This window comes from Apteryx mantelli, chromosome 5 (assembly GCF_036417845.1).
Source record: "Apteryx mantelli isolate bAptMan1 chromosome 5, bAptMan1.hap1, whole genome shotgun sequence".
Lineage (NCBI taxonomy): Eukaryota > Metazoa > Chordata > Aves > Apterygiformes > Apterygidae > Apteryx > Apteryx mantelli.
In genome coordinates this window covers 78,480,482-78,545,257 of record NC_089982.1, presented here as the reverse complement: position 1 = coordinate 78,545,257, position 64,776 = coordinate 78,480,482, and the positions used below count along the sequence as shown (strand labels likewise).

The 64,776-nt window shown below is 40.8% G+C and overlaps 1 protein-coding gene across 4 annotated transcripts; it reads right to left on the bottom strand.

Moving 5' to 3' along the window:
- Window positions 1-24,889: 24,889 nt before the first annotated feature.
- On the bottom strand, window positions 24,890-63,201 carry LETM1 (leucine zipper and EF-hand containing transmembrane protein 1). 4 transcript variants are annotated; one of them, XM_067298313.1, is made up of 14 exons: window positions 63,038-63,201; window positions 58,886-58,943; window positions 55,715-56,171; window positions 50,566-50,709; window positions 48,633-48,770; window positions 45,193-45,396; window positions 44,576-44,695; window positions 43,620-43,751; window positions 42,270-42,449; window positions 41,455-41,610; window positions 34,340-34,474; window positions 33,559-33,749; window positions 30,493-30,649; window positions 24,890-28,770 (listed from the first exon to the last, which is right to left on the bottom strand). In XM_067298313.1, the coding sequence occupies exons 1-14, from the start codon at window positions 63,114-63,116 to the stop codon at window positions 28,621-28,623; spliced, it is 2,301 nt and encodes a 766-aa protein (XP_067154414.1). In that variant the 5' UTR covers window positions 63,117-63,201; the 3' UTR covers window positions 24,890-28,620. The 4 variants fall into 4 exon arrangements, with proteins under 4 accessions (XP_067154414.1, XP_067154415.1, XP_067154417.1 ...); XM_067298314.1 differs by having other exon boundaries at window positions 30,493-30,631; XM_067298316.1 differs by lacking the exon at window positions 58,886-58,943 and having other exon boundaries at window positions 63,038-63,058.
- Between the last annotated feature and the right edge of the window lie 1,575 nt (window positions 63,202-64,776).

The window sequence follows — 64,776 nt, the reverse complement described above, 5'->3', positions numbered from 1 at the left end:
CATCCGTGCCGGGCCCCTGCCCCTCTCGCTCTTCCCAAGCAGTTTTGGGGATCGTTCTCGAGAGCAAGCACTGGAAGCCTTGCAGCAAGCTGTGTTTGCCACCTCGATCGGCCATGTCTTCAAACTCTGTCGCCTTAAAAAAAAATAACACAACGAACATCACTTTCGCATATGTACATGCACACGCAGAAACACTTATTAACTTAATAGAGTGAGTATCAAAATGTAACATTAAATTATCTGACATCTTTATTGCTTAGAATGACAGATTCAAACAAAGCTAACCCTTTAATTATGTTTATATAATGTAATTTAGCATAAGTCATAAAGCACCCCTTTGGCAATGCCAGATTAAATATTTTACATTTGCTTGGGCAGCACATTACAAGATTGTAAGCGCTGTTTTTATGTGATGCTCCAGAGCAAGGACTACACTACCACGGATGGGAACAAAACTCAGCCCACGGGGCTTTCCAGAGCGGGATCTCTGCTGCAGGAGCCGTGTTCAGCTCGTGGGGACCCGTGGCCGTGCAGCACCCTGGCCGTGACGCCCTGCTTTGCGGAGCTCCCTTTGCCACGCTCTCACCTGGGACATTGTCATTGCTGGCATTTGGCAAAACAAAACGCCCAGCTGCTGCTTATGCCAGTGGCACCACAGATGTCTCCATTGCTGCTGGCAGCGTTTTCTAGGGCAGGCACCTTTCTGCCTGCACCAGGTCAGGCTGGGACTTCTCCAAGTCCTCCTTTTGCGTATGCAGGGGGAGTGAGGGCGCTTCAACAGAAAGAGATGACTCGGCTTATGGGCTTTGAGAGATTTCACATCTGAGACTTCGGGGAGAGGATGAGGCATCTCATGCTGCACAGCAGGACTCCAATACCCAGCTTCCTTCTCCTCAGGGTCCAACTTTCCCATTGCTTTCAGGTGTCTTCCTAGGACAAGGGGAGTTCCCCACGCCAGATTTGGTAACTGCGTTCCCCGATATGAAGTTCCCGCCTCTAGTTTCTGTGGCTGCAGTCTTCACCAGTGAGCTAGAGGTGTTAGTGATACTCGTTGCCTATTTCAAAGGGATGCTGAGAGATAAACGCAGCACTTGCTCCTGGAAGAGGTACCCTGAGACCACCTCTCTACCATCAGCACTTCTGGCAAGCAGATCTGGTTGAAGTGTAGAACAAGGTCCCAGGAGATCCAGGATGGCCACTTTACTGACCTCCATAGATTGGTTGCCTTTCCCAAGGGTCTGTGTTTTCCGCTGGTCACCACCAACACTCTGGGGACCTCAATCCACTTTCAGGCCTCTGAGAAACACCTGCTCACTCTAACCATAACCATCTGCTCCAGCATCTGTAAATTCACCACTTCCAAGGACTTGTTCACTTGAACACTTGTTCAGCCTGACTGCATGGGTCCTCCAGAGAGGGTTTTCCAGCCAGGTTCCACTACTAGAATTGCATGGTAGCACAGAACTGATATCCACAAGCAAGTGCAATGCAGCAGGATCTAGCAAGTCAAGGAAGAACATGGCTGTCCTTGGTAGATGCTTCACTGTGTCTATTACATTGTGTTCTGCATTCTCCTGGTAGCTTTCTTCCAACCTATATACTTCAGTGGGTTATTTACTCAATAATAATTGGATCTTGAAAACATGCATGCACCTGCTAAACACACTGTCAAGCTCCAAAGCTTAACAGAATGCATTCAAATTTGTGTACAAGACAGACAACATCACACTCCAAACATGGATGTTTCCAGACCCGCACGTCCTTGCTACACAAGATTCTTCCATGTTAAAATAAGTGAGGTGACAGGCACCCTGTCTTCATTAGCTCGTGAGCCTGCTCTTTACTGATGTAGTCAGTTAACCGCACAGGCGGTTTAACTCCTTTTTCAGGCGGTATGTGCATTTCCTACTTTTGACCTATAACATCAGGTTATGGTTGAGATGGTCCTGCTTCCCATTTCCCAAGCCTGCCTACCTGACCCACTCCTTCATATGTCAGCTTTGACCGGCATGGCACTGCTCAGCCTCTGCCTTCTACCCTACCATGTGCTCCTAAGTTGTTGTCCAGATAGACTGTGGCTTCATGTCATTACCTCTGTAGGAAAAGGTAAAGGAGGAGGCAAGGCAACAATTCTTGTTGTCTCCATTCTTGTAGGAAACCTAGTGACTCTTTCAAAACTCCATAGAGTTGCAAAAGTTTTACCCAGCTTCTATACTAATATCATATGGAGTAGAGCCTTCCTGATGTAAGAGCATGGCGATCAGGCTTCATAGAAGAGGGCCAAAGACTTTTTTCACTGCCATCTATGCAATGTGAGACTGCGTCAACCCTCCTAGGATCTGCATTTTTCTCAAGCTGCCGTCAATACATAGAAAACAGACGCTGCACTGCTGAGGGAGGAGGGGGGGAAACAAAGCCAAAACACAAACGTGTCAGTGTTCAGCCCTGCAGAGAGCTGTCTGCAGACCTGGAGATGGAAAGCCACATCCACACAGTCTTCTGAAGCACCCACCATGAACTTAGTGTAGCCCTACTACTTAGCTTAAGTTCAGACCTTGCTGTTCTGGGCTGTGACACTTTGGTTACACACACAAAAACACACCTAGATAGTCATTGCACAATGTAAAGTAGGCAGCGTTTGCATTGCTCATTGCCCACATAAATTCAGATCCTGCAATCAGTACCTAAGTTCATCTTCACTGTTATAATACATGGTGTCTGTAGAGACATCAAGAATAAATAAGTTTATGGCACAGGCAGGAGCCTGAACTTCTATTACAGTAGCATCTGGAGACAAATGGTGAAGAAAGCATCAAAAAAAATACTAAGTTGTCCCAAAACTAATGCACAATGCCCAGCTCAGGGCAGAACACTGACTAATGGAAAGAGAAGAGACCATCAGAGCACCAGGCAGAGCAGTGATTTACAAATTCTGGAGTATGCCACGTCTGCATCAAAGTGTTTTAATTATAGAGTGAATAAACCTACCCAGGCAAAGCTTCCTTGGTTTCTGCAAAAACCGTATTGACTATTTTGTCAAATCATTTTCCCTTTTCACCTTCAGACATATTAGTGTGCAAAAAGAAAAGTCAGTGAAGAGAGAACATGAGCTATGAAAAATATCCCTGTGCATAAGCATAAAGGCTTGCAAATCTCATTGAAATTCTGTTCAGTTGTGTTGACCACACAGTGCGCAAACTTAGTGAAAGCCACACAAAAGACTTTCGTCCCCATTATTTATGTGAGCATTTTGGAAACACGGTATATATTGCTACACAGAAGATAGAGACAGGAATGAGATGTAGTTTGTTGAGCTAATAAAACAGCAAGTCTTCAATTTGTTTTTTTAGTCCTATAGAGACATTTCTGTTTAAGACTACGCACTCTGGTGTTTGCCAAACTGGTGACAAGCACTTGCACTGCAAATTGTTAAAGCATGTGGGCTGGTTTAGCTTTAACTATGAGAATATTTCCCAGCTATTCTGAATGCAGTTGGCTTAATTCATGATTTAAGAAGTTGATATGTAACAACAAAGGGACAGAGACGCCTAGAAAGAATGGCTGTGCAATTAGCCAGCGAGGTTAAACTCATCGCTCAGCAACTCTATGAAAATGTGTATTGATGTCAGTTCTGGGGCTTCTGATGTTTGCAATGAGCTTGGCTGAAAATAATCAAACTATTTTCATATTCCTTTACATAAAGTTTCCCGTACTGACTAATTGCATGAGTAATGACAGACAACAAGCCTCCTTCTCGTACAGTCAGAATGGTGGAAACACTCTTTCATGCAGGAGGGAACTGTATATATAAAAATAATTAAGACGGACATCAATGAAAACAAGAAGGGGCATGAGCTTCAGGAAATCTGCCAAACCACTGGGGCTTCTGGCAGAACATCCTGAACGTCTATGATCTACTCTTTCAAATATGATCTACTCTTTCAAATATGGGTGCCAAATATCTTCTTAGCTGAGACACCTAGCACAGGTCAGCAGTCACACGAGCTCAGGGGATGCCAGCCACCTCCCGCTACCCTTACAGGTCAGCTTGCCTGCCACAGCAGAAGAGGAAAGGCACAGTGGCTTGGTCTTCCAAATCAGAGGCATTTCAGCTCTACGACAACAATAGCAAAGGAAATGGGAATAAGTAAGATAAGTTTTGTACCAAAAAACTCTGAAATCTGTCAGAGAAGCCCTTCCCTGCACCCTGGCCTTTGTGTTGCACACTTGCTCTAGCTCCATCCCTACATCTCTGGAAGACACCGTTTTTGAAGACACCGGCAAACACAGACATGAAGAAAAGCTCATGTGCCCAAGAGTTTGCTGGTTTTTTTCTCCAAATATTCAAGTGAAATGAATGAGGAAAATTACTCACCTTACAAACCTTGCTTTCCTTGTACCCTTAGACCATCATGGCAGCAGCACCCATGTATTGCTCTGCATGCTCAGGAGCTGTGGCCAAACACAGTCCTAAAGGCAGGAAGATCTGGACAGATGGAACCAGCCTGCAACACACAGCTCAGACTGGGAGGGAAGTTTCCAGCCCTGCAGACCCTGAACAGCAGCATGCAGGAGAGCCACCAAGCAGAGCGGTTGCACCACCTGCAGCATGGGCAATGAGGGATGAGAAGCACAATCTCTGTTCTCTGGCCAAAATTATGGATGAGAATTTGACTCTTCATCTGTAGGGTCTCATGTTTTCACTCTTACAGTTCTCAGACAAGTCAACTGAGTCAGAATGGACAGCAGCAGCCACAGCACAGACCAGCTCTACAAAGCAAGCAAGGTCCTTGGCAGCGAGCAAACCGTGATGCACAGAGCTGACGGGTCTCCCCTGGGAGGCCCTCTCCTTCTGGCCAGGCCCACACGCGCAGCAGCAAAGGGACCATTCTAAAGTCAGCGCAGCTCCAGCCTGCGCTGGCTACACATCTGCCTTAGGCTGAAACTACTGCCTCATGGCAGGGCAAAGCCAGCTTACCTAAAGCAGCTGGGGAGACTCACCAGGGAGCCAAAAACGCATGCAAGAGATGTGGAGAGGCCACCCAAAAGGTTTGCCTGGGTGGAAGATGGAGCTCTCCAAAACCAGAGGGAAGATTTCATCCTTCAGCACACACTTCTCTAGTGTCTGGCTCCCATATGGCTCCGGAGGAGTCTCACCCAGAAACCAGCCCCAGTTTGTGGCACCTTCTTAAAAAAGCAGTGGTCAATGTGCCTCAGATTCTGAGAGTAAATCTTCATTGACCTGTGAGAGGGTCACAGGGTGACAGGGTGTCCTCCTATTGAGTGGAGAGGGCTGTCGACTAGGTCCCAAACTATTTCTTTTGCCCCTTGAAAATGCCATTTTGTCTCCTCACTGCCGAAGAAGGAAAGGAAAGGCATAAGTGATTTGGTCTAGACTGTTAGCTGACTTCAATTGGGTTGTGACCATTTACAATCAGGGACAATGTCAGCAACAGGTAAATTAGTGTTTTTCCTGATCTACAACAGCCAAGGATGAGGTTCACTAGCAATATCAGAGCCATCAGGATGTGGATGAGGCTTTTTCCAAGCAAGTTTCTCAGTGTGATGAGTTCACATGAAAAGTCTGCAGCTGAGCTGTTGAAGGTCATCAGAGGTTAACTCCGCAGACGCGTAGACCTTGGAGCACGACTTGGCAACCCTCATCAGGAGTCGTTTTCTTTGGTGTGCTGGTGCAGACTGCCCATCGCGATCTGCATGCTCCTAGAGCTGCATGCCAGACCCAGCTGTGCCAAATTGGGCATCTGAAGGAACAAATCTTTTTTGCTCCATCGTTTTTCTCACCGTGACTCAGAGTTGAACCTCCGCTCTCATGCTTCCTTCCTCACACACTCACACGGCGTTCCCCAGGGGTTTGTGCTGAGGTTTGGCCACGGTGAGCTCACACGAATGGTCCCCTCCCGGCTGCCGCAGACCTCCAGCCCCCGTGCCTGAAGCCCTGCGAGTGTCTGGCTTTCCGGCCCGCGCACCGGGCATGCGCTGCTCAGCCAGCTCAGAGGCTATCGGTGAGCTTGCAAACCCGAGCAATGAACTGCACGGACTCCCTGGGAAAAGCACATCTGGCACATGCGCGCTTACGCAGCTGGAGTTAGAATCAGGTCTCATTCCCCACTCGGTGTCACGCCGAGTAAATCATCGTTGGCCTCATAAATAAAAAGCCTGGGACAGCCGCTTCCCCAAGACCCAGGAATAAGCCTTAGCGACACAAATACATAGGAATACATGGAAGAGCTTCTTTGAGTTAGTTACAGTGTAGGTGCTTTAACCTGGCCCTTCTTCCCAACCACTGCATGTTTTCTGCTTCTAACAATTACTTGCTTCATAGCTGAAGGCAGGATTTAATCCGGCAAGCAGCAATTCACGTGTACAGTGATGTGATCAGTGAGGTTTGCAGGATTAAGTCCTTAGGTCCAGCAAAAATTTTCACAGAAGCATAATTATAAGCAGACGTGCAGCTGCATGTGCATTTGAGCACATGTGTAATTGCTTGCAGGAGCAGGGTCTGAAAGAGCCAGTCTTTCGGAGCAGGAGCCGTAGGGTGATTTGCTGCTTCCTCATTAGGATGGTCCCAGGGAAGGCAGGGGAGCTGCATGGGGTTACAGCTTACGTGCTGTAACCGCACCGGGACCCAGGACCGAAGGTTGTCTTGCTTTCGAGACACATTTATCACACCCCTGAGCACAGGGAGCAACAGGAACGCATTCTGCTTGGTTCCAGCTTTTAACCAGAAAAATCGCTCAGCATCGCATCAGTGTGAGAAGCCTGAACAGACATACGTGGCAACGAGCTGATTAGAAATCAGCTAAGATTTCTAAGATTTAGGGATCCTGTTGTTGATTCTTTGCCTTGGCCCTACTCCGCCCCCAAATCCTTCCCCAGCTGGTGGCTTTCCCCCCTCCAGGCTCCTCACCGGTGGTTTTCCGGGGCCAAGCCGCCCCCTCAGCTGCTACCAGCTGCTTTAATCCTCCGCAAACCTGGTGCTACAGCCAAAGCGCCTGAACTCCTCGCCCTGCTCCTCGCGGCTTTCCCCTTGCAGACCCAAGAGCAAAAAAGTACATAAAGAAGTTTTACATTTTGTTAATATGTTTGTTCACACTGTGCACCCGAACTCCATCCGCTGTGCACTTCATCAGGAAACTGGGAAGATGGGGGCACGCTATCTCTAAAATGACCTTCCTATTACGGTGTATCCTACGGCTCCAGAAGCAGAGCACCGGTGTCTCTCCACATACTGAGGATACACATCCCCACATTTTGTTCAGCTACACCCTCGTGCCTCTCCGGCTATGATGAAACCCCAACCTGAGGCTGCTAAATAATATCTGTAGGCCACAGACTGACTAACAGCTAGACGCGACAGACAGAAAGGCAGGACTGGCTGTGGAGATACGAATAACCAGTCCTCACTGCCCACAGCGACGGGCGCCGCGTCCCACGGGCCTCCCCCTTGCAGAGCAGCACTAACACTTCTCTGTTTCTACTGGAAAATCTCTGATGCCCCCCAGACCATATATCCTTTTTCCGCAGTATGGCTGGGGTTCATTCTCCCTGTACTCAATGGTGTCCCATCAGCTCCTCCTCAGAAACTCCCAGGTAACCGTTTTCCAGAATTTTGAACCATTTTAGCTACTACGTAAAGCACGCTGCACCATGAATGCTTGAATTTCAGCCAATTTCGGGTGCACCATCTCTCAGTTTCCTAATTCTCCCTCTACGATACACCAGTTCGCCCAGAGGCTGCTGATGCTACCACCCTCACACGAGGAGTTCCCACTAACAAACTGCAGCGTTTCATGCCAGAAATTTTCATTAATGAAATCATTTATAAAAGCCCCGTTTCCTGAGCAGCTCCTTTGGCAAAGCCTCCTTTCCCTCGTCGGTCCGGGCTGCTGCAGCCCCGTCAGCTGGGTCCTCATCTGCTCCACAGCTCTGACACCGACTCCATCTTTCACTTCTTCAATTTCCCGCGCCGCTGTCGTAACTCGCGCTCACCAGCCTGCCGGTGCCAGCCCACGCGGTGCCCGGACGGCCGCCGGACGGCAGCGCCGTCTCCCGCGCGCTTTCCAGCCGCCGTCACAAACCAGCACGTTCGGTGTGCGGCTGCTTCAGGGCTCTTCCCAGTAAAGGTTGCACCGCGGAGGCAACCCAGCCCCGCTAAACCCCGCTGGGCTCTGGGCTCGGAGCGGAGCGGAGCTTTGTCCCCGCGCGGCCTGGTTGCAATTCAGGGGTGGATGAGCAGTTTCGGCTGAGTACCCGGTTGCACCTGCCAGGTGAGATGGACTGAATAAAAGGTGCAAAAATAAATTGTCGGGTCCTTTTCCCCAGCCTTCACCCCGCTCCCGCTCAGCCCATCTGGGCTTCAGACCAGCTTGCTATTCACCCCCGCCTCGTATGTACGTACAAACTAAACGGCAGTTCTGCTGATGAACCAAAAGCTGTCACGGGTAGAGGAAACAACCTCGCTTAACCATGCAAATCAGCCTGCCTCAGATCTGGTCCCCTGCTGACGGTACCGGTCGTCAGTCTGCTTCATGGACCACAGCTAAAATCTTTAAGTCATGGGAGGAGCAAACTGAGTTCAATTTAACATCAAGCAGTTTGCTTAATTAAATAGAGTGCCAAACAGGGAAATATTACTCACTGCCCTTACTAAAAACATAATGCTAATTAAAGAAAGGGTAACGAAAAAGGAAAACACATATTTACATTTTCTCCATCAGTCTGATTCCATCAGTCTGAGCATTTTAGAGATATTTGCTCCCTTCAGAATGTGCATGCTGGGCTTTGAATGAAAATGGACCCAGATGATGAGCTAAACCTCTACACAGAAGGTTTAACACCAAAAAAATAAGAAGAGCCTTAAATATTACCTCTGCACTTATGCACTGCACAGAATTATTGCTTTTTTCAAACGGGAAGTATTCAGTCCTGTGCAGAGCAGCAGCTGCCTGAGCAGTTGCTCGCAGTGAGAATTTGTGCTTGGTCCAGTCAGAGGAAGCAGCCCGGAATTAAATCCTCGCTCGGTGCTACTGTTAATTACCTTTGCGGCAGTGTGGCGCGGACCAGGTGTAGCGCATCCAGCAAGGCCCTGCCACCGGAGGCGATGGCATAAATCACCATGTGACAGCATGAAGGGACAAATAAATCAACAGGGGAGAGATGACATGAGGAAAGATAAGAGCTATAAGCAATGCAAACAGATGAGTATATGGCCAAGGCCAGTCGTGCTGGAGCTATTTTGGGCAGCACCAATTGAACATCTGGAGTTGAGCTTGGTTTATGGTACTATCTATGCTCTAGATAGGAAAAGCGGGACACAGAGAAGTTCAGCTTGGAGTTTTCCAAGATTTTGCATGGGAGTGAGGCACCCTCTCCAGTTACAGGGACCCGTCTAAATAAAGTTGCTATGGCAAGTTAGTGCCAGAGCTCGAAATAGCACAAAACTTCCCAGATCCTCCCCTTCTGACTTCAGCATAACATATTTATTTCTTCCTTTACTATTCAAACATATCAGAAGCACTTGTATAGAAAATGATCAGTAAAAAAGATATGTGGTTTAAGATGCATGGCAGGTGTTAATAAAAGGATGTTCTAACAAAAAGTTCTTTCTCAGAAAGTCAAATATAGGATCTAATGGGAAGAAGCCTTTCCTCTTAAAACTATATATTGGTGTTTGGAGCATAAAGAAGAAATTTGTTTTATGTTTGGGGGTTTTTTTAAGAAAGAGAGAATGAGCAGGAGAGGAGGCTTTGTTTTTTTACTCTGTCTCATGACAGTTACAAGCAGGAGGCAAAGGCATCTGTATTCCCAACCCAGGCTCAATGAGATGTCGTGGTCGGAAGGAAAACAAAATGCATGCAGAAGTTTCCCAGAAATCAGTTCCCAAGGTTTTATCTTTAATCTCTCTCCCTCCCTCCTCTGATATGGACTATATTGAGAAAACCCTGAGCTCAGCAAAGCAGCCTGTGCGCGAAGCTGGAGCATGTAACCACGGCCTGGCCCAGCTTGGCAGAAACGATAGCAAACATCTAATTTCCTACATGAGCCTGAATGGGCTCCCGGCTTTTGTTACATCTTCATCAAGGCAGAGCCACAGACATTGCACGCGGAAATATCTGCTTTGGGTTGTGGTTCCCTCGATGAGGAGGATCCGAAGGGCAAAGCTGGAGCCTCTCCACTGCGATTCAGCCAGGGAATTGGGCCGGCACATACCTCGGCGTTGGGTTACCGACACACGCAGCATTACACATGCGATCAAAGACCTTGATGAGCTGGGGGCTTGCCCAGAGGACTCTTCGCCCTCTCTTAGGGCTCCCCCTTTGAACTGTTTCGACCTCTCCATCCCGGACCCATCCGTCCCCGTTGTGACAGGACGGCCCCCACGAGCCCCAGCACCGCGGCTGTGCTGCGCTGACACATCCCAGCCCTCCACAAAACCCCGGTGACTCACTAACCATTCCAATAAATTCACCACTTTTGATGTCCTTTTCTTTATGATAGGCAGCTGTATACTTTAGTGGGAAAGGGCAACTGCCAGCCAGCTTTGTATTTAGCAAAGGGAACCTTTTTCTTTGCCGGAAAAAGGGAACATAAGCAAATAGGCTTGCTCAGCTCCTGTTCTCTTATCCCAGTGAGGGAATTAACTGACTAGTCTTTGTCCTATGAAGACGTTTGTATTTGTTCCTGGTTTGGTCTTTAATCATGAACTTGAAGACCAGGACACACTTACATATGGAAAACAGCAAAGACAAAAGGTCATTACAAAGCTAGGAGCCACGTAATGGGAATGAGAAAGAAATGCAACAACAGCAGAGTGAAGAGTGACCATTAAATAGCCAGAGGACACCAGAGCTGGGAGTCCTTAGGATGCCAACAGGCAGTCAATGTCATTTAAACTACTCAAAAAGAGCAGCAACATTTTATGCAAGACTCACACTTTGGTTGGTGTCTCACGGTACTATTGAGGTCAACAGCTTAGCAGGGTCCTAAAAAGCATCCAGTGCTTTTAGCAGTACTAGATCTCTGGAAGTTCTTGTTAATCAGGACTGGGAGGACAGGGTGGGGGAGAAGTTATTTCAAATGTGTTTAAGGAGCTATTGCCAGCTGATCTGGAAGCGATAAATCCCAACACCACCTACAGCCAACGCTCACAGGCATTTCTCTGGGATTCCTCAACACTAGGAATGAGTAGATTGCCCTCTAGACGTGGAGGGAGGGTAGGGTACCCATAAAAGGCACATAATGCTGAAAGGTATAGGGCTGATGGATCTATAAAGTCACGTAGCTTCAGCTCAGATCCTCAAAGGCTGCTTTTTTGTTATTTGTTTGGTTTGGGTTTTTGGTTTTTAGGTTTTTTTTTCTTTTCTTTTCTTTTCTTTTTTTTTTACATTTAACTACTTTGAAGAAAGAATCCAGCCCTTAGGAAAAAAAGTCCCTTTGGAAGCAAGAGCATTTAAGAGCATAGGGGACAAAATCATAAGGTGTTGCAGAAAACGTTATGCTGTGAGGGGCATAAATACTTGCGCTTCAGGGAACAAGCCAGTCGTTAATTATGGACGAAAGGGCTGTACAAGGGTAAGGAGAGAAGTTCATGTTGTAGGCTGGTTGCTTCATGCCCGCTGTGTTTCTTGTACCTTCTCCTGAAGCATTAGGGACTGGACAGCCTAAAAAACAGGGAAATGGGCCGTACTGAACTCCTAACCTGCTCCCGTGAAGCACTTCCTACTTTCCCTCTGACTAGCATTTGATTTTGTGGAAGAAAGTACTTGCCAGACTAGCTTCTTCTTTTGACCTCCCTCTCAATTTTTTAGGAGGAATTACAAAATGATGGGGTTAATAGAACACAGAGCAGCTGTAATATATTTGGATTTTACTGAAGGGCTCGATACTGTCTCCTGAAATCTTATGCTCCAAATTAATTCAAGTTGGCTTGGGCAGGAAAACACTGTCATGCCGATTGAAAACTGCCTGGGAAGACTGTAAACACAGGGTAATGATACATGGCGATGCGTCTCGCTGTCGGGAGAGCCTCGCGGGGCACCGCAAGGCTGGAGAGCAGGCCTGCTTTGATTTAACCGCATCGGCGATCTGGGGGAAAAAAAAAAAAAAGGCAATCAAAGCAGCATTTACAAAAATTCACAGATGAAATTAAAACAAAATGGGGTTGCAAACATCCGTTTGAACAGACGGCTAAATCCCACAAGGTCCAGAGAGTTAAGAAATGCTGATAAAACATGACAAAACACAAACTTTTCGGCAGGAGGGGAAGGGGAGAAGGGCTGAGCAGTCTCACGTATCTGTGCAGAGGTAACTGAAGAGCGTGCCTAACACCTAATAGGAATGAAAAATCAAGGAGACAGCGGTGTTAACAGAGGTCTAAAAGTGATTTCTTTCTCTCTCACAAGCACGGTAATAGCTTGATTGGATTCATGAGCTCGCAGCCACATACCAGTCCCTAAAGCCAGAGGCTGCGCGCACTGGGTGCGTTCCTGCTCCATACTACGGCGGAGATTTAAGGCTTGCCGACGCAGGGAGCTCGACCAGAATAGCTATTGCAGAATAAGCTATTCCACAATAACAGCTTTGGAAGAGCTCCCTGTACGAACCACTCTATTCCACAATAAGAGTCATTTTACGGTGGAGTAATTAATGCTCTCGTCCAAAGCAAAATAATTACTCTGGCATACACTCCATTTGATTCCCAAATAGAGTTCATATGAGCAGCAAATTCCCGAACAACTCTTGCAAAATAGATTATTCTGGTCAATTTTCCCTGGTAGGCAAGCCCCTAAAATCAGAAGGCTCCTGATCCCTAGGCATAAAATCAATGCGGTGACCAAGGGAAGGAGTCTCGTAGCTGATGCAATCTGGAGTCTGCTGCCCTGGTTGCCATCAAAATCTGCTGAGTGCCCACTCCGGGGCTATCAAAATCTGAGGGAATTTTGCTGCTTCAACAGCAGAGGATGCGATCACAACCAGCAGGACTGTTTTCGAGGAAAAATGGCTCTTTTATACAAAAATTTTTTGCTCGCTTTCAGGTTTGCTTGTGGATTTTTTTTTTTCCATTTAATTTCAATAAAATGAAAGCACCTCAGCTTTTGGAAAGGAAGAAAATGTGGACCAAAAGATAATTGAGAAGAATTGGGTAAAATTTTGCAGGGGTAAATTTAAAGAAATATGGCTGTGGAAAAAGAACCAGCACTTTCCAAGCAGTTTTGATCCTCTCTGGCATATTTGCCATCATTGCAGGCCCTGCTTCTTCACATGCAAGTCTTCCAAGTTCTCCAGCAGCAAAATGAAGTTTTGCTGAATTTACTGAGCAATTTTGGTTTCTCCTTCAAAACCGAGGGCAGATTTCTGCCCACACCGATGACAGGCACTTCGACACAACAGATGCATGGCGCAGAGCGGGGTAGACTCACGCCATGGAGCTGGGAAACTTCCCAGGCACCTTCTCCAGGCTGTGTTATGCCCTGTCTCACCACTGCCGTGCACCATAGCTCAGCTCCCTCTACTCAGGCACTGTCAGGGATTAAAATCAACCTTAAAAAAGCTCAATTTCTAGTTTACTGTTGACTCTTTTTATAAACGGCCGGTCGCTAGGGGCATGAGATTCAGCTTTCTTCACCTATCCCTGCTTAATGTGAAGCAGATGTCTTCTATTAATGAACTAATTGCTAATTAGTAACCACTTTGTTTCTCTTCCGTCAGTTTTCTTCTATATCTAGGGAGGGCAGGCTATGTAAAATAAGTCAGTCCCCATAGAAATTCATTGCACGTAATGCAATTTGAAGGCAGCAAAGTAGAAGATGAGTGAGGCAGTATCTCTTGCCAGACAGGACACTAAATGGGATTTGGGACATCCAGTTTAGCACTTGGCACTTCTATTGACTTGCCAAGTTGTTTAACCCCTCTGTACCTCGGCACCCCTCTCAAGCCCTCACATGCCTTGTCTATTCGGATTATAAACTCTAAACAAGGGACTCTCCTTCTCCGACTTCAGCACTTAGCAGAAAGGGGCTTTGATATTTCCCAGCATCTTGGGAAACTATAATAGTGCAAAACATTAGAGCAGCCACACATGTGCATGGGTTATGCTGACCCTGAACGGCCCAGCTTGTGCACAAGCTCATCTTGCACCAAATGGCCAGACGCGGAAGGGGTTATCCCACATTCGAATGCAGCTGCGCTCACACTGGGACTTTTGCTAGCACAGTTTTATCAATGAAAACAGAGTTGCACTGCTACTTGGAGCCAGGCTCACAACACTGTAAAAGCAGAGACTACCTAGGCCTTATTTAGTCACTCGTGGGACACCGTGTAGGGTGCTGTGAAGGTAAGTACATGAGTGACTTTGCAGTCCTTGTGCAGTCCAGCTGCTGAGCATCACAAGTGTCACAGATACAGAGCCCCATCACTCCTGAAAGCCACATGGGATGTTCCCTCTATTCTTTATTCACCTTGAATTTTCACAGGAAACTCAAATATCACAGAATCACAGAATAGCTGAGGTTGGAAGGGACCTCTGGAGATCATCTAGTCCAACCCCCTTGTTCAGGCAGGATCACCTAAAGCATGTTGCCCAGGACCATGTCCAGACAGCTTTTGAATATCTCCAAGGATGGAAATATTAGCCACAAATGCATTCTGTTTGGGTTGCATCACTCTAAGACAACACAGATACAACCCTGTGACTTCAGCTCTAGGCAGTAAATACTCCACTCACTGTACAGAGACTAAAAATTATCTATGGTAGAACATCTCCAGTCTTCCTGCTGGATGTGGCAATATTCCTGGGACAACCCTGGAGGCTGCGGCCCTCCAACACACATCTTGCTGCAGCTTCTGCAGTCCCTCCTGCTCCCAAGCAGGGACTCACGCAGTGGCCTGAAGACTCACCCTCAGGGGACCCCTGATCTTGGGACTCTCAAATTCCAGTCCCCAGCACTACGTCTCAGTTTAATCAAGAGAGATCATTTCCTTCTGGGCTCCGCATTCAAAAATCCAGTGGTGCTTATGCATTATTTATAGAAAAGGGATGACATTCAAACTCTGTCTGGGTCCTGGCCACCAGATTGCATCTTTCTAATGGTTTCCCAACAGAGAAAGATTCCTGTTCTGGCTGCCTGGTTCTCCTCTCCCCTTTCCCCCTGATACTAAAGGATCTTAAGAGCTTAGAAAGTTATAGCCATGCTAATTTTGTAATACACTGGAACTCTCCTTTTGCATTGTCCTAAGGGGGACTTACTGTAATTTGGTTCTTGGAAATAATTTCTCCCCTCATAAAACACCCCAAATTGTAAACCTTCCAATGAACTCCTTCCATGAAGAGCTTTTAAAGTTTTATTTCAGTAATCATAATAATAAACAACTCCAGCCTGCAGAGAGCCTTTCATCCCAAAGGATTCCTGAGTGCTTTCAACCACTGCACACCAACTATACACAGGGATGAATTCATCCCCCTGCACGCACACAGCTGTTTCTGGGACAGCAGCTAGCGGCACATTGCAAAGCTCTGCAGAGGGGTCGCTAGCGGAAAGGGAAAAACAACATCTCAGACGTTCAACAGGTGCAGCCACACTGGTATGAAGTTTGAACCTGGACAAAGCGGGAATGGCCCAAGTCCTCCACTTTTGCAGAGTGTCATGAAATTAAAAGGCCAATAGGGGGTTACAGAGAAACATACTGTGCTTTTACTGTTAATCTAGGGCCTTAGTTAATTAATAATTAAGATTACTGATTGCACAGTGATAGGGCAAGAGGCAACGGACACAAGACACGAGACAGGAAATTCCAATTAGATATAGGGAAAAAATTTTTTCACCGTAAGGGTGAAATACTGCAATAGGTTGCCCAGAGAAGTTGTGGCATTTCCATCCTTGGAGATGCTCAAAATTCAACTGGACAAGACCTTGAGCAACCTGATCTAATCTAGACCTGCTTTGAGTAGGGGGTTGGACTAGCGACACCCCGAGGTCCCTTCTATCCTGAATATTTCTATCTGGCACAATAACTTAAAGCATGAGTTGTATCACACACTAACTTCTGAACCGCAACATCTGTCATAGACTGGCCTGTACAGTTAGTTATAGGCCTGGTAACCTCCAGCTGACAATCCAAAACTGTGATGCCTCAAATGGCACCAACAAGATTCTGCAGAAACCCCACTTTTCCAATACTCCAGAAATTTCACTGAAAATTAAGTCGATTGTTTTCTTCTCATCCTATCCCTACCTCTGACAGCTGTGGAAAAGAGGGGATCACTGGACCTTGTGTACCAAATGTTTTTAGACTGTGTGTTCCCTCCCTACAAGCCTGTATTTTCTAGATTAAACCAATGCAATTCTGTTACTTGTTCCTCGCAGCAACCTATTGCTTGTTACACTGGTTAACCCTGACCCTCTCCAGTTCACCAGTATTAGTGAAGTGCAATGCCCAAACCCGGGGTCAATATATTCTAATTAACACCTCATCAACACCAGTGTAACCACCTCCCTTATCTTAGGTACAGCATTCCTATCACGCTGGCCCAGAAAGCTTTTACAAAGCAGATAAACAGCGTCCTCCCATCCCACCTGAGTTACCATCTTCTGTAGCTCCAGACCCTTTTCTGTCCCGTCCCGTCCCGTCCCGTCCCCCCGGTTCTCACTGTGATTGGCAGTCATCCTGTTATCTCATGACACGGATCCCAAAGGAATCTTTGCCTGGATTCAGGCTGAACTTGGATGTAGAAACAAACAGGCAATTCGGGTTTTTAACCTGTTTTGGCTTTAGATACCGTTGCGAAACAAACAGCCCAACAGTCCATATAACCATACAGCACTTTTTAACAAAAAATAACTGAACTATAGAGGCAGCATTTTTCTCGCTGCTGTAGGGCAGGGAGACCTGGGGCAAAACAGCATAGATATCTATAGCCCAGACAAAGGCCACATGACTCGTTGACTTTGGACAAAGACCTAGCAAGTTCCAGTTCTGCTACATAGCAGCTTTTAAACTGCAGCTACAAGCACTGGCAAATATGTTGAAAAATTCTTTACTGCTATAGTTTAAATCTAGAAAACATGCAGGTCAGAAAACATGCAGTGCAAAGGTGAATTGAAGAACAATTTTTTGTTTAAAGTTTTAACCCCACAGAGTTTACCTAGTGAACAAGTCATTTATAACTTGTAAGTCCAGTACGTATGGTATCACATAAACTTTTCAATTTATAATGTTTCACAGCGGTAGGAATTCATTATTCTATTCATCACAGCAACTGAACAAACATAACTGCTTAAAAGTAGTGGGGGAAAGAAAAAAGAAAACTTCCCACCAAAAAGTAATGAAAAGAGAGTTAATTACAGTACTTTAAAAAAAATGGTGGTTGGGCATCAGCCAAAAAGCATTCTGTTTAGACCTGGTTAAGTCTTCCTAAGGGAAGCATTATTTTTTTGATGCAGAGGTTCAAGTCTCTATTTTTAGAGCACATCACAGTCAATGAGTTTAATACTTTCCCATTTGGACCAAGAGTCTATTAGTTTTTTTCAGACCTTCTGTAATACCACATGGTAGCTTGTTCGCTTTGTAACAATTGCATAAAACTTCATCGAGTCCATGGCTGTCATTAAACTGTTTTACCCTGAATAACCTCTTGAATTGGGAAAGTGAGACTTAACTCTTCTACCCTGTGTGTTAACTGTATGACCTTCTTGTTTGCATTTCAATCCTTCCTTCGAACCCTTCAGAGCAATCAGTATGTGGGCATGCAGAGCTGCTGTTGGCAGGAACACGACAGGCTGGAGAAACAGGCTGATGAAGCTGGACAAAGTCCTGCACTCGGGGAGGAACAGCCCCGTGCACCAGTACAGGACAGCTATCAACTGGCTAGAAAACAGCTTTGCAGAAGAGGACCTGGGCGTTCTGCTGGACAAGCTGAACATGAGCCAGCAACGTGCTCTTGCAGCAACAAAGGCCAACAGCATCCTGGGCTGCACTAGGAAGCTCGTTGACAGCAGGTTAAGGGAGGTCATCCTTGCCCTCTCCTCAGCACTGGTGAGACACCCCTGGAGCGCCGTGTCCAGCGCTGGGCTCCCCAGTACAAGACAGACATGGACATACTGGAGTGAGTCCAACTACGGGCTGCAGAGACGATTAAGGGACTGGAGCATCTGACATATGAGGAGAGGCTGAGAGAGCTGGAGAAGAGAAGGCTTCGGGGGGACCTTACGCTGTCTGCAACTACTTAATGAGAGGGTGTGGAAAAGACAGAGCCAAACTCTCCTTGGAAGTGCACAGCAATAGGACAAGAGGCAGCAGACAAGTTGCAACACAGGAAATACCTACTACATTTTAGGAGAAAAGCTTCACCATGAGGGCAGTCAAACACAGAAGAGGGGCCCAGGGAATCTGTATAATCTCCATCCTTGGAGACATGCAAAACACGACTTGACAAGGCCATGACTGAGCTGATCTAAACTTGCTCTGAGCAGGAGTTTGGACTAGATGACCTTCTGTCACGAAAGGAGTGATGCACTTCACTCGTAAGAGGGAAGCAGCACTACGTTTATTGCAGTAAGACAGAGACTTAACAAAGTTCAGTCGTAAATAAGAACGATTTAATGAGGTTCGATTGGCAAGGTTCACTCAGTTATTTACTGCATGAAGGACAGGGTCAGATGCACACGCAACAGAGACCCTCCCGTTGAGTCACGAGGTTCAGACTGGACCCGCTTGCTTTCTAAACTCCTCCGGAGAGGAGCCTAGGTGTGGCTGGATCCAGTCCTAGTCTCAGGCTTGGTCAATGGTTTATGTCTAAGGGATTATGTGCGCAATTAGTCAGAGATATAACTCAGCAAAGTTTCGTGAAGTTTGCAAAAGTTCAGCATGCTATTAATCACTTACTGAGGATCTGTCGCAGGTAAGGAATCTCTCAACCTTGAGGAGTAACCTTGAGAGGCGTCCCTGCTCAAGAGGAGGTTCTGCAGTGCAGCCCGCTGCCATGCAGGAGAGCTCCAGGGGCTCTGGGCTGCCCCCTATTTAAGGGGGGGAGATGTTTGACTCATAGTCATACTTGCATGCTAGACGGGCCTTAGTTGGCGCATGCTCAACCGGCCCCTACATACGTGCTGTTTACAGGGAGGTCAGGTTGAGGGGGAGAGAGCCCATCAGTGGGGGGGAAAGGAGCACACCGTCACACCTTCAGGTATCCCTTCCAACCTAAATTATTCTACGATTCTACAGCTCAGGTCTTTTCACCAAGCTTGTTTTTTTGGTTTTTTTTTAAACTCGCGTGAATCATTTGAAGCTTCTGATCCAAACCTCTGAATCACATGCAACTAACCCTCCCTTAACTGACCTAGCATTTGATCCTAAAAACACCTCATATCAAAGAAATTAGAGTGGACTTCCAGTTTTTGTTAACTAAGTGTTCATAGTACTGAATAATATATCTGATAAGCCCTTGAGGCCAGAGATGAATATGCCTTTCTTTCCACAGGAGAGCTCACCGCCACCATCGTTTTTATAGCAGCCGGAAAATGGTGGGCTCTGCAGAAAGATAGAAGCCAAGATTTTAAAGCAATTCACATCGTTGCAAAAGGACGATGTACGCAGAGCTGCTCAGCACTGACCTGTAGAAATGGAGCCAGACTGCTCTGGAGCCAAGACATATGAAAAACCACAAGGCACCCTCAGACACCTTGGTCCAGGTGTCTACACTGAAGAGCTTATAAGCAAATGTTACGCATAACCAACCCAAAAGGAAGGGCGCCAAGTCGGGGAGGACGCAGGCCAGTAACAAGAGAATCAGGAAACTCTTGGAGGAAGCGAGCAGCTTCAGAGTTGCACACACCTTAACGCATCCCGCAAGCGGCTCAACAAATAAAATGCTGTCAGGTGGACTTTTCCACCTAGCAAACTGAAGTCGAATGACTAGAAATTGGCAAATTTCACTAGAAGCAGCTTGGGGTTTTGTTACCTGATGTTCCAGGATGGGGAGTTAATATTTTGCTATTTCCCTTTTTTTTTTTTTTAAGATTCTTTCCCCTGCTTCCTTCCTGCACAAGAAAACGCCCACAAACCACAGAGTGATAGTAATGCACTAGTATAAGAGCTCGCCAAAGGACTGCAGTAGATTCTCTTTTGCTGTCAATTTTCAAATCAAGATTGGAGACCTTCCTGGAAACTATGCTCTCTTTTAAAGAGGAATTAATTTTGGGAAGTCCAGCAGCCACTTCTGCTATGTCAATTGACCTGACAGCAAAGGTTTGCGAGCCAGCGTCATCACGTCAGCAAACGGTGAGGAGCCGGAGTCTGAAGCACGGGGTGGGAGAGGCTGGGGAGACCCAGCGCTGAGCTGGGAGCGCAGAAACAGCTGCACACAGCCTTGAATATCCAGCAACCTTACTGGAAGAAAAGACGTGACAGACGAAGAGCTGGGAAACAGCTCGTGAATGCAGGATAAGAAGCTGGCTAAAAATACAAGCCAGGGAAAATCAGGAAGAGGATCAAATGAGGGAAGCAATGTGCCTTGCATAGAGGGAGGGGGACGCTAGCAGCAGCGCTTTAGCTAGAAGGTGGCAGATGAGATGGCTGGAGACCACAGAGCAGCCACCGCGATGTGAGCATTTAGTAATTTGGCAGTTGGGCCAGGGACGAAGTATCAGGCCCTGGCTGGGAAGCAGCAGGGCGGTAGGGAGCGAGGGAAGGGGCTGCTCCAGGCCGGGACCTCGCGCGCCTCGGGCAGCGCCAGCCCGGCCCTGGGCCCGCGTGCAGCCACGCAGCGGGCGCCATTTGCCTGAAGCGCGCAGATTCGGCCTGCGCTCGCCGAGCTCCGCGAGCGGCCGGGGCACGCCATCTAGTGAACGGCGACCGCGCGCTCGGCGGGGCCGAACCCCCACCCGGGCCAGAGCCGGCCTCACCCTGCTGAACCCCCTGCAGCAGATGCATCTTCACACGCACCGACCTGAAATAAGGAGTATAGGGCTCCGATGGCAGTTTCGAACTCAAGAGCAAATTACAGGGGGGAAAAAAAAAAGAAGGCATAACCAAAATAGCACCATCAAATCTACCCCCCTGCACAAGCTATTTTAGTTCTTGACACTGCTACAGATCCTCTGCATCATCTTGGAGAGTTTATCTGTTTTCCACCCCTAGAGTCCTCTTGATCACAAAGATATTAGGAGTTTTGGGGGGGTTGTGCTAATGCTTTCTCCCCCTTGCCATTCATTTCAAGAGGGTTTTTTGGACTGGTATCAGTTTAATTCTTGCATTTGTAAGCCCAAATCTGAAATACCCTAAAGGACCTCATTTTCAGAGCGAGTACAAAGCATTTTCTGGGAGAAAGGAGAAAAAAAAAAAACCCAAGTGGTTTAGGTACACCTGAAATCATACCGAGTCACTAACGGACCACAGCATCACATTTATTACAGAATTTGGATATGTAACTCTGCCTGCAGATGGTAAGTCTAAACACAAGGATGTGCATGTCTTCCCTCCCAGTGTCACTCTCATTTTGAAGACTAACCCTAAGAGCATACTTTGTCCTGAAGTTTTGTGGCTAATGAAAGGGCATATATAGTTTCCTGCGATAAGGGCACGCTAGATTCAAAGGGAACGATAAACGCTTTCTGATCTTCTGAACGCGACATATAGACTGCACCGGGGGCAAGGGTGGAACTGGCATAATTATCACAGAGAAACGTGTTCAGCTTGAGGCAGGCTACTAATGACTGCGAGTATACACAGACCAAGCACTGAAAACTGTCTAGTGAAGAGACATTCACTGGAAAGATTAATGGTCGTCAATGATTTCAAGTCTACTTCCACCAGTGCAAAGCAAGGTACTGAGTAACTGAAGTGTAACATGGACTCCAGACATCTTGTATGCTTAGTCCTGCATGTTTAACTACGGAAAGAGAAAAGGGAATGGTTGGGAGAGAGAGAGGAGAGGGAAGAAAAACATGCTGCTTTTCTTACTTCTTTAGGATGTATTACCTGATTGAACCTGGGGAAAAAAACTTATATTTTAAAGTCTGAAGTAGGCTGCACAGATTCCCAGCTTTTCTGCATAGCAGGCTCTAATCCCCATCTTAATTTGGTAAGACGCCACTCGAGACTTTTTAAAATTTTGTTGCTTATCTCCAAGTTACAACTCAACTCCTTCCAGAAGCTCTCCTTAGGACAGATTCTGAAGATCTTGTTTAACCAACAATCTGAAAAATGTGGTTAGAAAATACTACGAAGGAACTTTGATTACTCTCACGCTGGAGTTAAGACAAAAGGAGGAGGGAGGGAGGGAGAATCCACAGACTCTCCCAACACGCACAAGAGACTTGACATCTTGAACTGTTGGCTGCAGCATCCACCAAGACATAAATCAGGCCATTCATGAAGGGGTCTGGTCTGCCAATATACATAAAGAGAAATACTAGACGGAAAGAGGCAAATCTGAATTAGATCCATCTCTTGCATAGCAGAAATCCTTTACGCCAGTTAGATGAGAGAAACTGGTGTTTGAAAACCACAGAAGGTTTGGCAAGTGTAAAGTTTTACATGCTAATGAGCCCCCAAAGAATTTTGACCTGTGAAGGATATTTAACTACTGAGAAAGATTTATATCCAATACTACACAAAAATGGAAGTGAGCACAGAGTACAGGGAATTAGAAACATACTACAAACATCCTCCTGTTCACATCAGCGTTGGAAAAAAAAGCTTAAGAAAATACCAGAAACACTTTTCAGTACATAAGTAATGAGAAATGTAAGATTCCCTAGCCAGGGAAATTATTAAGTATGGTCTGTCACTGTTTGTATTAAGTATCTAAAAGCCTTATCACTACAAAATACTGTAACAGGCTTTGTACAAAGAGAGACCCTCTGCCCTGGAGAACTTGTAATCTACCTACTCAATGTCAGGGAAGTTTTATGTAACTAGAACTGAGACACAAGAGCCGTCCAATCTATTAAGAAGAGCCATTAACTGAGCACAGATTTCTCAAGCCTCGGGTCATCCATCTTTTCTCCCCGCAGGAAGAATCTCAGTGCAGACCTAGATAGCATTGAAATGTCACTTCACTGAAATAGTTTGCACCAAAACTCCTTCTATATTAATACTTTTAAAGACCTGGATTTCATGAAGTCTAAAATCCGCAAGAGTTTTTCAACTAGCTTGCTTCATACCTGAATTACCAGTCTCATGTAAAAGAACAGAAGCTTCTATAGAGTGAAATGACAGCAGTATCTTCAGAATGGCTTCTTTTTCATTAGTGAAGCTAGTTACCATTCCCTCTGCATACACTTTCATACAGTGTATATAGTCTCATCTGTAATAATGGGAGACTAGAATTTGTGCTTTGTCTGCCACCTACCCATACTAAAGCAGACTGACCAGGCACTCTACTTGATCATTTATATCACTTTATTTTGTTTTCCCCTTACGTCCAGGCCAGAGAATCCAAAATCATATTTTTTTCTAAAAGTTTGTAACAATAACTAGATATAATTGTTCTAAATGGGTAATATGTATTTAGAAAAAAAATACCATTTCTTTCCTACAATCAATCCATCTCAGTAAAGAAAATACTGCATCCACAATTCACTCTCTCTCTTGGGCATTTGAGGCATGTAACTATGATCAAGTGCACTTTTGAACATGCACTTTTAAGTTTACAAACTCAAAACCATGATTTCTCTGCTAGTCTGTTTTACCACACTGCTGCACAACAATCATATTCACTCCAAATTAGTCCATCATTAAAGGAAATTTTAAAGCAAAATCTTAGGAAGAACAGGTTGTTAGTTTTGTTTTTAAAATAATGGTTAACTATGGCATTTGGCTTTAAGAAAAAAGAAAAAAAACCCTGCAATCCAATCTAGCTTATCTATTAAGCATCTCAAGACAGCAGATTATTTTATTTTCAGCCATCTGTTGAAATAGTTTGACACTAGAAAGAAGATCCACAGAAGCACGTACATACCCAAAAACCATTCAAACGGGGCCAAGATACTAAATACTTTTGTCAGTGTAAGCCTCTGCAATACAATCTCTTTTGGGTACAGATCATCTTTGCTACGCATTGCTGTAAGTGCTCAACACAGCTGGGCCAAGCCTGGTGTTGAAGCTTCTGAAAACAACTGCAATACGAAGTATGTTTGAGACAGTTCAATTATTTCCAAGGGATGATATGCGCATTAAAATACCTTTTCGACTTGGACTTCTATCTGTCTTCCCACCCCAGGCTGCCAGAGCTTCTAGAAGAGAGAGAACAATAAATCACTAAGAGTTTTTAAATAAAAAAAGCACATAGCTGGGTATGCTCAAGACTTACAGATTTGCTGTACTCTGAAAATATTTTTGTAAAGAATAGTAAGAAGATTACAGTGGACTGTGTATTATTTCGCAAAATTGGGGGTGGGCACTGTCATGGCATGACATACAAAAACAATATGTGGAGCAATTTCAAATGTGGTTTGTCCCTATGTAACTTGGACAAAGACCAAGTACTGCCAGAAATGCTGATGGCTCCTGAGGAGGCTCATTTCCATTTGGAATAGACTTTGGCCTTTCCATTTGTTCCTTATAGTAAAAAGGAAACTGCTCACCACCTTCTCATCTGAATGGTTTGGTACTATTCAATCCACCAGGCAAGCAGTTCCAGTTACATTAAGAAAACTTCTACAAGAATGAAATAAAACACAAAACAAAAAATCCCACACGCCAGACACACACACAGAGACATTTTACAGGTTTAACTTGCCCTCTTCCAACCTGAAATTTTCAGTTATGATACTCAGCCCGTCACTGACCAGCTCTGGGCCTGGCACGTCATCTGAACAATAACAGGTAATGCTAAATAATAATCAAAAGCAACAGGAAAGTAATGGACGGATTAGGTTTCAAAATAATACATTTATTCACTCTGAACAGAGGACACAAACTCCAATTAGCTTAAAAATTTTATACTACGTTATGGCAAACACAGGACCAGTATGCTCAGAGCATAGACACAGGATTTACAACTTAAAATTACAACATGGGCTGAAATTCTTAAACTGAAAGGCAAAACTTCAAATACATATCAAGAACAGAATATGGGATTTTTCTTTTAATTAAGTATACCCAATAATTTGATATAAACAATTAAAAAGAATTTAAATACATGCTAAAGTAGCTAAAGTGTAAATGATTAGCAAGATATGTAGATATAAAGTTACAAGAAGTATATTGGAGTTGTATAAAAGATGCAACTTTGTCCCCAGACAAAGCCTACAATATAAGGTACTAATCTTGTCAAGAGAATATTCTCTACTGACACGCAGTCCTGCTGACAAACTACCTAGTAAACCAGCTTTCTGGTATTTTAACTTGCAGGCAGATTTACTTACGCAGCATGCATTCAGTAATGAAAGTCTCAGTAAAACCATCTTTTGAGATAATATGAATTGGAAATAAATTCTTCAATAAAATAGGTCTTATAACCTGATTGTTTTGAAGGGATGATACAAAAGGACATCCTATGTTACTTCTCTTCCTTGTCAAATTGAGTTTTATTACTAAGCTTTTTTAATTTATTTATATTTTTCCCCGAACAGTTTATAATCAAAATCTGATCTTTATGGAAATCTGAAACAACCCCAACAACGGTCTTACTGATCACCTAAGTCTGAGCTTAGAGGCTTTGCCTGTGTAAGTCACAAGGTCACCCAAATCTCACACATCCCTTAATTATTTTAACAAATATTTACATCTCCTGACTAAATATTCATTCCGGAATAAGTTCTGACCAGCTACTGTACATTTGGATGTCATCGTTTCTCTGAAAGTACTGCAGCTTCTGGTTTTTTGGTCAACACTAAAGACAGCAAAACACTCCATTTGGAGCTAGTCCACAAGCCAGTGATTCGCTTAAGTTGCCTTTATCATCTGTATAGAGCTGCTCATGAAGGGTCTGAAACTGGGCGACTGAATCACCGAGCGCATCCTAATCTTTTTAAGCTTGCAGAACATCTGTTGTTAAAGTCCAGCTGTCGTGGGCTTGTCTACTTCCCACAGGAGAAGGCAGATACTTCCCGCTAAAATATTGTGCCGTGGTCGACACATAGCTGACTTGGACTCCTTAGATAACAGGGGGAAACCGACATTTGTGATTGAAAGCAATACATTTAAGTGTATTTCATATAACCTATTAAATTTTCACAATATACCAAGTTTCAGACAAACCCAAAAGCTACAAATGATCAATAAACATGTCACAATTATTTTAATCAGGGCATTCTTTATAAAAATCAGCTATTTTTGGCTCCATTCTTATTTAGTCCACAGAAAAAATTCAAATGAACAGTAAACACTATAAATAGCAGCAGCAAAGTCCCAAATAATACAGTCAGATACTTTACTGTCAGGCCAGTTAAAGCTGTATAAAGCTTAAATCAGTAAATCTTTGAAAACAGCTTCTTCTGATATTTCCATATTTTAAAAGTAAATGCATTCAAGTCCACTCCATTCTTAGACTTCCGATACTGCATGAAAGCTAGAGGACAATTTTAGTTAGAGTATCTTTATCACACTTCAGCCAGCTGACCTTATCCCCGCATAAAGATCAAGGAATGTCAAGTAAGACTGTCATACAATTTTTTTTCAAACTGAAGATATTTTAGTAATGCAAGACTGAGTGTACTTCAGAGTCCACTAATTCTAATTTTAACCATACAATGTCAAGTTAGTTTTAAAACTGTATTTTAGTGAAATTAGTTTTACTCTTGCATTTTCATCTAAGGTAAGTTTTGGCCTAAAAAAGCTTATAGTGAAGTTGTATCTTCAAAATCTACAAACTGACTTCCATGCCAAGATCTCCAAGTTAATCTCAATTTACAAGAAAGAAAATAGTCCCCTAGGATTATATTAACTGCAAAGATCATACTGATTTGAAATTTCAGCTTTATCACAGCAATTTTACTAATAAGATAAAATTACAGTAACTCTCTGGAGGATCGGTAACATTGCCGTAAACAGCTTTCTTTGCAAACTGTACAGAATACAAACTCAACACTTGAACTAAACGCTGACCCTTCTTCTAAAATTAATTTTACTGTACATCTTGCTTTGGAACAACTAAATGCTATGGTCCGTCATGTAAGCCATGAGACTGTCCAAACTCTTTTTTGTTCCACTAACTTCAAATGAGTTTTTACAAATAATTCAGCCAATCTAGATAAATATTGATCATATAATTATGCTGAAAAACACTTGGGAGCCAACATTTTCTAGGAAAATATGCAATTATTACTATAAACATTAAGTACTAACTGCCCACCTCAATATCGCTGTGCACAGCACCATCATAAAATGTGCTCTCTATAGAGCACACAAAATCAAGGTTTATATGCCAGGAATTATGGAACATTCTACAGTTGGTATCTTTGTTTTAAAACTTGAAAATTTACTGCTAAAGACAGACTTTAATGAGTAAACCTGGACTGTCAGTATTTAATTACATGGTTAAAGACAGTACTGATAACAAATAATCTAGAAAACCAATGATGTAATCAAAACACTGGCTGTATCAGATGTCACTTGGTGTGACTGCACAGTCAGCAAGGCCATGAGATGAAAGTATTTATGTACTCCAACTGTACTTGGTTAGTGAATTTTATACCTGAGATGAAAATTGAGAGGTAAGAGAATTTGTGGTGTAAATAACCATCAGGTGAACAAGAACAAACATGCTTTCATGACTGTGGGTTTTTTTAAAATATATGCAAAAAGAAAAAACACAACTGACATTTTCCCCTTACAATTAGTTTCATTTTACTTTTTAGACAAACTCACTCATTTTATTGTGTGACTGATTGTGTTCTGAAACTATTTTAAAGGTTCCTATGATTCCAATGCTTTAGTAATTCAAATGGAATTTTGAGTAAAAGCAGCATCCTCTACTCCCCAGTCTTATGAAATTTAAGGCACCCATAAGAAGCAAACTTCACGGGAAGTTTTCATTCTAGGGAAAAATAAACCTGATTTTCCCCTTAACAGAAAAAATTTATGGATTAAAAAAAGTAATTAGAATGCCACATTCTCTGTCAGTGAGGCAACAGCTTAATGACATTAAACTTAAATAAAAGCAAACCTAAAGAGCTACTATTGAAGCCACAGAATCTTCACTAACGTCACAAAGATGTAATATTTTGACGGAAGTTTTTATTAAATTCTGAAAAAGCTAAAAGGTAGAAGCAGAGCAAGGTTGGGCCCTATGTAATGATGAGAGAAAATAAATGAGAAACATTCTTCTATGATAGATGCACTTAATTTATACAGCAAACTCTTAAGTTTAATGAATCACTGTACCACAACAATGAGTGCAAATACATAATATTGTGGGCAGGAACACTGATAAAGAAGCATATTTTGTTTTCATCTGTATGGAATGACAGTAAATTACTTGTTTGATGAACGGAAATTTCATTCCATGTGTCAGAAAACATATCTATGATTTATTACTAGAATCAGCTCAAAACGCTTTCCATAATCACAAAAGCTCAACTAATATGAAGCCATTAGACACAGAAAAATACACATGGTTTTGGTTAAATAAAAATCAGGCTTTTCTTCAAATTATGAAGTTTAATTCTTTGCTTCTGCAGCTCCCTTATCCAGTTTTTCCTTTGCTTTCTCTTTTTCTTCCAGTTTTTCTTCTTTTTGAAGCAATGCCATAATCTCAGCAACCTGACTGGTTCCAATATCAATGTCTTCTTTGTCAATCAATTCTACTACCTACACGAACACAAAATGAGACAGAGAGTAACATTTAATTTTTACATGATTGAAGCATTTCAACAACTTTAATTTTATTAAGAGAAAAGTAGCCAGTTCTCTCACATTCAAGAAAATGAGAAAAAAAAATTAGCAGCACACAGGAAACCTTTTTAAAAATGAACATGAAGTGTTACTGCTGATCATTTTGGTGGCTGGAACAGAAAGCTGATCGAGGAAAGATAAGTCATTTTTCTTTTACCTTAGCATTTTTTTTTTCCTACGTGAAACACAAACTCAAACCATAACCAATGCCTCAGGCATACTTGGAGTACTTAAAAAAGGCAAATTTTAAAGCAAATAACTTAACTTTTGACCTTTGAACACAAAGAGTCACATTTTAAAGCATTTAATAAAATGAACCCATTTATTGTTTCTGTTTCAATGGAAAGCTCATATTCAGCATCTAGTACTGCTGAAATAGTATTTACAACAATAAGCAATTCATAGGCTTCTTTTTATTGAAAAGACCTATTGCACTAAATACAAGGCATAAAATTACAAAAATTTTACAAAGTGAGGGGAGATGCCTTTTTGAAAGCAAAATAAATAAAAAAAAAGTAGCAGACACTTCCAAATTCCTTTTTGCAGCTTTCTGTACAAATGTATTCTCAGTATAGTTGAAGTTCCTAGAACTAAAGCATTATATACAGAATTAATTCAGCAATACATTTTATCTATGTTGATAAATAAAACCGAATGTGACAGCTGTTCAGAGCAGCAGTGAAGAAGAGTGAAATCGTGTTTCAAAAGGCCAGTACTGCATTTTCCAGCTGGCCATAGTATTTTTTTTTACTTTAAGTATTATTTCTATATTGGGTAGAAAAATTATTTACAAGGGAGTAAGTTTCATGGTATCTCTAAATTTACCTTGTAGAACAGAAGCAAGAAGAAGGAGAAACGGAGGGAAAACCTGAGAAAATTCTGCAAAATGAGAAAACAGGACAAAGCAGGCAAAGAACAGCTGCCTGAGAGTACAGTGCCACACAGGTAACACAATATTGACTAGACAGAAAATGCCTCTGAAAAGCATTGAGAGGGAGCAGAAAGGCAGCAGAAAGAGAGAATGGCCAAATTATCAGAGGTCCTTTATTTCTATTAGTGGAGAACACTTAAAACTTACAGGATCTGAGCTTACACACTGAATCAGTCATTTGCAACGGACCTAAAGAACACCTGATGGCCTGATGTCTTTCAAGCATAGGAAATATAGGTCACAACGAAACATCCAGGATATACTGGTAGGCAAAGAAGTTATTCCTTTGTATTGACATAAAGTATATATATACACATTATGTCAAGATTTCGGCTAAATACTGGTGTTCCTCAAGCTTCTTTTCTAAAAGCTCCTTCCCCATCTTCCCTCCCATCTACTAATAGCATAACAAAATTACTGTATTTTACAGCATTTGACGGATGCATACAGGAAAATCTACAGCTTTAAAGGTAACATGGATAAACAGACACAGGATAAAAATCAAATTTTCCCCTCCAAAATAGCCATGGAAATTCTGAAGATGCTAATACGTATTATAACATCTATTTACAGCACATTCTCAAAACCTCATCTTTATCTCAAATAAAGACTCTGTGAAAAAGAAAGCAATATGAAATTGTGTCAAAACAGGGGAAACATTTGAAGTATGGCTAGCCATATTTTTTTTAAGTATTCCTCAGACTTACCTTAACAACATTATCTATATCAATTTTGCCATCCTTGTTTTCATCTAGTGCCTCTGCAATCCTAGTTAGCTTCTCCTCTGGAATCTTCTGAATTTGTTTCATCACGTTAAGGAGCTCAGCAATACTGATGAGATTCTCCCTAAAGGGGAAACACAACCTGTATATGGCAAGCAGTTACTCCAAAGGAGTAAAGGTGATAGTACTGAAACATACAGTACTGAAAGTCACCACATTGCAGGTCATTTATAAAACACTAATAATTTTAACCCTGAACAGAATGTAAAAAAGTAAAAATGAGTTACTGATCAGCAAGCAGATTTCAAGTGACCTTTTATCTTTCCATAGAATCTCACACTTCAGGTTTCCACATGCTTTACTGCACAAATGTAAGCAGCTAGTGGCATTTGAAATAATGTTTGGCACAGTTTCTGTGCTTCCCAGCATGTATATCTAATGCCCTTTCCCCTCCCCTATTTATTCAGGGTGCACTGCCAAGCCCCAGTCCTTCTTTTGGATTTAGAGAGGCTGGCCTATACAAAATAAAGCAAGCAGACAAGAAAATATATGTGAAAGTCACAGGAAAGCAAAAGCTAAGAACTAATCTCTTTAGCAACTTAGCTGCTTTGCTGGAAAAAAAAAAAAAAAAAGCCATAATTTGCTCAAATCAAGGAACACGCTTTGCAGAAGAAAGACCTAAACGTCACACTGTGACTAACAGATTTGAGAAACTGCCCATTTCCATTGTCTGCTTACTGATATCATGAAGCTAACATTGTCTATTTTCTGCACACTGAAGACTCTGCTTGCCTAGAGCTTTATTAATTTATTTTGAAGAACCACCTTCCAGCACAGGTCAAGCTGAAATGCAGGAGACAGTGAACCCAACAAATATTAAATAGAAGGGTATTATTAGTATAGTCCTAACTTCATACCTGCCTAACCTCTGGACACAGACTGACTTTTTTTCAGAAAGCATTTCTCAGACTGCTACTAAATGTCCTGGACTTCTGCTGTTCCTACGACTCTTGCTTTGATGGCTTGGCAATGACTGCATCGACCAGATTCAAATGGTAAAAGTAACTTGAATAGAAAAGAGGAGGGGGGTGTGGGGAAAAAAAAAAAAAAAAAAAGGCATCATTACATTAAGCTTGAACACTTCTCCTTAAGCCACTGAAAATATAATGCACCTTACACAGTAATTATATGGGATATGAATCCAAAGTATTCCTAACATTTTCATGCAGTAGCTTGAAAATTCAACTAGTGACCAGCAGGATTTATGCAAGACCCTGAAGCAGACAGGAAAGTTGCTTCAGTGTTCCCAAGGCAGGGAAAGGTACACTCACACACACAGAGGCAACTGACAGAATCGGACCAGAAGTTTCAAGGCATCCTGGATTACTCTGTGCGCCCTGAAGCTCAGCTATAGGCCAGCGGTAACTGCCCATCGAGTAACATCCACGGCGGATGGCTGACAGGCCTGTTAAGCATCATCAGTGCAATTCATGCCAACATATGGAAATTTCTTCCCACCTGATCCAGTTCTGCTTCCTTTTGCTGATGGCTATATCACTGGTGCCTCACATCACTTCGATAAGCTGCTTTCCCAGTGGGGCAAAGATAAAGACCTTCTGACAGACCAAAGGGAGGGCTGAAGATCACCCATTTGGAACATCAGTTTAAAGATATTGGGGAAAAAATAATCTTGTTCAAAGAAGTCTTTTCCCTCTTTCGCTGAAGATAACAGCGATTTTCCAATACATTTAAATGGAAACCAGGTTTTCAAACAACAACAAATTCAAACCTAAACGTCTGAATGAAAGCCTAGTGCTAAAGGGTCTAAGGATTGATTTGGGCCCCTGGGAATTATGGTAATATAACTTGAAGTTAAAAAAAACAAACAAACAAAAAAAACCCCACACTCTGATAATTAAACAATGTTTAACTAATCAATTCCAGTCATCCACTATCACCTACAAAAATTAGATTTTTTTTTTTCCACAAAGCCATTCATTACATAATGTATGGCTACATTCAGAAGAAGCACATGCAATACTCTGTTTTAGTTTACACATTGGGATGGTTATGACCAACAACTTCTCTATAGCATCTTTCACATGTCCTTCTTGATCTTATTATACAAAACTTGAAACAAATGACTATTTGCCATGGGGACTGGAAAAAGAGCATAGAAGCAACAGAAGCAGAATGCTTTTTTTTTCAGGTTATGTTCTTTGGGAGCTGGGAAATTCTCTTAATGAATCAGACAATAAAATGGTGTAAGCACAAACTAGATTAATACTGTATTCATAATCACAAGTTGTGAGAATTACTGTCACAGTTTATAGGCAATTCAGTGTCATTAATGTGCAATGTAGGATTGTCTGAGAGACTCTCCAGTAACATCAAGACCTGGAAAAGTGCTGATAAATTAATTTTGCAAAAAAACTATGTTAAGAAAGAATGTTCTTTGAAAATCTGCAAGTTTGCTAAAATTAAAACGGAGCAGAGTTTTGGAAAGGAGTCGTGTAGAATTATCTGCTCACTTCCACTAGATCTGCTCCTCCATTTCTCTCTGAAGTAGTATCTGTTTACACTAGAGACAAAAATAGATTTTACTGCAATTTTCCTCTCACTGACACCCACACTACTAAAACAGAACAAACATGAATCTGCTCATAATCCTGTTCCGCACCTTTTCAATCAATGACATAGGGCAAACCTACTGCCTGAGGATCATGACTAAAAGCATGATTTCACCTGCATCATCTTTAGTGCTACAGGTAGGAACAAGATGCTACAACTTGACTCGCAGAACCACATCAGGACTTGCATCTGAGGAAATCATACCTCCCCTCCCCCACCATATTTAACATCTCTCAGCAGAGAGAAAAGTATACAGTACAATTTCATTAATTTTGTTTTTAAACCTATAACTTAATTTAAAAAAAACATTTATTTGCTAAGTCTTTTCTAAACTGCCTAAGGCAAGAAATCATACATCATACAAGAGAGACTGAAGGTGAGCAGCTTGAAAGAGACATTTGCTGCTCTCAAGTCACTTACCCAGCAGGTGGACTATCACCACCTTCCAGCTTGACATCCACTGTCTTTTGACTTGTCTCTAACTCATTAATAATTTTGTCTATCTGGCCAATCATTCGGTTCACCCTTTTGGTCAATCTCTTGCTTGCCTTTGACTCTTCCACTACCTCTTCTTGCCCAGTTTTAGATAGCTCCTTTATTTCTTGCAAATCCTAAAAGAAATAGTCAAGAGAAAGAAAACCTTTTGTGGGACTGAATTCTCAATGACAGAGCATTACTGATTTAAGAGATCAGAAATTTCAAGACAGGAGTCATTAGCAAATGAAGAGATATATATAGCCATAATGACATTAAAACATTCAACTTAAACACTGCAGGTATATTCATGCACCTCTAAAATGTTATTTTCCACATCTTTCACCTATAACCACCTTGGCTGAGATTCATTTTTACCTAACTTGAGTTATCTGTAATACTGACATCTAGGTAAAGATACATCCATGCTTGATGAGAAAACCAAATGAACTGCAGTATGCTCAACACCTGTTAGTCTAGTCACCCTGGGAATAAGATCAGCATTCGCAGCTGGTGGGAACTACACCAATGATTTTAACTAGGTTTTAAACACGTTATACAAATGAGGCTTTGTATTGTCACATACAGCAGTATAAAGCCCAGCTATTCAACTACCAAACACAAGCTAATGGACATCCAGATAAGATTATCTTTAACTATGCGGTTTGTTTATGCTAAGACTACACATGAACAGAAGTAAAAACAACTTTCTTGTCCCATCCTTCACCTCATTATAGTCCTGGACATCACCCTTCAACTCCTCAAGCTCTTCCTTTTCCTTTGTTAGTGATTTTTTCTGCTCCTGCAGCTTGGTGCAAGCATCACTCAGCATGTCAATCTCCTCCTTAGTTATTTCCTCACCCTGTAAAGGAAAATATATACAAATCAGCAACAGACACATTTGTGATTTTTCCACAAAAATTTGAAGTCTTTTACCAAAAAAGACAGACTCAAGATTCTTTTTCTATGTCCGGAATCAGTATCATAGACTGGCATTTTGAGGCTAATAGAGATCTTAGGAGTGCTAAGGCAATTAGTTTGGTATGGTATATATCATTTAAGTGTATTAGTATCAAGTACAGGTGATTCATTATGTGGGTTTTGGCTCTTTGAAAATCTGTACCTAATTTTCTCATCTTAAAATGTTTTACTTAGTTCTTTGCTGTTTGTGTTGTAAAAAACACAAACAACTGAGAAATGATTCATTATATACGGAAAACAAATTAATTACATAAAAAAAATTTTAGAGCAAAGTTTAAGAAGCTGAGCTGGAGGGTAGTGATCTCCAGTAACTCTTTTAAAGTAAGCAGATGAACATTCCTAGCGTGTTAGTTATTTTTGTTTCTTGAAATACCCAACTTGGAATAAAAAACTAACCCTCAACCAAATGCACCAAAAATAAGACTACTAGAATGATTCCTGGAAAAATACTAACACCAGATACTAGCAAAAACTGGTGAGTTACACTAATTTTACCCACACAGCAGATTTTATTTTGAATGGCAAACTCTGAGCAGCCACATAAACACAGTATAGAAAGACACATGCAAAAAAGTATGCCACGAAGAGGGAAGGATACTATGCTTCCAAGAAACAACTATACAACAGTTCACAAACCAAGCATTCAGTCTCTGTCATCTCAGAAAGACAGTTTCAGAGTACTATTAATAGCTAGACATTAACCTCTCTTCACATTTTAATACAGTATCTATACCTCACCTTAATCAAATAATAAACCAACACACACCACCTGAAAGCAACTCCATTCAAAAGCAGATTCCTCTGCCTCATAAATCAAATTGGACATCTTCAGCAAGTCAGTAGGATTACATTTTTTTCCTAACAGGCAGTAACGCATATTAATGTGGAAAAAAGTTTCAAAGAAATATTTAGTTCCCTTAATTATTTTACACTTAGCAATCTTTTATCAGTCCTGAAATAAACCTCTCTCTCAAATACAGTTTGCTGTCCTCATCTCTCAAAAACCACAAAAATCAATCTTGTTGAGTAATACCAGTGCATCTCATTCCTCCTTTCAATTTTCTGAAACAGTATTCCATAGCATTTAAAGCCTTCGCAAAATGTGAACAAGCATTTTCAAGGGCACAGGTTATGCTGCAACCTATGCTGCAGAAGTAAGGCTGCATTAACTTTGCTTCTCATTTCTCATATCACAGTTAAGATTGTTGAAAAAGTCCTACTTGTGGCCCAGTGTCATTCTCACGGTGTTGGTGATGTGGCAGGCAGCAGTGCAAACTCCATTCCAGATATGGCAGTTTAAGCTAGCTGCAGTATCACTCATCTTTGTGGTTTCCAAAAGAGATCATCCCAACCTCGCCTGTCTCTCTCCCACGACATTCCTCACGGCAGCACTAGCACAAATCCAGCTATGCAGTCAGCTGAATCAGCTAACTCAACACACACAAAAATTCATGATTTCAGTGTGGATTAGTTTGTTCTGTTATTACCATTAAAACTTGTTTGGCAGCATTCTAAATTAAACAAAGGAGGTTATAATAATAGCAAGTAGATAATGATGCTGTCTAGGAAACTAAAAAAATATTTTTTCTACTTGAAACATGCATTTCAAATTAATGTTATTCTGCAGAATAACAATGGGATTTAGAAAAATCTAGGTACAAGAATAAAGTGTTCAGCTATAAAAACTCAAGGTACAACTCAAACATAAAAGCATACAAGAGATGGAAGCAGGGACAGATGACACAGGTGCTGTCTGAGCGTGCAGGGATGGGGTTAGAAAAGCCAAAGCCCACCTGGAGCTGAATCTGGCAAGGGATGTGAAGGGTAATAGCATGGGCTTCTACAAGTACATCAGCAGCAGAAGGAAGACAAGGGAAAAGGTGGGCCTGCTGCTGAATGGGGCAGGGGACCTGGCAACAAAGGTCATGAAATGCAGAGGTACTTAATGTCTTCTTCAACTTGGTCTTTACTGGCAAGACCAGCTTTCAGGAACCCCAGACCCCCGAGACCAGTGGGAAAGTCTGGAGCAACAAGACTTACCCTCAGTGGAGGAGTATCAGATTAGGGAACATTTAAATAAACTGGACATACACAGGTCTACAGGACCTGATGGAATACAACCATGAGTGCTGAGAGCACTGGCCAAAGTCATTGCAAGTCCATTCTCAATTATCTTTGAACAGTCATGGCAACTGGGAGAGGTTCCAGAGGACTGGAAGAAAGCAAGTATCATTCCCTATCTTCAAGAAGCAGCAGGATCAGGGGAACTACAGGTCAGTCAGCCTCACCTCAGTCCCTGGAAAGGCGATGGAGCAAATCCTCCTGGAAACTATTTCCAAACACATGAAGGACAAGAAGGTCTTTGGAAGTAGTCAGCATGGATTTACAAAGGGGAAATCCTGCTTAACCAACCTCATAGCCTTCTACAACGACATGACTGGCTTGGTGGATGAGGGGAGAGCAATGGATGTTGTTTGTCTCGACTTTATTAAGGCTTTTGACACTGTCTCCTCTAACAACCTGATAGACAAGCTGATGAAGAATGGGCCAGATAAGTGGACAGTGAGGTGGACTGTATACTGGCTGATCTGCTGGGCTCAAAAGGTTGTCATCAGCTGCACAAAGTCCAGCTGGAGGCCAGTCACTAGTGGAGTACCCCAGGGGTCAATACTGGGTCCAATACTGTTTATCATCATCATTAGTGACCTAGATGACGGGACACAGAGCAGACCTTCAGTGAGCTTGTGGATGATACAAAGTTGGGAGGAGTGTCTGATACACCAGATGGTTTTGTCACCATTCAGAGGGACATCAACATGTTGGAGAAATTTCCTGACAGGAACCTCATGAAATCCAAAGGGAAGTACAAAGTCCTGCGCCAGTACATGTTAGGGGCCAACCATCTGCAAAGCAGCCTTGAAGAAAAGGACCTGGGGGTTCTGCTGGACAAGCTGAACACAAGCCAGTAACATGCCCTTGTGTTAAAGGAGGCCAACAGCATCCTGGGCTGCACTAGGAAGCTCGTTGACAGCAGGTTAAGGGAGGTCATCCTTGCCCTCTCCTCAGCACTGGTGAGACACCTCTGGAGCGCCGTGTCCAGCGCTGGGCTCCCCAGTACAAGACAGACATGAACACACTGGAGTGAGTCCAGCCCAGGGCTGCAAAGATGATTAAGGGACTGGAGCACCTGACATAGGAGGAGAGACTGAGAGAGCTGGGATTGTTCAGCCTGGAGAAGTGAAGGCTCAGGAGGAACATTATCAGTGTGTATAAACATATGATGGGAGGTTACAAAGACAACTAGGCCAGACTCTTCTCAGTAGTATCCAGGGACAGGACAAAAGGCAATGGGCACAATTAAAATATAAGAAATTATGTTTAAACTTAAGAAAAAATTTTTTTACTGTAACAGTGATCAAATACTGGAATAGGTTGCCAAAGGGCTGGAAGAGTCTCCATCCTTGAAGATGGTCAAAATCCAACTGGACATGGCCCTGGGCAGCCTGCTCTAGCTGACCCTGCTTTGAGCAGGGCTGGTTGGACTACATGATCTCCAGAGGCCCCTCCCTACCTCAACTATTCTATGATTTGAATTCTAGACAGAAAAGTAGGATATTTTACTGCAAAAACAGTACAAAAATAAAATTAACATAAAAACAAAACCTCCTTGATCTCCTACAGAAATATTCTAAGTAATAATTACTTAACTGCATATACAATTCAATTTTAAAACACTGGAGAGGTAAAAGACATTCCAGACCTTAATACGCAGGTACTTCTGCCATGTTTCAAACTTTGCAGCATGAAAGAAAATAGTGACAACTAATAATAAGATGTTTCTAAAAAATGCTACTCTAAAGCAACTAAGCAAGATGCAAAGCAGGTACTCCACAATCATCTGAAAACAAAACTACAAAATGCACACAAGAGACTTGCTCATGCAAGAATGTTATAATAAAGAAAGTGATATATTCATGATGAGACTGTCCAGACAGGAGAACAAAACTCCAGGGACAACAAAAGAAAGAAAAATTAAAGAGAAAATATACACCTGGAAATCCCATTTCTGGTGTCCTTAAGAAAAAAGTCTACAGAAAAGTTCCCTTATTGTGTCAAAATGTGACAATATTATTAGTGGCTTGTATTTTCAAAACACCCATTCACACAATACTATTGTCAATAATGGTAAAATTACAAATGACTAGACTTTATTTTACATTTAAAATACTCATTTCACAATCTTAATTTCTAAACTCCTAAAAAAAAAATCTTGATTTGGTTTTGATGTTCAGTGTTCAAAGAGCAACTCGTTCAAAGAGTTTTTTGAATTTGTGCAGCGAACCTATTTTGTTCTTGAATATATGTGTAACTCTGTTCTGGTGTACTACTTTATGACAGCTTTCAAAATCTATTTCATGGAACAACTGATACATATGAACACAAAACCCCCCAAAATTTGTATTTCAAAATAATTTCAAATTAAGATTATGACAACAATAGAAAAGGGGTTTGTCAGTCATAATGGAAAACATTAATTTCTGGTTTTGAATTCAGCTTTTTCCTTTAAATTGTCTAAAGACTTCACAGTCTTTTGTAAATATTTGTTTTAGATCCTGATCCAAGGAAGAGAATCAGAGCATGTCATTTTTCAATGGATTTTTAATCAACCTGTTACCACAGTATCTAACCTGTTTTCAGGTCATACACTGCCTACCCCAGAGTATGGTCATGCTAACCTGGAAATGGAGGGAGCCCTCTTGGAACACATTTCTAGGCGCTTAAAGGAGAAGGCTGTGATTGGGAACAGTGAGCAGATTTATCCAAGATTTATTCATCGTGCCTTGCCAGCCTGTGTGCTCTCTATAACAACTGGATTTACAGGCTAGGAAAGAGCAGTGGATGTCATTTACCTCAGCTGTAGCAAGGTTTTTGACACTGTCTCACATGATACTCCCAGACACAAATTGGGATGTTATGGTCTGGACAGGCAGACAATTAAATGGGTAAATAAATAGTTGGGCTCAGAAGGTGGCAGTTAATGGGTCATGCTCTGTCTGAACACTGGTAACAAGTAAAGTACTGGAGGGGTTCATACTAGGACCTGTCCTGCTTAACATCTTTATCAGAGACCTGGAGGAGGTGACTGGAGTGCACTCTCAAGTTTGCAGGTGACTCAGTTTTTTGCAAGTTTGCAAACTGAGGGTCACAGTTAGGCTTGACAGCAGGGCTGCCATTCAGAGAGAGACAGGCTGAAGCACGGGGCCAACAGGAACCTTATGAAATTTAACAAGGACAAATGAAAAGTCCTTTGCCTGAGAAGGAAGAACCCCTTGCAATGATGCAGGCTGGGCACTGACCAGCTGAGGAACAGCTCTGCTGGAAAGGGTTTGGCAGGCAGGCAGCAAGGTGAGCACAAGCCAGCAGTGTGCCCTGGCAGCAAAGGCAGCTGATGGCAACCTGGGCTGTATCAACAGGGGCGTAGTAGATCAAGTGGAGTGATTATCCCCCTTTACTTGGCACTTGTTAGACCACATCTGAAGACTACATCCCCCAGTTCTGGGCGCTCCCAATACAAGAAAGGCATCTATAAACCAAAGCAAGTTCAGCAGAGAACCATCAAAATGGACAAGGGGTTGGAGCAATTGCCCTCTGAGGAGAGGCTGAGGAAACTAGGCTTGCTCAGCCTAGAGAAGAAAGGCTTCAGGAGGAACGTTAACAGCAGCCTTCCGATACTTAGAGGCAGTCAGGAAGACTGATTACAGTGCATGGTGGGAGGACAAGAGACTAAAAACATGAATGGAAACAAGAAAGGTTCCAAATGGATGCATGGAAAAACCTTTTCACTATTAGGAGAGTCAAGTGTTGGAACAGGTTGTCCAGACAGGCTGTGGGATCTCCACCCCTGGGGGCTTTCAAGTATCAAATGGACAAAGCCCTGAGCAACCTGGTCCAATTTCACTGCTGATCCTGCTTTGAGCAAAAGGTTGGACTAGAGATCTCCCAAGGTCCCTTCCCACCTGAAATAACCTATGAACCTAAGAACCCTGGAGTAGGCAAGGTATGATATTGCCTGCAAGACTGAGAATCACACATTCAGTTCTCTTAAGTATTTGTAAGAGTCAGTGGTTCAAAGCTAGACAAACACATTTAAGAAAAGAAAGACTGCAAAAAGATTCAGCCAAACTCAAATGTTTCATTGTTCTTGCATGAACTTCTTTTGGACAATTTCTCCAGCCCAAACCAAGCCAGGTAGCAAATACTTAAGCAGAGCATGCTCTGACAAAAGTATGCTAACCCTACAAATTAACCTGTTACTTTAACTGTGCTATAAATTATGTTCACCATTATACTAAAGAAACAGTCAGACAGTACACAAAAGTTGTTGTAGTTTACACTTATATGGGAAGCATATGTATAAGAAGTTAATACAAACCTAGTAGAGTCTAGCACAAACCTAGAAAAGTCTAGTTCCACAGTAATCCTTTGGTCTTAGCTTCACTCTTCAAAGATAAATTTTTCTTTTATCTACTCCTGCCCTCTCCCCTCTCCCTCTCTCAAATGTTAATTGTATATAAACAAGCATAGATCTATTATGTCTACAAACAGTGCAAATGCCCCCTCAAGCTAGGCATATTAGTTTCAATAAGAAAGACAGATAAAGTAGATATGCAGAGATTTTTTTTGTGCTGACTTCATTTTCTGTTTTGATGGTTAAGAAAATGAATTTAAGTCTACTAATTATTTTTTAAGTGCTAGAAGGTGAGAGGTTAAAACTGAAGGACAGCCAAGGCAACTTATCACTCCTGTATGGATGTTTTGAATCTTTACATTGAGAAGTATAAAAACAATTACCCAAATTACCTTAATGCCTTCCAACACTGGTGCTGTATCTTTCAGTGTCTCTGAGTGCATCGTCATATCCACCCTTGCCATTTCTTGTTCAGTATCCACAGCTAGATGACTTTTTTTAACTTGCAAACCAGCTGCCTCAAGATCCACCGCCGATTCCACTTCTTTCTAAATTTCAGAGCCCCATGAAGTTTTAATTAAAACAAAGATAATATTATCTGAATTAACATCAGTAAAGAATTCTTCTTAAAACAGAAATTTTTGTCAAAGTAGATGTGTAGATTTTATTCTAAGACAACATTTAAAAGGTTGCAACATATTGAGCAATTTCATATTAAAATAACCAGTTCTACTTCACGAACTATGCCTGTGAGCATTTGAGGCTTAAAATCACTAGTAAAGCAGGTCAGCTTTTACACTCAGTATTACATCGATGGCATCACAAGGTAATGATAAATGAAAATGGCCAAAGATAAGAATAATCACAGAGAACATTTTAAGTAAAGAATAACTCAAAAAAGAAAAAAAAAAATCAAAAAAATCCCATTGCTAGAGAAATAGTTTCTCTTACTACTCTAATTAAGGAGAAAGAGAAATCAGAGATATATGAGACAAATATAATCTTTGATGTTTCACAGTGAACCCTTCTGTACTTCAGCCTATTTTAAGTTCTTCCAAGATTATCTATATGTGGATTTAAAGTCCAGTTTCTTGCAGACAATAGCCAGAACAGAGGCAATAATTTTCAAAGGAAATAAGCATTCAAAACGTGCTAATGTTTACACTCCTGACACACTTATTTCTCAATAACTAAAAACAGGACTTACCATGGCTGCAACCTGAAGGGTTTCTTTGGCTTTCTCTGCAGCTTCGGACATTCTTTCCAACTCTTTTTCTTGATTTTCTTTTCTGATGGCTTCCTCTTCCTGAAGTGTTGCTTCCAGGCGTGCTTTATTATCTACTTTCTCACCTTCAACTTCTGCCACTTTGACCTGAGCTTCTTTAGCCTAAAAATGACGTAAGAAATCTGTTTATATACCCTTACTGAATTAGGCAGGACAAGTATGCTAATGAAAACAGTCAAAATCCCCTAAAATTACCCTGCTTTTGCATTTCTCAGGAGGAAAAAAAAAAATCTCTTTCTTTGAAAATCAGAACTTTCCACTTTGAAATGGTAAACTTTCTTCATTCTCTTTCTCTCAAGATCACAAAGAAGATATTCAAATCATTTCACTCTCAACATCACAGCATTAAGATTTAAGACAAAACAGTGAAAGAATGAACCTTAAGAAGATAATGCAATTTTATCTAAATCCTCTAGCTTTGGCCAAAGCCAAATTCACATCAGAAAATCTACAGGACAAAATGCAGAGTTGCTTTGGAGACCTAGTTAGAAGATTTTCATACAAGCAATTGAGTCCAACAATGGTAACTTCCAGGGCCAAAGAGAAATCAGTAGGTCAAGAGACATGTCAGAGCCTGTCTCATGTCTCACAGTCAATTTTCAATGGAAGATTTTGAATACAGTGTAGCCTTAAAAAGCCTAAAAACAAGTAGGCCGATTTCCGCTTCTCTTGTCACAACAATAAAATGTAACATAAACTCTCCAATTTAATACAGAATTTCAGTCACAACAAAAATTTCATGAACTCCTCATGAAGGGGAGAAATCTGATCAGTAGTTTCGCCTGTCGTTCTGAACCATGGCCTGAGAAATTCCATTTACAGGTGAGGAAAAAAAAAAAATCTGAATTCATCTAGGACAACCATCAATACCTGGAGAAAAAGAATGTCCATAAAGTGATTCAGACTTCAGCCCCATCTGATATCAATCATAATTAATATAGCAACACAGCCTGTAAAGACTACGTATTTTAGAATCATTACCTTGCCTGAAGTGTAGTTTGGTTTCTATTTAAGTAAAAAATAATGTGTTTCCAATCTTTCAATTCTATTACTGTCTACCCTCATGCAACAAAATATCACCTTTCATTTCCTTTATTCTCAGATTCCTCCACATATAAGCCAAATTCTTCCACTTTTAAGGCCATTCAAGTAAGCCTATCCATGTTTTACCTTTTCATGGGCAAGCAAAGGACTAGCAAGATCAACTGCACTGAACAGGTTTTCAGCGATAACATTGAAAGTTAGTTATAGACTATATAAATCAATACTTACAACACTCTCCGGTAGTGTCTGAAGTGTTGTTTTAAGCTGATCAGCTGGAGAAAGGGTATCTGGAAGATACATGGCTCTGGATAGAATAAGCAATGAAGTAGGGATTTCCTGGTTCAGATGCAGATCTAGCCACTATAAATTCAATAGATAAAATAAAAATCTTCAATTTTTGAATTCCTTTTTATTTTTACAGTTCAAGTTAGGCACACACACAGAAATGTAAATACCATTTCTTTTTTAAAACCAACTGCTTATCAATCAATATCCTAGCACAGGAACTACAGCTATAAGAAGCAAACTATAAGAAACAAAACTATAAGAAGCAAAGAATTACAGTGATTGTAGTCATCCCTAGCTAGAGTTAAATTCTGCAGAGAAATGCTCTACCATGATCCCCTACTGCAACTGCTCTTTTGAATATTTCCATTGCATGTCGTCCAAGAAAAAGTCACTACAGGCCTCAGCCACAGTGGCCCATGTGATACTGAGGGAGATTAGGCAACTTACACAGTTATGCTGTGTGAGGCTAAATGTGCTCAGTCCACTTTTGAGGAGGAACTGAAGAAGCATTCATACTTTGTTTCGCACGCATTTTCCTCTAAACCAGGCAACACCAAAAGACAAGGAACTGACTTACTAGGAGGAAAGTTCTTTACAGAGTAATACAAATAATTAAGACAAACAGCCAGCAGCCAAAACCCCAAACATATTTTAGCTATATTTAAGCCTAAGTCTTTATTTGCTCCATCAAAATATCATAGCCCAGTCAAAAACCAGAAATCCACTGTTACTACGTACTTGTACAGTACGTGTGACAAAAGCTTTCTAAGGAGAAAGACTATTTTATCAAAGACTTGAATGATAACAGAAGCAAGATGGACTTGATCAGAACCACAATACAAGACAGAGCTAGCAATTGAATTTAGGTCTGTGTATTTGGTCTTGCAAAAGTATACCTGTTTAAGCTGTTCCTTGAGACGTTCCTCTGTTACACCAAGAGCTCTCATACCTCGTGCACGACATGCTGCCTGCAGTTCTTTAACAGTCAGACTATCAACTCCTTCTTCAGCAATCAGCTGTACAAATGTAAAATAAGCTTTAACGTATAACAGCTCAAAACACTACAACTACATATGCACACTCAGAAATCTGCATTTTTACAACGGCCACTAGAGGCTGCTGTGGTAACACAAAATAGCTTCAACTTTTTAAACAATAGCAAACATTATAGTGCAGTCTTCAACACCTCCGTAATTGTACTGTTAATCTCTCTGTAAATTTATAAGATTTAGATCAACTGTCTTAAAAACTGTGGTTTCACAGAAATACTTTTCTTTGTAAGGTAATTGCTTCCATTGCAATTAATGGTAGATAAAAGGGTCATCTTTTTCTTTATAAATACGACAACTTCTGATTTTAAGCTTTCCAAGCTTTTTTATTGTTAATTAACAATTAATTAACAGTTAATTATAATTAAGACAAATAAAAGGAAAATGCCTAGAAAGAAATTATATGTACTCACTACTCTTACATGTAAGCATTATTAAATCAGTGCATATTTAGAATGACTCACTTTGTCATCTGCTTTTATGCTTCTCAACCTCATAGTCAGCTGGAAGCGGAGAAAGTTATTTGTCCCAATTGACTGAAGTTCCAACAGTTTACAAAGTGCCACCAGCTGAGGCCTGGTTAGATTGTCCAGAGTCAATTCATCTTCGAATAGTTTAGAGAACCTTAAGATCTCCTCATTACTAGGTCTTTCACCAGTTTCCCTGATCTGTAAGAAAAACAAACAAAAAGCCTCTCAAAGCAAGTGTCATGGTGGAACATTATTTTGAACAAATAAATATTATTCTCCTCATTTGTAAAGTACTTTGCATCAACTCTGATAATAGGAAACAGAACCCAAGAAAGTTAAGGGGGCGGGGGGAACACTGTTCAAGAAGTTGTATTTATTTAGTATAAAAGGCCAAAGACTTGATAGTACTGATAGCTTCCAAGTGCACTGCATAATATACTTAGGATAAAAACAATTAAAACAAAAATTAGATGCATCTGCGTACTAATGAGTAGCTCTGTCTGAATTGGTGTTGCTATGAGAGACCTCTAAAAAATCTCAGAGAGAAAAAATAGCTGCTATAGAAGTGACATGGGCAAGTATTCTTTCTGGTACGGTACTTACTAAACGTAAAAGCATGTTAAAAGAATCATCCTGTGAAGATAAAGTGAAAAGTACATCCTCATTTGCAATAGCAAAAATTTTGCAACATGGGTGTCCCTAAGAATAGCCAAATTGGACACTTGCCTACCTAAATTCTCTCCACAACTGCATTTGTTACAATACTGTTTTGTTTGCAGTTCCTAATTATTCTGTAGCACCTCAGTGCAAATGCCCTTGTACATAAAAATAAAGTTATTCCAAAGCAAAAATCACTATTTGGAAAAACACTTTCAATCCTTCCTGATGAAAGGTTCTGTGTAACTGCTTATACAAATGAAAAGTTAAGCTTTCATGTGCTGCCAAATGGCACTTCACAGTAATTAAATCAAAATACCAGAAATGAAAAAAAAACAGTTCAAAGAAGCAACCCCCCCCCCAACAACAAAAAAAACATTCCTTAGGCATAGTAGAACATTATTTTCTATGTAAATGTTGATTTTTCTGTTTTAAGTACTACATCAAGTCCCTATTAGTGGTATTACTGAATCCAAACCTTACAGAACCTAATAATCAGATACTAACTTTCAGTCACTTAACACCCTCGGTCTAAAGAGTTAGTAAACAGATATCCAGAAAAGCACGTTTCCCAACCCCTCTACCTTTTTTAAGCCTTGAAAAGAAAACATAAGCTAAGTAATGGCAAGTACAGTTTGAAATCCTAATATCATCTATATAGCCTGATCTACTACACCTGCCTGCCTTTACTTGCCAATTCAAGTCTTCCAGTCAGTAGCTATTTAGTAAAGGAAAACATAAAAAAATTGGGAGATAAGATGGTCTCGAGTCCATTAACCTCCAGGGTATCTCTGCAGCAGAGAAACTAAAACTCAGAGAAACAAAGGTCAAAGACCTAGTTGTTCCACTTCACCAGCTCCTTCACTGTATGAGCCAAAAATGGAACTTTAAAAATACAGAAAGTATTTTCTTTATTTAAAGCTGAATTTTGGCAGAGCCAAACATTTGTAGAGGAAAAAAAGGAAAAAAAATCTTAACGTTAGCAGTTGTTTCCTTGAGAGTGCGAATTAAAACCATTCTCGTGTACAAAGCAAGACAGATCAAATTCTGGAATTCTGAAGCACGCATCTTAAGCCTATAATCAGTGACTCCCGTAACATCAAATACTTCATTGCATAAGCAGCTATAAAGAACAGGAAAAAAGCTGGGAATCATTTAAGCTTCTTTTTGCTTTGACATTTATTATCTAGTATGCCTGAATGAGACCAATAAAGTTGGTCTATATGGCACAAGTGAGAAAGCTATAGCTGTAAAAAGCACACCCACACATAATGAAGGCAGGGCTTGAAACTTCTTTAGTCATCACAGGAACTGGAGACTTCCTCTAGTGAATGTGAAGTGATACGTCATTAACTTCTGTGGAAATTTACCCCTGAATTTAAATTCTTACTAGTTCTTTCGGTTGAAAATGAAACGTTCCAAACATGAATCATGGCAGTGGCATGCTCCCAGAGTCTGCAGACAGAGCAGTGCCAGTGCTTCAGTTACTAACTGTTATAACTAACCTCTTGATTTTTTTCTGCAAATGAAGAAGAGAAGAAACAGATGACTGCATAGCAGCTTCAAAGTATATGTGACTTTGCAAGCAGATACTGATTGGCAAAACTTGCCAACATCATTATCTGAGGTAACCTTCTCAGAGCCATCAGCATGATCTTAGTACCCCACACCTTAAATCTCTATTCTCAGCACTCACAAGCAGAAAAAGCTCAAGATAGCTAATAGGAGATGTAAAGTTCAGGTCTGAAATCCCAAGGCTTATGGGCTCTTCGCTTTGTGAAAGGCAAATGCCTCCCTTCGGTTAAAACTCTCAGCCATATACACATTGTTGCTTTCAAAAGAGCACCTGGAAGGGGAAAATGATGGTGCAGTTTCCATCTCGTATTCAACATCTCCACAATCAGAGAAGTCAGAAAGGTGAGAGGACTGAGTTAAATCCTGTCCCAAGAAGACTGAAGTAGAGGTTTTTCATCTTTCCAGAGAATACCTTAGCTACAACTTCCTGGCAGAAACCATTCTCAATCCCCTTGTTAAAAATGTGAAAACATGCAGAGTTACTGAATATTCAAACCAAGAAGGAGAAGAGGAGTAAGAGAGAACACAGTAGCTAGGCTAACTGGTGTTCTCCTTGGTGGCAGATATTCATGATCTAGTCTCTGCTCCAGTAATTGCTTCTGAATAGAAGAATTTCATACCAAACACAGAACTTGCATACTAGCAAAACCCCACATTATACCATATTCTAGTCAGTATCCCAAAGCATTTAAGCAGTACAGAAATTGTATGTTAAAAAAAAAAGAAGCTATTTTTATATGCAGAATTAAGTTTGACAAAAGAAGCAAATAATTCAAATTTTACATTCCCCCCCCAACATAAGTGACTTTTTAAAATCAGTTAACTAGAAAAGAATTTACATTTTCCTCACTTCTTATACCTAATGTTTATAAAAACAGGGAAACAATTATATATGCATAATCTTTTTGATGTCAGAATCAACTCATTAACAAAACAAGAGAATGAGAAGAGAATGAGCAGAAATACACCATTTCTAGATTTAAAGAGTAAGTACCAGCAGGAATATCAAACCTAAGAACAGTAAAACTTCAAAACACTGAAGTATTATTCATAAAAAATGTAATCTATCCTAAATAAAATATTACATCCTGCCCCTTCAAATCCAACAGAATAAAGATAATTGATAATTACCATGGGGCAAATAAAATATCTCCAGCTGTATTTCTTCCTGTAGGAACAGAAAATGTTTTCTGAATTTTTACCTTTTGAAAAAACATTGAAAAGTCTTTTGTAACATTTCCTTTGGCTGCTTTATTTTTTAAGGCCATCTCCTCAATCGTGTCTTGAAGAAACTTAGCCAATTCAAGCTTTACTCTCAATTCTTTCTTCAGTCTTTCCTCCTATTAAAGAAAATACTTGGTTTAAAAAGTCTTTTCCAGAAATACATGCACTAACGCTGCTTTTTCTGCCCTCAGACAAGTTATCGGGACTACTTCTGAACTTCTGTTCCTACACACAGATGGTAAGGTGACATTCACTCTTACAGATCACCAAATCAGGCTGAAGAGGATGATCAGCTCACAGAGCCCCATGCAGCATAAGGTGCAACGCTAACAAAGAGAAGTACAACATGAGTGGCCTCACCTGCTAATACTAACACGCATCCTCTGAATTAATAAAAACAAAGCAAAAAATAGAACAACAAAAAAACAACCCACAGTAGGTCAGTTTCTAACTCCAAAGTCTTGCATCCAGCACAGAGAAATACTATTTAAAATTTTTATCCTAATAAAGTAGAACTTATCACAGAATTAAAATTAAATGGTTACTTAGATGCAAGTACGTAATCGTGATTTGATTATATCTGTGACTAACTGGGAGCTCAATACGTATACACTGCATGTAAAACTATTTTGTGCTCTGAGAGTGAGAATGTTCTCAAAACTCTAAACAATACTGAGAAAAAACTAACTAAAAGAGGGCAGTTTAAACAGAACAATGTATACAAACTCTTTAAAAGATTCAGTACGCATACAAAAAACTCACATTAAGAATAAGGACTACAAATGTTAAAAACAGTCCACCCATCTCAATGCAAACTGGAAAAAGGAGGTTTCATAGCTTTCCTTTCTGCTTTGTAAGAGTTACAGAAACCGGACATAAGGAAAGCAAAAAAGACAAGAGAAACTTGCAGCCCTAAGAGTTAAAGTACTTATACATATAAAAAAGGAAACCAGAGTGGCACTGGTTCATTATTAGATGCTGACAGCAAAATCTTCAAAACAGCATAAAGGAAGGGGAAAAACATTCCCCAAATACAGAAGAAAAACATTTTTTGACAGTCCAGAGGATATAAGTCATCCTAGGTAATAACATGAAATCAGTGTTGAATATGATGAAAGCATTGCTTAGGTCAAACACTAGAATTTGAAAAAATATTTAGCAAAATGGTAAGATCTATACTGTGATCACCTGGACTGACCACCGTAAAAATCCCTTCAGCCTTAAATAAATGCATTTCAAGTTTTGATGTTCCTATGCAAGTTTTGAGCACTATTTTCCATTTCATTTTCATTTCTCAAAGAAAAGCTTTTTCCTGTATTTATTTACTAAAACAAAGGAGTTCTCTACCCTACATGTGACAAAATAAGAAACAAAAATGATATTCTGTAAGCACTGCAACACTGTTTCCTTCAAAATCCTGACTGCCCAACTCTACTTAAATGTGTAGCAACAAAAATGCTTATGTGCATTTTTTCTATTCTGAATCTATTGATACTTTACACAAGTTTAACTTTGGCTTTAAAAAAAAAAAATCCAGTAATAGTATGTTATCAATTTATAGGGCAATATAAATCTTAGTGAATCATTAAAACAGTCTAGTGTCTGTAAACTGTCCTATACTCTAGCTGAAATTGTTATCAAACAAAATAATCTGTAAATTAAAATATCACCTGGACTAGCAGGATAAATAAGGTCAGTAAAAATAAAAACAATTACAACTTTTTTTCTAAACAGCCAACAAACCCAACAAACGCACTTACACTCTACCATCAAGAACTAAATCACAACTTTTGTTAATGAGATTCTGCAAACACGTACAGCAGGCCTAAAACACATTCAAGCAATACTTTAAATATCGGGTTTGAATTTTTCCAAAACATTTAACTGGATTATAAATTCAGACTTGCTTACCTTTTTAGATTTTGTCTCAAACGTAGAGGGAAGCATATTAGGGAACAACTTAAGAGCTACTGGAAGCAGAAACTCCATAAATGGGACAACAAGAAAAACCAGGAAAGGGACCAAGCGGAAAAGATCAGCACATATTCGAAGGAACTGAAAGAAAAAAATATAATCAGATTTATTGATGAGCAAAATTTTAGACATTAATTTAAAAAATACTTGATGTGAACATTCACATTACAGTTTAAGCACACGCATATATCAACTACAAAGGAAATTTAAAGTAACAGGAACAAAAAGGATGTGACAAAGTTAGTTTTTAGTATCTTTTTCTTAAAGTTGCTGTACATTACAGAGTGCCAGAGTTTCACCAGTTTTCAACACTATAGAAAGTATTTCAAAAGCTTCACTGTGTCTCAATAGGATTATTGAGCAAGTATCTCATTTAAACCTCTTAAAAGCACCTGAAAACAGGAGGCGGTCATTTGTTGTTGTTAAAGCTGCTTAACTTCTTTTATTCATCTTTATTTGTGCTCCACCAGTTCTTACATGCATGAGCTACTATGGACTAAGTAATCAAGAATAAAATGAAAGGTCCCCACCTCCCTGCCTTATAACAATTGCAATGTACATTTAAATCCAGGGTAATGAGCCCAGCTTGGTGTTTTTTTGTTTTGTTTTGTTTTAAATCACAGCTTTTCTAGAGCAGTAATCCTCTGAAGCAGGCAGATGCATTAGTTACTGAATCTTGAACTGCATGAAATAAAGTCTTTCTAATTTCTATACACTCACAAATGTATGTATTAGGCTGTACAGTCTATAATCAAATGTTTCAGCGCTAGCTGGAAGCTTAATAACTTGGTTTATATTAAGGAGTGGAGATTTTCCTCCACTCTACCTCATTTTACTAAGCAAATAACAAGGTATTAGGAATAACGACAGCTTCTAAATCAGAGACTGAAGGCCAGAGGTACACTATAGTCGGTATTGCCACAGCACTGTCAATCAGCATCATGACCCGATAAACACAGTTATGATTGGCAAGAACTGGCTACATAAATGCTATTACCCAAGTAAAAGCACGCTTCCCCCTCCATCCCCTCCCCACATAGCACATGCCAATCCAGGGGAACAGGAGCAAAGGCCAGGATAAATTACTCACCCTCTAGAACTGCTTTGCTAGAATAGGAAACTAGTAAAACTTTAACCATAGAGTTTTCTTAGCATAAAGCCAGCCAAAATCTTAAATGCAGTCTAGGGAAAGCACAAACTCCCAAGTTCTAAAGTTAGATATTTTTCTTTGCATATATAAAATTCAGTTTCACAGAAAAGAAATTTTGGTCCACTGTTTAGAGACTCAAAGATGTTCTCATTCATCTAACAATAAAAGATAAAGGACTATGAGGGACTTCAAAAGGATGCAAGAACTACTTGGAAGAAAATTTTACTGTCAATGCACAAAGAAGAACAGGTGCATTCCCCCCTCCCCCTCACAATTCAAAATTTACATAGAGCATAATACAGTGTTCCTATCTCTATCCTATATCTATTTTTAGACAGAGCGCAAAAGTACTCGTATGAGGTGAAATCCAAGTCTAAGGAAGCAGTTTTACAACCAGATTAAGCTAATCTAGTGCTAACCGAAGAAAACGTATAGAAAGTCATGAATGATGTTGCGTGACTGCTGGTGCACAAGGTACACTACTGATCCAGCTAAAACAAACCCATAAATATATATACAGACACACAAAAAAGGATTAGTGCCCACCCAAAGGAGGGATGAAGAACTTGCATTCGGACACTGAGCAGGACTGGCCTTTTTCGCAGCAGCAATATCCTGGATCAGCTCACATAAATTATGGAACTGCCCCTACACTAACCCACTTTGTACAGGAACCTAATACAATGGCGCATCACTACACACACATTATTCGGAAGCACAGCATGAAAAACTTGAGACTACTCTGCATGTCCTACTACAGTTCATGTACCATAATATCCTACTTTTCCCTCCTCCTCAAAGCAGGGAGTTTGTGGCAAGCATAAGAGCGCTACAAGGTCAGCAGTTAATTGCCATCTCACTTCAACGTCCCAAATCATCCTGCTGCAGAAGGTGGCAGTCGAGCAATTGGCCTTTGACAGCAAGTAAGATATTTTGTGTGTTTTATTTCTTCCTGACTTATCTCCTAAGCGCAGACCTGCGACCCTTGTGAATCCAAACCAACCAGCAACTGTACAAGCAGAATTTGGGAACTGATTTTTGGTTTGCAAAAGTAATAGCTCACTTGCCCTAGCCACGTTACTCCTGCTTGTAATGTGGTTAGATTACTTGGATATCTTCTCATTATTGCCTCCATAGAGGAAGGAAAGGGCAGGCAGAAATAACTCGCTTGTCAGTCTACGTAGAGATAAGATTTTTCCCAGGGACTGTCAGCTCATATAAAGTTTAAAACATTTAAAGCAGTATGCATTTCAGATTAATTATTTTTAAGAAGTTCAAGAGTAAATTTTACTAAATTGTGCCTAATCTGGCATAAAAATTTTAAGATTTCTTTAAATCGTCCACATACTACAGTTTAAGGTCAAACTGATTAAAGAAAAAAAAAGAAAGAAAGAGAACTGTACTGAAACAGATTAAAATAAGGTTTAAAATAAGCATAAGGGTTTTGTTCAGTTGCGAGTTGGTTTGCTTTTAAATGACTTTGGGTTCTAAGTCTATCATGACTCCAATCAAGAGATAAGACACACTTGACCTCCATATAAAGAAAACACAGAATTAGACTGAGAAAATGAAAGAACAGTAGTTGTTAGAACTATTTTTTTTTTTTTCAAAATTTCTACGCTGGACTGCACATACACACACACAAATGTAACTATTAAAGAAGAGACATGTTACATCAGCATAAACACTAGTTTATATCTGCGCAAGAAAATCCCTTTTTATTTAAAATGAGGGAATTGATTTTAAAATCATACATCTGCAAACAAAAATAAAATTCAGGAAGGCCACATGCCAGGCCACTAAGCCACTATGAGACAGACAGTTCTATTATCAGCAGATGACAGTATCAAAAAACAAGCAAATGAATAAACCCATGCATTGAATGAATAGTGCATGCCTCTCCAAAGACAATGCAAGATATTACTCTAAAGGTTCATGCATTCCAGAACACAGTACTGATCTTTCAGCAGAAATACATAATTTCTCAGTGGTTTGGTTCAGTGAACACAAGACGGGCATGAAAACCAATGGTTCCATTCCTGCCCCGTGAGGAGTTTCTGACTTTGTTTTAAAAGGTGAATTAATTTTTCTTACTTGGTTTTCCCAGTTTTTCAAAGCTGTAAGTTAGCTAGCACAAGCCCGAACTGCTACTTCAAGCAGTGTTGCTCTCCTCTTGCCCCCTTTCCCCAGTTACTCTTTCCTGGCACTACCGAACACCCTCTCTTACACCACCACAGATTTATATTTTTGCTGGACATCTTTTCAGCTGGATCAACTGCCAAACAAACTTGTATACCAGCATAAAAGAGGGCCAAAATAAGTAGCGTGAGGACACTGAGAGCAAATACCATTAACCAGTGCTGCTGTAGAAAAAGATCAAACACAGTCACAGACAAAAACTGCTACATGAGAAATAACATACAATTTGCTCTTGTTAATCTTGCAAAGATAGTAAAAAAAGTTGTGCTTGAATGTTTGCAGAGATGTGATGTTTTTAAACTACCCATAAATTTGTTCAATTATGTACTGAATTTTGTCAAGAAATGATTAAAACAGTGAGCAAATACTTATATTTTTGAACATTTTACATAAAATTTTTAAAAAGATACACATGTGAACCTAGCATACTGCCTATGCAACGTACAATCTGCAGAGACCGTACAAGCAGCATTATTCACTCTTGCTGCCAGAACACACACGCTTTTCCCTCTCTGACATTTTTTCCAGCAATAATTGGAATGCTATTTAAAGTTTAAAAAAAAAAAAAAGAAAGAAAGAGGCAGAGAGACTTGAAAATTTCATCTGTGTAAACTACTTAAAACATCTTGTCTTTGAATACTGTAAAATGATAACTATTAAATCAGCACATTTAAGTTAACACAAATGAACGGGTGAAGTTGAATACCAATGCATTCTTTCATAAACTGTTTTGATTTTTGGTTTGTTTTTTTGTTAAACTATGCCAATTTTAAAACAGCTAACTTCTTATTTTTGCAACCTTTCCATACAAGACTTGGTCTGTCACGTGTTTTTAATATATACATGTATCTTTTAATTCTAGTTGAATAAGCATATTTACCTCACCCAGGAACTGAAAGTACTACTGAAAAAATTTTAAAGCATTTCTATCCTAGTAAGAAAGCACTCTTATTTTGCCAAGTTTTATCTCCATCCCCTCCTCCCTCTTCTTTAAAAGTATCAGTAATATAATTACACAATTTCAGAGAATGTAAACTACATGCCATAAGGAGAAACAAAACTAAGAATTTTCTCAACTTTTCTTTTATGGACTAAAGTTATCTAACAAATATTTTCTCAACTTGTTTTTTGGAATAAAGTTATCTGACAAAAATTTTTGTAACTGAAATAGTAATAATATCTGAAAATCAATCACACAGTTCAGTCTGCAGCTTTTCTTCTGTTAAAAAAACAGAATTAACATAAATCCAACCCTCACTAGAAGTCATTTCCCTCTATTTTTTCCAGCTGAAGTGAAAAAACAGAGAAGGTGACCATGTACACACATGAAGCAGGATGGCAACCTGAGAACAAATTACAATTGCTGACTGCTTGCCAACCCAGAACAATTCGCTGCTTTTCTATGAAGCGAACAACAAATCTATGTCAACTTTTTAAAAATGATTATGTTTAATTATAAGCAAGGAAAATATATATCATCATGTATCATTTACAAACAGAACAGTCATATAACTAAAGAAAATACTCTATTTTAATGACAGATTCCTAGATTAATAATGGGAAACAAGAGTTAAAAATGGTTTGGAGTCCAACACAAAACTTTTAATGTCCACATGATGGGGGGAAGACACATAGCAATTTTAATTCTAGGAACAAAAAACAGAGAGAATCAATTCAGACTAAATAAAATAGAACAATCACTCAGGATACCAAATTAAATTCATATTTACTCAGTACCTGTCTACGTTCTCGACGAGACAGAGTGTGCCCATGAAGTATTCGCCAGAGCATCCTTGCAGCTATTTTTGTGTCAATCCACAGTAATCGAAAACCATGATAATAATGCTTCAGCTCATCCACAATCCTCTGTCCAAGAGATTTTTTAACAACTTCCACTTCTGTTGGACTATATACAGGACCTCCTTCTTCCAGCTTCTTGTTTTTGTCCTTCAAGGACTTCAGTGATTTTTCAACCATGGAGTCATCTTGAAGGGGATGAGAAGAATGCCACCATCTAACTGGAAGATATTGGGGACCTAAAACACCCATGGTTGCAAGCGGCGTCCATGAGCCAGAGGAGCTCATAACAGAAAAGTACATTCGTTCAGACCCTTTAGTCCAACAACAGAAGCGATCTTTTTTGGAGTATGCGTAAACAGGAGGCACACTAGTGCAATATTTAAAGTGTACAGTCCTTTAAAAGAAAAAAAAAGCATTAAAAAAATTAGCAATAGATGCTGCATCATTTGAGAAACATCTAGCACATATTTAAGAAAAAAAACTATGAAGCTCAAAACCAAGAAGTCTATTTCTGAAAAGAATGATTAGCTTTATTTCATGACAAAAATAACTTGTTTGGTATTTTCCTTTAAACTACCTTTAAGAGGTAGCCTATTCTACTTGAATTAAATAAAGAATAGCAATTAAAAGTGCTTTCCATTTAGAAAGCTAAATATAAATCTGTAAATCCCTAAGTAACAAATCCCCTTCTATTAATTGTCCTATTTGGAGGAGACAGTTAACGAAAGCACAGGTTATACACTTGGGACAGGTGCTGGGTAAGGGGAATGAGAATCAGTGTCAGAGAAATCCCCTTTCATTATAGCTCCTCCTCCATTATCTCCCTGTTTCTGGTTTTCCTCTTTCAACAGAAAATTTATGCTCAAGTTTCCATCATGGTATCAAGTTGATGTATACAGGACCAACAGACTTCTACATTATTCTGTCCTTTTTCTTTAATTAAATGTAAATCCAAGTTAGAATGAAAGCATTATTCAAAAAAACATGATCAGTAATTATACACACATTAGAACCACTTGTTATATGCAAGAAGGTTTGTACCTCACACTTTTTCAAAACGTTATGGCAAACTTCAATAGTAAATACAGTATTAAATGATCTCCATGATGTGGCCATTAAACTTAAATGTCAGTACAGGACAGAAACGACTTGGGTCTTTGTTCACCGAGCCCTTGTACTAGCAAAACAAACTAAACACATGAAGCCAGAAAGTGTATTTTTCCTTCAGTAAGTAAAAAATAGGTAGAAGTAGTTCTATAGCTCTGAAGAACACTGTAAGGAACAAAAAAAAGCTTATTACACACTTGTAAGTATTACCCTCACTCACTCATCTTTCACCTCAAAATATTTCATAAACTTAGGTTTTCCCTTTTATCCAATTAATCTTTAGTTTTATTCAAAAAAAATGATTCTAGGGGTTTATCCATTTAATGTCATTCAAAGAGAGCTTCTTACAAACAAAAATATTGACTAAATTACTACTTTCTAAAGAAACACATTATTCATGATTTTCTAGCTTATAATAAAACTAAGTATCTGTCCATTCAATGGTCAGATGACTACTTAAACATACATAGCTACAAAAACATTTTCCTAATTAGCTAGAAGTTCTACCAAACTACATGCTTGAACTGATATTAACTAGTGAGAATTACAATTTAAGAAAATAAAATACACATTCAAAACCAGATTAAAACACCTGTATAGATCATTCCACTCTGCCTCTATATAAAGGAACTTTCCAACAGCAGAGCTCCAGATCCACAGACTAAGTTCCATCAATAAATTTCCGGAAACAGAGGAAAGGAGCTCTGCAGCACAGGTTCAGAATCTGCAATAAAATATATTTGCAAGAAATGCCTCTCTTTGAACACACTGAAACTTTCACTAGCAGGATGTAGCGCACAAAATTCCTATCCCAAGCCTTTTTGGGAGTTGTGAAGGCAGGGTTCTTCTTCCCCAGTCTCTTCAAAACTATACAAAGGTGAACCTTAATAGGGCCTGTCTGCAGATGGGTTAAAGAACAGGCCACATTTAGACTTTGCTAAATACTTTTTCAAGCCAAAAGAGTATTTTGATTGCAGCATCCAAAGAGTCAATCAAGCACAGAGAGATGCCCATGCAATAGAACTACTCCACATCAAAAGTATGTCCAAATATTTTGTGTCAGAGTGAGTATCTCATAAGTAATTACAGATTAGTTATTCATTTAAATTACACCATCTTCTTCACTAGATGCTTTTGGGCACAAAAATGTTAAGCACTATTTTTTCCTCCTGTTTTTTTGTTTTAAAATAACATGCCAAAGAAAGTTTAAGAGCATAGTTCAGCAACAGAGGAGACAGAGCGGTAGTAATACCTATAAGCAAAGAGATAGAAAGGTGAAGTTTCCTCTTTAAAAATGGAAAAAATTGAAGAAAAAAAAAAAACCATGCTGCTATCCTCAGTATCCTTATAGCCCCTTCCTTTTGGATCTGGGTCAGGTGGTGATACTAGTCTGTTATATTTAAAGCAGTAACATTATGTTAACAGCAGCTTTTGGCTAAAGAACTTCTCATAAAGATAACAAAGATTTCCGTCCCAATATTTTCTTGTATTACATACACTTAAAACACTGACTTTCTATTTTTCTAAGAGAGAGGCCCAATGTAATAATCTACTTTAAAAAAAGTAAACAATTTGATTTGAAAATGCTTTATATACAAGAACAAGCTTAACTACACATATATAAAGTCATATAGAACTAACATGACTGAAAAAAAAAAAAAGGGATTACTTTTATGTTCCGAATCAAACAGAAGCTTAGGAAATCTGAGAACTGTTTTCTGAGCAGTTAGACTGTAAATAGTCTAGAGAATACAAATTTTAATACTCCAAGGAAGGGTGTTAGAAAACGTGTATCCACACATATGCCTTTTGAGCCCAGCGTCAGAAACCAAGCAGATGAGGAGAGTAATACTCAGACTTCCTTTCCTCTGTCAATAACATAAGCCGAAGCTAACATTTTCATGTTTTGTCTGGAAGACCGAAAACTACATTATTTTATAGTACTCTAAAGGACTGTTTGGTACTCTTTGGTATTTTGAAAAAAAATTCATATTTACTTACATATTGTTTGCCAATCTCAGGGACGTACAGCTAAGACAAGCCCGATCTCCCAAGTTACCTGGGGGGGGGGGGGAAAAATAGCATTCACACTGAAATGCATGCAAACAATTATCCTTATAGCAAATTATACACAAAGAACTGATTTTAAGAGGCTGATATTTTCTTAGACATGTCTGTTACTGAAAACACAAAAAAGAAACTGCTTAACAGCAAATGGAGTTCTGAAGATGCAGTTTGTATGTGCGTGCACATCTGGATGATTGCACATCTTAACCATCCAACACTGGAATTTTTTTTGGTTTGGCAATAACCATGTACCAACTACTCAAGCCCAAACACCTCATCCTATTCCAATACAAGTCAAAGCAATGACACATTTTCCTCATCTCTCCCAATCTCTAATCCTCTGTCTCACAGGATAAAAAGGGAAAGGAGGATGGGAAGCAATTTGGTAACATTGCCAACATCTCCAAGAATTCCATGTACTACCAAATGCGCAGTCACACTTTGTGAATCTGCAAGGGACTGTCTGAACTTGCTCAGTCGCCTGAAGACCAGTTGCCGAGTCTCTCAGACAAGTGAATATCTCAGAAAAACTGCACTGAAAGCAACATAATTTTTGAATGGTTCCATGACAACACAGTATTAGATGATCCAAAAGCAGCACCAGCCAAGCGTCTAGGCTGGAGATGTTCTTTAGCAGGATGACAGATAAAGTTTGAGTAGAAATCTGAATACACGTCACTAGGGAGGTGGAACCACAATGACATTCTAAAGCATTGCTGTCCACTTGGATTATCACCAGGTAAAAATAGCTATATGGATCTCTTTGCAAAGGATATAAATTGTCTTAAAGAGCAAGGGACTGATCCAACAAACAAAAACATTTGGCTTTCTCAGCAAGCAGGATGTGCCACCAAATTAATTCTAACCGAAACAATAACTCAGACTCAGCTTTAATAATAGCCAGGATTAGGACCAGAGTCCACAAGGAGGACTTAAACCTACATGGGCACCTTTATCCAGGTACAGACCCAAGCAGCATCCATTCAGGCAACAAACTGAGGAGCTCATCAAATGATAAATTCTCTGACTTGGATCACATGCTTCAGAAAAGGGCCAAGTTTGAAAGAAATACAAGTTTGAGAAATACAACACCACCAAAGCACCATCAGCTATATAAAATGCTACCTAATCACTGCACGCAGTCCACAACTGCTGTAAAGCATCTCCAAATCCATTAGAAAGAATCACTAAACTCCCTAAAGCAACTGAAAAGATCTTGTATTGATATCTAGTTGCTAAGACTCAATAGCTGGCCAATACCAAATGCAAAAAGAAAAGACTCTTGTACAGAACTGAGGAAGACCCCATGAGCAAGACTCCAAAATGCCTCTGCTCTTCTTTGCCAATCTTTTCAGAATTTGCTGCAACTATAACAAAAATAGCAGGCTGGAGCAGGCATACTGTAATTTGTTTCTCCCATCTGGAACCTACTATTTCTGGTCAATCCTAAGAGACAGCAAGGTACAAGGTACTGGTCATTTTTTCCATCATCAAAGCTAGGGTATAAGATATGACAAAACCTGAAGTAGTTGTTTCTGAGCAAACACATCACCAAAACTTTTTGGCAAAAACCTCGCACACCAAAATAACCTACTAAAGGAAAAGAGACACCTCCAGAATCACAAGGGGCAATCAGAAGGTACTGTGGGGGGAAAGGGAAAAAGAAGTTGGACTATCAAAGAAACACCTCAATAATGAAGGGATGCCCCACGTCAGGAGGACTTTGGTGTTATTATAGCAAATCTATGGCATTATCAAGTCAAAGGAAAAGGATTTCTCCACCTCAGGTTTCACCAAATTTTAACAGGTACTCACTGTCACTGCAAGTAAGAGCTGCAGGAAAAAAAGGTTTTTTATTTTTATACATTTCTTCTGGCTCTCAAACCAAGCCTTGAGAATCTGTGAAGTCATTCTCTAATACTCACAGAAAGATCAGTGCCTGAACTTGACTTTAGAGTCAAGCCATCTCCAAAGGATGTCTCTGAATCTAAGGAGAGCTGGGCAAAGCAGAGGAGTACTCAAAGTCATGAGGGATGAGTCCCAGCACTGCAATCTGTTTCTCTACTTCAGCACCAGGAGGCATACAAAACCTAACTTGTATGAAAGATTCCAGTGCCAAAAATGCAAGTCCTACCAGTAGAGGACATTACCTGCTACAGATAGGTGTTCCTAGAACAAAGATGGAAGATCAGGAAGAGGTAAAAGCTGGCATGGACTTCCTTAGGTAAAAATCCCATAGCAGCAAGAGACTTTCTCTTCACTTATCTCTGTTTTACAAGCAGGAGTTATTAACGCTGAAGAAAGGGCCAAAGAACAGAACTCCACGGTTAACACAAGAAAGAAAATATGCTGACTCAAACATTTATTGTCACACAGCCACTTTGAGTGTGAATGAGCACATGGAAATACAGATTTTGTTGAAAGATTCTACAGAATAACTGTTAATTTCACCTTTGTTAGTTCCGAAGACAAGCACTCTATATGTTTTGCAGGGTCTATGCTATATCCATGTACATAAGAGCAAGCCAGCCCTAAACTAAAGTATGTACTTCCTTCAGAAAAAGGAGGAAGAAAGTTCACAGTCCTTGTTTCTAAGACAAGATGACACCCAAACGCGTCTGAACAAGATGAATGCACCTTATCATACTCAACACTGTCCATTTAAGAAACTTAAATTAGGGTTACTTGTTTTGCAAGTAAGAAAGGCAAGAGTGCCACGAAAGCTACATGTAAACATATGCCTCATGGAAAACAAGTGATGAGAGTTTTTATTTTTAAACATAACAAAGCATCTAAACCAAAATTTTAAACATAAAATAGCTGTGTACTGTTACTATTTTTAAAGTTCTTAAAAATAAAGGGCTAACATGAAACAAGTCCCTCCAGAAGTATAAGCCTGCAGTACTTAATAGCTTGATCTTTACTGGAAGAACATTTAGGATTCTTAGAAGCACTTAGCATTAACTTAATCTTAGATTACTTACACGTAAAGCAAAGAAGATGAGCTAAGTAAAGTAAAAACATTATTTAATGGTATAAATTCTTGTATAGTGGCTTGATAATGGATGCATATTCTAATTAAAAGCACTGATTACAAGCATAGTGTATTACAGCACACGAGTGATTTATCACAGTGTTTCAGCAAATGAGAATTTTCATTTAGAGCAAGACTTACAAAATGCAAAAATGCAGCAATTATTAGCATTCCTCCTTACATCGTGCCACAAGAAGAGTCAAAAGTTCCCATTTAAGGTACATGAATGTGTTTCCTCACTGTTTTAATAAGCTGGATGGCTAAGACATGCCAACTTTTTGTTCAGGTCACTGTACAAGTTCAGCCTAAATATCTGTCTTTACAAGAGTGGCAAGAGAAACATCAGCTAGAGGAAACCCCTACAATTGAGTGATTATCTGTAACCAAGAAGCTGGCTGAGTTACCAAAATGAGCAAGCATCCATACAGTAGATAGGTTGTGGCAGACACCCCGTTCTCCCCGACGGTACCTCAGTGACAAAAGTCAAATCCGAGTGTCGGTGACAAACTAGTGGCCAAAACGGCCCGTTAAGCCTTCGCTCATGCCAGGCTAGAGCCCTCACCCTTCCAGGTCACAGATACGAAAAGCAGCCACAGGCCTCGCCTACGTCACGAGTTATCAGCTGCTTCATGCCATTAAATGCCACTGCCCAAAGGTATGCGAACGGCCAAATTATCTTTACTATTGATGGAAACGTCACCGTGCACCGGGTTTCCTTTTTTGCTTTCAAAACCCGCGCCACTCGCAAAAAGTCAAACGCTCGTTTTCTTCGCCGGTAAGTGGAGAGTCTCCTCCGCTCTCCCGGAGGATACGGAGACGAGCAGCGCTAGCGAGGGCGGCGAAGCCACTTGCCGCGGTGCCTCGGCCTTCCCTCCCTCCGCCCGCCCGGCCGCCCCGCAGCGCCGACGAGGCTCCGCGGCCCCGCCGGGGCGGCGGCGGCCCAGGGTGGCCCCGAAGCGCCGGCCGCCGCCCTTCCCCCCCCGGCAGCGCCCTCCCCGCCCACACCGGGAGCCGTCCGCGGCGGCGGCCTGGCGGCCCGGGCCGAGCCTCACCCGGCTGTGGCGCGCGGCGCAGCGGGCGCGGCAGGCGGCACACCCGCCGGCCGCAGGTCTGCAGCAGCATGGACGCCATCTTGGCGCTGCGCGGCGAGCTAGCGGCGGGCTAACGGCGGCGGCGGCGGCGGCGGCGGGCTAACGGCCGCGTCATGTCCCGTCGCCCAGGCCCCACGCTGCGATCCCCAGACACCCAGAAGCGCCGGGCCGCGGCCGCCGGCAACATTTGCATAGCGCCGCCCCGTGGAGCCGGGCACGCCGGGAATTGTAGTCCTCAGGGGCGCACGGTAAGCCGCCGCAGCCGGGCGCGCGCAGCACGCCGGGAGCTGTAGTCCTCGGTGGGATCAGTCGACGGGCTGGGGTGGCCGGGGCGCGGTGCATGCTGGGAGGTGTAGTCTTCCTGAGGCGCGGCGACCGTTTAACCGTTTCGCCTCTCCGGCAGCCCTGGTGCGCGCAGGGAGGGGCGCTGCGGGGGCAGAAACCTACCCACAAACCCTCGATTAGAGCAGCCGTTCCCGAGCTTTGGGGGCTCCAAAGGGTCCTGTGAACCGCCATGCGGGCAGATCGAGCGTGTTTACCTGAGGGCAGGGCACCAGCGGCCCGGGCTTGCAGTCTGATCATCCCCAGCAATGCTGAGTGAGGGCGGCAAGCCTCTGGCAAAGGGAAGGTCAAGGAGACTGTCTGCTCTGACAAATCAGTTTTCCAGAGCGGACCATGTTATTACCCTTCATAAAACTGCGCTAAGAAATTAAGGCCAATATGGCCAACAAGTACGTCAAACGCTAAGTACCATATCAATAACAAGACCTATGTATAATAATGTTCTGTCAGTAGCAGCTGGTTACAGGCAGATTTGGGGCCAAAATCTGGCATATACGCTAGCGTTAAGTACTGTTTAGCATGGTCTGCTTTCTGCATGCGTGCATACCGCCTGCTCTTTTCACAGGACGCGACAGAAGAAACACCTTTGTTACAGAGCTTTGCAGATAGATATTTCAGATATAAAATTGTACATAAATTATTCCATCAGCATCATATCCTTTGGTAGTACTGGTTAATAGTTTGCCCACCAGTAGCATGTTATTCTTCAAAGATCAGTCTGCTCCTGATCAGCATTATGATCTTTTATCAAATATTTAAGTGCTCAGTTAATACAGTATTAAATACTACAATTTATTTTGTGTAGCTTTTAATTGTATAGACAGATACAGGGAATAACCAGGGTCAAACTGCAAAAAACATAGTTTAATCTGAGAATAGTGATTAAAAAAAAAAGGCATATGACATTTGGGTGACAATGAATGCCTTCCTTGCTCTAAAAAATGGGGGAAAAGCTGCTGCAAATATTTTTCAACAAGATGGCTGACACCCACTTTCAACAAGATGGCTGCCTCAAGAACAGTGCTAAAACCACAATTAAAGATACTGTGGTTTTAGACTGCTTAAATTTCACAGATATAAATAATGCCAGGCATTTCATCACCTATACACCTACCGAAGTCCCAAAGAAAATAGGTCCTATTTTTCTTTGTAAAGGGTAGCAGAATCTTCAGATTTGACCCAAAGCATGAACGACTGAAACAGCATCTTATATAGCAGGGAAAAGCACACTTGTTTCTTAAGTCATTCTTTCACGCTTGAGAGTTGGCAAATGCAGGAAATTAATTATTAATCTTTTGAAGTTCTTTTATTTATTCAAAGAAAATCCTCAGGTTTCTCCTAAGTATGAAAAATCTAGG

Coding starts and splice junctions, on each gene's coding strand:
- LETM1 (XM_067298313.1), bottom strand. CDS start 63,116: ATGGCGTCCATGCTGCTGCAGACCTGCGGCCGGCGGGTGTGCCGCCTG. Junction 41,611..42,269: donor CCCTTCAGGTTGCAGCCATG/GTAAGTCCTGTT, acceptor TCTGAAATTTAG/AAAGAAGTGGAATCGGCGGT. Junction 30,650..33,558: donor GGTGATAGTCCACCTGCTGG/GTAAGTGACTTG, acceptor TGCCATATACAG/GTTGTGTTTCCCCTTTAGGG.